This window comes from Rhinichthys klamathensis, unplaced genomic scaffold, assembly GCF_029890125.1.
Source record: "Rhinichthys klamathensis goyatoka isolate OS25496 unplaced genomic scaffold, OSU_Roscu_1.1 h1tg000603l_1, whole genome shotgun sequence".
Lineage (NCBI taxonomy): Eukaryota > Metazoa > Chordata > Actinopteri > Cypriniformes > Leuciscidae > Rhinichthys > Rhinichthys klamathensis.
Window position 1 is genome coordinate 170161 of NW_026607058.1, and position 72089 is coordinate 242249.

The window sequence follows — 72089 nt, forward strand, 5'->3', positions numbered from 1 at the left end:
AAAAAAACAAAATCGGACCGTTATTTGATTTTGGTTTTGTCATTTTTCGTTTTTGGATTTAGAACCAAAAACGGGAGAACGGCTCTTTTTTTACCGTTTCTTTGTTTTTGGTTTGAAACGATAAACGAAAAAAAAGTGGTTTCTCGTTATTTTGTTTTGTGGTTCAAACGAAAAAACAAACTATCAAAACGTACACGGACCTTGGATGAAGGCAACAAATACGTCACGCATGTCGGACCCCACACGTAGCTGCCTGCTCTATTCGCCGGGAAAATAACCCGGAGAAAGTTACCGATATTATAGTAATGTGCAAAGTATGTGAGTGGAAACAATTTTTATTTGCTTTGTTGAAAAGCGTAGCGGTTACATATAAAAAACTGGGTTATCCATCACCACAGATCGTCTGAAAACACGAAATCTCCCCTCGGCCCACCGTCTATTTCTGCTTTTCGTTTCAAATTGGAAAACAAACTATCAAAACGTACATGGACCCAAATAGTAACACATTACACATATTTCTTATTTGGAGTATGTTTATTTATATCTTTTAAATCACCTTGAAACAAAGAAAACACATAGATTATTATAGAGAGGGAAACTAAATCAGCGAGATTCATAGAGAGAGCTGAGGAAAAGCTTTTTAACCCAGACATCATAATCTTTAGGAGTAACTGTCATTTTATATTGAGTGAGTCAGCGAGAAATAAAGATTATGATCAACATAAGTCAATCATGGTTACAAATTTGTTTTAAAAAATCATTACAAAACCTTGAAAAAAATAGCTTATTTCCATAAAACATTTCTTTGGAAAGAAGCATCTGTTTGCCTGGATCTGATGAAAATTATTTTTTGAATGAAATGTGTAACTAATGATAACTATTTTAACATCCACACCAAACGGACGATAAAGTTATGTTTAAGCGCACATTGTGGTTATATGTTGTCTGCCATTTTAAGTGCTTAAGCTTTTTAAAGTCGGATAGATCCTTATTGGCTGTCAATGTTTTTATAGTTCATCATGTGATGCATACAGGTAGTTCTCGGGTATGATGGGGTCTCCGTACATGCAGTCCTCCTCGATGGCGAGGTTGTTCTGGCTCCCAGTGCCGCCCTTGTATGCACTGGTGACAATTCTGAGCCAACCTTTCTCTCCCTAAATGACAAAAGAGTAGGACATTCATTCAACATCTAACTTGTGTGTAGGGATTCACCAGCATAACTTTTAAGGTTTTGCTTACCCATGGCTCTCCCCAAGAATTACGGACGACCCAGTACTCCACTCCAGTCTCATCGACGCCCCAACCAGCAACAGATACGATGTGGTTTATACTGGGATTCTCTACATACTCCGAATACAAGCCACCAGTATACGCATCAAGCTTGTTTGTTGCCATGATCCCACAACTACAAAGGCAAAGTGTCAAAAATATCTTAAAGTTGGTTCAAATATTTAACCTAATCGTACAAATCCAGTCTGTATACCTGATGGGCCCTCCAGAATAGATCTCAGCTTTCATCTGTTCCAGCCCACTGAAGTTGCCTAGTCTCCAACTTTCCAGACAGTGTACTTATTTATATCATTGCACACGCCAAAGGTTGTGCAGGTTCCACACTGATTAAAGGGGGTACAATCTAAAAAAAAGAAAAGACAAAAACAGAAACAGGAACAGAAATGCACATTAAATTATAACTGCAAGCACTGACTGCATATCTAATTAAGCAAGATGCTCAACCAGAACAGTTTTTTACCCTGATCCTTGGCCTGGTAGTTGTTGCAGGTTTCATCAGGAATGCCTTTAGTGTTTGCATATTCCCAAACGCCAGAATGATCTCCACCATGGCAGGAACCCGCATCGCCACAGTCAATCACATTCTGGACAGAGAGATAGGCAGATGGCCATGCCGATTTTCGCTTGATGTTGATACGATCTAAAAAATGTAAAAAAAAAAAAAAAAAAATCAAGTCACATAGGCTGACAAAAACGGCAATTTTAGAATTTTATTTTTCAATAATTCATCAATACATTTTCTCTCACCTGCAAACGCACTAGTACTTCCATGTGCCCAGCATGAGCCGCAGTACTGGGGTATGTGTTGGTTGCGTGTGGTGCTGGCGTAGTTGACGCCGTTTATGTTTCTCCAGTCCCATTCTTTGGGGATGTCTTTTAAATCCATAAATTCATAAGGACGTGGTCCAGTCCTGAAGAATTCAAGAAAAAGTTGTTCAACCATCTACATACATTATATACTCTATCTATACACTGAAAGGACATTCACAGCAAGCAAGGATAATCCAGTAAAAAAAAAAAAAAAAAACTCCTCATTTAACAACCAAATGAGAAATGAACCTTGAGGGGAATGGCATTACATTTATAATTATAAAAGAAACCGGTGTCAAACGGTCATCCCACCATGATGCCATACCTTTTCACCTTTTAATTTCATGTGCCGAATTGCCATGACGTGAGCAGACTGTACACTGGGTGACAACTGAGCCGATAACTTAACAAATATGTCCAAATAATGGTAAAACTGATTCATGCATTTAGCTGGTGTAGAAAGTGCTCCCCTTGGGCACATGGACTCTCCCAGTCACCCCTGTCATTCAGCGAGAAATGGACTGTTCCAAACTTTCCACCGGAGTTCGCGAAGTGAAGGGGAAGAGAGTAGACGGATAATAAAGGGAAATGGAGATCGGCTGAATACTGTATATAGTTTGTAGAGTGAAATAGTGCATTAGCCCAAATCGAAGGAGATTTATCGATTGTGCGTGTGCGTGCATCACACTGTAAGTAATCACATAATTGTTGAACGTTCTCAGCGCATGCTAATCCGCCTGTAGCTGTGTTTACATTTAAGGTTGTTTACTTAATTATATTCTACTGCTGTGACATTACTGCCATTCCATGTATATTGATGTTATACGTATTCTAGTTATATTTATTCCTTATCACCAATGCACGGTTGTATCTCAGGTCGCGCGTATGCGCTCAGTTGTTTACATCTCGGTTCGACCGCACATGTAGCAGTAGCCATGCTCGCATGCACAGCTCATGCACAGCTCGTGCACAGCTCGTGTACAGCGTTAGCGCACACACATCCATTCCCACTTTTTCAAGTAGATCATCATAGAGATTGTATTGTGTTATATTTCACCGCTATTCGTCAGTATTTTACCAAATAAGTTGTTTGTGATTTATATACATTTATATATATTTATATCTTTATTTTGTATTCACAGAACCACACATCTATGCACATTTAATAAACCTACGATTTGGAATATAACCTGAGTGAGACATCATTGTTCTGACCGGACAAACTGCAGCCTTCAGCCAAACCTGAACTAGCAATTAGAGTGAATACTCACAAGATTTTTCATGGTCCTTCGAGCCGGATTGGTGAATTGCTACAGAGATGTCTCAACCCGAGAGAGAAGCGCCTGTCGTGCGTCCACGAAGACAGATCAACCCACCGACTCATTTAGTGGATTATGAGCTTGGTGAGCCATTGCCACATCGACAGCCATTCCCAGACTTCAGCCATAGCAGATTCCAGTCACCAAGTATGGTAGCACAGACCCGATCGTCTTCTCCCGTCAGTCAAGAGTTAGATCAGGATAAGTGGACACTGAGAGATGAATGGCAAAGTGAAAGATCCGATGGGCGAGGAGAAGAGGAAGTAGAGCTTACAGCCATGCTGAAGGTGATGAAACGCGAGAACGCTGACTTGCGGCTACAAACCAGCCAGCTTCCGGAGATTATTTCAGCATTACAGGAGATGCGACAACAGAATGCCATGTTACATCACGAACTTCAAAGTCTTAAGGCAGACAGGGGAGCCCCCTCCAGGCCAGTGACTTTACCAGTGCTATCTCCAGGTCCCTTTCCTCCTGTGGTGAGCCCTGAGACTCCACAACGGTTCCGTCCTACTCCAGCCCCACGGAAAACCCCCCCAACGCCGCCTACGGCCATTAGGGAGCTGTGCCCAGCTACAGTAGATGAGCACCTTGGATTAGCTGAGGATTTCAGAAACATGGACATTTCCTCCTCAATACCTGATAGAGTACCATCACAAGTGCGTTACAGCGACCCACCTCAACCCAGGTACGCTCGTTCCTCCCAACACATTCCAGCTTATCAGTCAGAGTTCAAGACCACAGCATATAACAGTATACCACCTCCGCATCCAGGCCACAGACAAGAGTTTTATCAGCCTTCATCAATGCAGGAGAAAATGTACCGAGGCCCTGCTCCAACCATTCCCTTCCTAACATCCCCTGATTCTAGGGAGTTCTCTCGACTGAGAATAGCATTGGAGAACATTTTGCCTGAGGATGCAACAGAGCGATTCAAATATCAGATCCTCACTGACCATCTTAAGTTGGAGGAAGCCCTACTTGTGGCAGACTCATACAGTAACTCAAACTTTCCTTTCACAAACACCATGAGAGCCCTCAATAAAATGTATGGCCAGCCACATCAGCTAGCCTTACAACGCATTGCAGAACTGATGGATGGACCAAACATTCGAAGTGGAGATGTGAAAACGTTTCGCATGTTCGGACTCCAAGTGCGTTCCCTGGTCAGTATGTTGGAACAGCTGGGTCAGAAAGGCAATGTCGAGTTGGAGTGTGGATCACATGTGTCCAGACTGATGAGCAAACTGCCACATGATCTCAGGTCCAGTTTCAAGAGGTACACTCATCCTCTTCATGTCACTATCCCCACATTATTGGACTTTGCGGACTGGCTTGAGTACGAGTTACAAGTTCAGGATGACCACACTGACTATACCAGTCAGTCTAGAGTTTCGACAGTGCCGAGGAGGGAGGTGAGGAGAGACTCTAGACAGCCCCGCAAACCCACTACCATCCTCCTTGGTACAGAGAAACCAAAGGCCAGCCCAGCATCACCAGTTTATCCACCCAAACCAATTGCTGCTAAGAGAGAGGGGGTGAATGTTTACTGTCCATACTGCGACAACAACAGACATTTCCTGAGCAGCTGTGAGAACTTTAAGTTACTCAACAAAGAGCAGAAGGTGAATTGGATTAAAGGCCAAAATAGATGCTGGCGCTGTGGGCGTGGTCATCATGCTGCCAATTGCACACTGAAAGCCCTCTGTCCATCTTGTAACAGAAAGCACTTGCTGGCCTTACATGATGTAAATGACCAGAGCAGAGCCACAGAAGAATCGGTTCCAGCCAGTGCAGTCTTGTATGTGGATCGTCCAACCTGTGACAATAAAATTCTGCTGAAGGTGGCTAAAGTTCTGCTCCGAAACGGCAACAAATCCATGGAGGCATATGCAATCCTCGATGATGGGTCAGAGCGGACCATCATCCTACATGAAGCTGTGCAGAAGTTGAATCTGAAGGGTCAGCCAGAGGACTTAGTTCTCCGTACAGTCAGGCAAGATACACAGACCCTTCACGGGGCGGCTGTGACCTTTACTGTGTCTTCAGTGGCTAATCCTCGTAAGGCTTTCATGATACGGAGCGCATTCACAGCCAACAGCCTGGGTTTAGCAGAGCACACGCATCCCGTCAAGGTACTCCAGAAGAAGTACAAGCATCTTGCAGGCCTGCCACTACAGCACCTTCACAAAGTGAAACCAGTAGTTCTCATTGGTTCTGACTGCCCTCACCTCATCACACCCATAGAACCAGTCAGACTGGGTCCACCTGGTGGCCCTGCTGCTGTGAGAACACGCCTAGGATGGACACTACAGGGACCAGCACAAGAACTAACCAGCAGACTTTCCCCACAGCAATGTCTTTTCACCAGCTTACGGCCCACTAACGACCTTTATGCGAATGTGGAGAAACTGTGGAAAATGGACATTCTTCCATATCAAAATGAGAAGGTACTGACAAGGTCTAGACAAGACAAAGAGTCCATCCAACTTCTCCAGGACAAAACCGTGAGGGTGGATGTTAACAGAATCCAGCGCTATGCGACCCCTCTTCTACGTGCCAAAGATATGCCATGTCTACATGCACCCAAAGAAGCTGTCCTGCCACAATTAAGGGGAATAGAGAATCGGCTGAACAAGAATCCTGATCAAGCGGCGGCCTACCAAGAGGAGATAGTCAGGTTACAGCAAGCTGGCTACATTACAAAACTCACTCCTGAGCAGGTGGACTGTTCCAAAGAGAGCTGGTACATTCCACATCATTTGGTGGAGCATAATGGAAAGAAAAGGGTTGTCTTCAACTGTTCGTTTGCTTACCAAGGCCACAACCTGAACGAGTACTTGCTCCCTGGTCCACCACTCAGTCCTTCTCTTCTGTCAGTTCTTCTGCGATTCAGAGAACATTCCATCGCCATTAGTAGTGACATTCGTGGGATGTTCCACCAGGTGCGCCTTTTGCCTGAGGACAAACCACTACTGAGATTTATTTGGAGAAATCTTCAGAGAGACAAGGCACCAGACGTGTATGAATGGCAAGTACTTCCATTCGGAACAACGTGCAGTCCTTGCTGCGCAACATACGCGTTACAGAAGCACGTCCTGGATCACAGTGAGTCTGAAGACACACAGTTCTCAGTAGAGAAATCTTTCTATGTTGACAACTGCCTTCAGAGCTTCACCTCAAGTGAGACAGCGAAAGGTCTTGTAGACAGACTCCGCAGTCTCTTATCTTCCGGAGGCTTTGACCTAAGACAGTGGGCGAGCAATGATCCATCGGTCATCAGCCACCTGCCAGTTGAGGCTCGATCTCAAAGCAGCATCCAGTGGCTCAGCGAAGGTCACCAAGATGCACAAGAGTCAACTCTTGGGTTACACTGGCATTGCTCATCAGACACACTCTCCTATAAGCAGCGGCGGACAGACCACCCACTTCCAACTATGCGGAGCATATATCATATCCTCGCTAGCCAGTATGACCCCATAGGCTATATTGTGCCATTCACAACACGGGCCAAGGTGATCGTACAGAATTTATGGGACAAGAAAAGAGAGTGGGACGATCCCCGTCTGCCTGAGAATCTGTTGAACTTGTGGAAAGCATGGGAGAGTGAGCTGGATGGCTTACAGCACGTTGTTTTGCCGAGGGCTTACTGCAGTAAAGAACTGGATCAGCTTACCAGCATGAGGCAGATCCACATTTTCTGTGACGCCTCAGAGCGAGCCTACGGTTCCGTGGCCTACTTACGAACTGAAAACCTGGAAGGTAGAGTGGAAGTAGCCTTTGTAACCAGTAGATCTCGGGTAGCCCCAAAAAAGCAGCAAACCATTCCACGGTTGGAGTTATGTGCAGCACTCACAGGTGCACAACTCGCAAAAGTTCTGAAGACAGAGCTAACTTTGCCCATCCACAGTGTTACTCTGTGGTCTGACTCCACAACTGTCCTTACCTGGCTGCTGTCACACTCATGTCGTTTTAAAGTGTTCGTAGGCACCAGAGTGGCAGAAATCCAAGAACTCACGGAGTCTGATAACTGGAGATACGTGCCATCAAAGGAGAACCCTGCCGATGACATCACAAAGGGAAAACTGCTGTGTGACATAGGCCAGGAAAGCAGATGGAATAAGGGGCCAAAATTCCTCAGACAGACAACTGACCACTGGCCGGAGATGCCACCATTTACGACCATTGATCAGGACAGTGAACTGAGAAAGCCAATCTTCATTGGCCTATCAATCTCGACTCCACCTACTCCCGATCCACAGAAATACCATACACTTCCAGAGTTACTGAAGGCTTACATCCAGCATGCCAACAGGGCGGCCACCGATATCCCAACAGCAGATGACTACAAAGAGGCAGAAATTGCAGTACTCCATCAGAGCCAAACTGACTCATTTCCAGACGAACTGTCCTTCCTCAGAGCAGGTAAATCCTTGCCAAAAAATAGTCGCTTGCTGTGCTTAGCCCCGGAATTTGATGAGGACACCAAACTCATGCGCGTTGGCGGTCGTCTCCGTCAGATCAGCCAGCTAGAGGAAGATACAATACATCCTATTGTCCTCGACTCGTCTCATCCAACTACCAAACTGGTAATCAAGGACTATGATGATCGGCTACATCACCCAGGACCAGATAGGGTGTTTGCTGAACTTCGGAGGAAATACTGGGTGATACGGGGACGGGCTGCAGTCAGAAACCATCAACGACAATGTGCAGAGTGTCAGAGATGGCGGGGTCAACCACATCCACCAAGAATGGCGGACCTCCCACCTGCCAGATTGAGGATCCATCAACCTGTCTTCTATTCAACAGGTGTGGACTGCTTTGGACCTTACACTATAAAGGTGGGACGCAGGAATGAGAAAAGATGGGGAATCATCTTCAAATGCATGACTTCCCGTGCAGTCCACATTGACATACTCACCAGCATTGACACAGATTCCTTCTTGATGGCTTTACGACGATTCATCTCCAGGCGTGGTAAACCATTTGAGCTCCTGTCTGACCAAGGCACCAACTTTAAAGGAGGAGAAAGGGAACTGAAAGAGTCATTCATCGCCCTTCACCCTGAGCTTCAAGCCCAACTCGCCAGCCAACAAATAAGATTCATCTTTAATCCACCCAGTTCACCCCATTTCGGTGGATGTTGGGAGAGAGAAATTCGTTCTTTAAAGGCTGCACTTCACGTCACCATTGGCAGCCAGACAGTCACAGAAGAAGTGCTGAGAACTGTCTTCATAGAAATAGAAGGAATCCTCAACTCCAAACCCATTGGCTACACTTCTTCGGACATCGCGGATCCAGATCCAGTTACTCCAAACATCTTGTTGATGGGGCGGCGAGATGCCTCATTACCGCAAGTGGTATACCAAAACTCTGAACTCCTGAGCCGTAAGAGATGGAGACATAGCCAGCTCTTGGCTGACCACTTTTGGAGGCACTTTATTCAGCACTACCTACCCAACCTCCAAATCAGACAGAAATGGAGGACTGAAGAAGCTGACCTGCAAGTCGGTGACACAGTCATGATCGTGGACCAACAACTGCCCCGCGCTCTTTGGCCCGTAGGGATAATTGTTCAGGTCTTTCCTGGGTTGGACAAGAGAGTCAGATCTGCGGAAATACAGGTTAACGGCAAAACTTACACCCGACCTGTAGCCAAAATTATTTGTCTGCCCTCTCTTCCCGACTAGCTTTAGATTTAATGTAGCAAAGTCACTTAAAGTTGGCAAATTCACACTGTGAATTTGGGGGCGGCTGTAGAAAGTGCTCCCCTTGGGCACATGGACTCTCCCAGTCACCCCTGTCATTCAGCGAGAAATGGACTGTTCCAAACTTTCCACCGGAGTTCGCGAAGTGAAGGGGAAGAGAGTAGACGGATAATAAAGGGAAATGGAGATCGGCTGAATACTGTATATAGTTTGTAGAGTGAAATAGTGCATTAGCCCAAATCGAAGGAGATTTATCGATTGTGCGTGTGCGTGCATCACACTGTAAGTAATCACATAATTGTTGAACGTTCTCAGCGCATGCTAATCCGCCTGTAGCTGTGTTTACATTTAAGGTTGTTTACTTAATTATATTCTACTGCTGTGACATTACTGCCATTCCATGTATATTGATGTTATACGTATTCTAGTTATATTTATTCCTTATCACCAATGCACGGTTGTATCTCAGGTCGCGCGTATGCGCTCAGTTGTTTACATCTCGGTTCGACCGCACATGTAGCAGTAGCCATGCTCGCATGCACAGCTCATGCACAGCTCGTGCACAGCTCGTGTACAGCGTTAGCGCACACACATCCATTCCCACTTTTTCAAGTAGATCATCATAGAGATTGTATTGTGTTATATTTCACCGCTATTCGTCAGTATTTTACCAAATAAGTTGTTTGTGATTTATATACATTTATATATATTTATATCTTTATTTTGTATTCACAGAACCACACATCTATGCACATTTAATAAACCTACGATTTGGAATATAACCTGAGTGAGACATCATTGTTCTGACCGGACAAACTGCAGCCTTCAGCCAAACCTGAACTAGCAATTAGAGTGAATACTCACAAGATTTTTCAGCTGGAAAATGATTAGAAAAATGATGGTCTGTCATACTTCACTCCTTGTAGGTGTCTCCTCGGGTGGGGTTTGAAGCAGGGCTCATTCTCATTAAAATACCGTCCGGCGAAAACACCAGACAGAGTTAACAGATAAAGGAGCAGCCCCAGACAGCATTTACATCTGTGCCAGGTCCGTTTTCGAATCAGTAGATTCGCGCAGCAGTCGCACTCAATATGCAGATCTGCACCAACTCTGCGCCAGACTTGTCTGTAGCTTCGACTGTGACAGTCCGTCCGGCGGGTGCGGCGCCGATCCGGGACAGCTGCGCAGACCATACGCGCCACAACTGAATTGAGTCCGCCCGGCGGGTGTGGACCGGATCCGCGCGAGCTGCGCAGACCAGACGCGCGGGCGCCACTCCGCATAAACCCGCTGACAAGAGTGAAGACTGCAGCCTGCACCGTCTTTGCTAATTGGTAAGTGCATTATACAAGTATAATTTAGTAAGTACATTATAAAAGTAAACTGGTGCTGATTTCATGTTAGTCTGTTACACAATTATATTAAAAATAAAAGTTTAAAAACGAAACACTGACATTCTGACAACCTGACGTGTCAGATAAGCTGGGTAGTATAGCAGGCGGTTAGCTGGTAGTATAGGTTCTTTTAAACATCCACAACTAATGTGAACATAGGCTTTAAAGCTGAATCTGTAATATTTGCTTACTATTCACCAAAATTGCTGAATATCGTCTCTATTGTGTGTTAGCTGCAAAATCGTATAACGTTAGCCATAGCGCTACCCACTAACGTTACCAGCGGCGACCGCTGCTAGCTACTGCAGTCTGCATGCAACAATAACAAATTAATGACTTCCCACGTCCAAATACATTAAACTAGTTCGACGTCAGTACCATATCAATTCTCACTGTATTATACCGGCTGTAGAGTGCGACATATATGATATGTCGATACGTTAGCTATCAAACTACCTGCAAATTACTGTTGCTTACCTCCAGTTCGTGTTACAAAATTTTTCAACATTCAACTTTAGATTTTAATTTTACAGGTTTTCACATTGGAGCTGTGAGTGTAAATGTTCACGTACAAGTAATATTTATTGTACAAGTTCTCAAATTCACATCTACGTGCTCTCGAGTTTTTATATTTTTATTCTCTCTTACCTTAATACTACTCACTCCACACCACTTTAGTCACATTTATTATTATTTATTTGTGCAAGCATTTTACTATAATGTCATGTAATAAAGAATCTTTGAATATTGAATCTAATATTTACTCTTTGTTTCTTTGCTTTGTGTGCTTTTTGTATGTCTTACAGGAGCAGTGAGGAAGAATCGCATGTCTTTAACTTATGAGCAATAAATGAGTTTAAAATAAAAAAGTTTTTTGAAAAGTACAAATTGTCTGGGTGTTTGTGCCTTAATTGTCTGATAGCCTAAATATGAATCACAGACCAGGGCCAGATGAGCCCCAGATGTAAAATATGAGTCACGGATCTGGGCCAGATCTGCACCACATGTCATGGCATTAATAACTGTACTGGGCCAGTGCTGGCCCAGATCTGTCTCTGATCCGTAATTCCAACCTGTTCCGGTATTGGGCCGTTGGAAAGAATGAGCCCGGCCCAGGTCCGTTTAGCGGATCTGCGCCAAATGCTAATGAAGACCTGGCCCAAATCTGGCCCAAATACATTTTGCTGTCTGGGGCGCGCGAGCCATGTTGAATCTCAGGCGTTATGATTATTGATCATCACACATGAATCTGCACTGCGGTTTTTATTATTTTTGTCTGACAGTAGGCGTGGAGGAAGCATCGAAACTAGCTCTCGTATTGGGCATCCCTTAAAGAAAAGTAGTCAAAGCCAAGGTTTATATTTTGTCAGACGCTTCTGAATACCATATTCTCTCTCTCTCTCTCTCTCTCTCTCTCTCTCTCTCTCTCTCTGTGTGTGTGCGCGCATGCGTTGAGTGAGTGAGGTGCGTGGATGGAGAGTGTGTGACGGCGGTGTAAGGTACGAGTGTTTGAAAAACTTTTTCTACCCTTTTCTATCTTTGGTAATTGTTTTTAGTATTTATATTGGGTTTTTAAGGGAATATTGGCGAGGAAGGTGGTTAGTTTGGGTGAGTTTGACTCCCAGTCGGTGTACTGGGAGAATGGCAGCTCCCGGTGCGGAAAGTTTGGAGTTTCTAACGAGGCGTCACGGTGTGAAAATCGATGTTACTGCAAGTATAGAGGAGTGTAGTTTAGCGGTGAGTGCAGTAGTTGGTCATGAGAATGTGTTATCGGCGTCGCGAATGAACAACGCGATTGTTTTGTTTGTTAAGACGATCGAATTAGCGAACTTGTTGGTGGAGAGTGGTGTAGAGATTGGTGGTATTTTTACCTCAGTGCTACCTCTTTCTACGCCCTCTAAGAGAGTAACTTTATCTAACGTGCCACCATTCATCAAGAACGAAGTTCTAGTTGGAATGCTCTCGAGGTATGGGAAACTGGTCTCTCCCATTAAGATGATTTTAATTGGAAGTAAGTCATCGTTGTTGAAACATGTGGTGTCTTTCAGGCGTTATGTTTATATGGTACTGAAAGATAACGTTGAGGAACTTGATCTGACTCTAAATTTCCGACATGAAGAATTTAATTATGTGATATATGCTACAACTAATACAATGAGGTGCTTTGGTTGCGGTGAAAATGGTCACCTTATTCGTGGTTGTCCAAAAAGAGAGGAAAACGTAAATAAAACTGCATCAACTGTTGCTTCAGAAAGTGCAATTGAAGTGCAAGAGGAAATCGCTACAGTTGTTGAGGAGATACCGGGTCCAAGTAGGGCGTCGGTTGCCCAAAAAATGGTAGAGAAGGTTTCTGAGAGTGTGGAAAATTCAGAAATTGTTGAAAAAGTCAGTGTAGCTGCAGCTGGGGAGGAAGAGGTTATACGTTCCCAGAGGATAGAACAAGCAGTTCGTGAGTCAGATGATGGCAGTAACAGTGAAGATGAGGCTATGGTAAATCCAGAAGATGGTGATTCCGTGTTGGGAGATGAAGAATGTTGTTTTAAAATCCCCCAAAAAAGGAAGTTGTTGGATGGCCCTGCTGATAAAAAAGCAAAAAGAATAGATGGCATTCACATGAGCCAGACTGACACTGAGAGCGAAAGTGACATTTCAGAATGTAGTGTCACTGCTAGTCTGCCCCAAAGTGGTTTCTCTAGTCGAACATACACTGTTGTGGATATTAAGTCATTTTTGAAAGTGACGAAAAATGTGAAAAAAGTAAAACTAGAGGAGTATTTTCCTGACATAATACAGTTCATTGAGAAGGTAAAGATTTTTAGAAGTGAAAGTTGTTTCACTAATCAAGAGGTTTACCGTCTTAAGAAAATTATTACGAAATTAAGTAGTCAGTCAGGCGAGCCCAGTGAAAACAGCCAGAATGGGTAAATTTATGCATCTTTTATGGCTTTATTTCTTTTGCTCTCTTTCTTTATCCTTTATGGGGGAAATACATTTTGCTTCCTTGAATGTTAACGGAGCAAGAGATTTTAAGAAGAGAGCTCAAGTTTTTGAATTAATGAAATATAAGAAAATTGATGTGTTGTTTGTAGAGACACATACTGATGTATCAAACGCTGTAGAATGGGTAAAAGAATTTGATGGATTAGTGATTTTAAGCCATCATACCTCTTTGAGTGGTGGAGTTGCAGTGCTATTTTCTAAAGATTTTACTCCATATTCCTATAGTGTGGAGGAAAAAATTAAAGGAAGGTTGCTGAGGATTAAAGCTGTATTTGAAAATAGTTCTTTTGTTTTTGTCTGTGTATACGCTCCAACATTGGCATTGGAAAGAATGGTATTTTTGAACACTCTGGATGATGTTTTAAATGAGTGTAACAATGATGATTTTTTAATGTTAGGAGGGGATTTTAATTGTACTGAAAATGTTATAGATCGAAATCATGTTGAACCACACATGCAATCCAGAAAGAGGCTAATTCAAATGAAAAAGTCTCATAGCATAATTGATATATGGAGGAATTTCCATGGTATACAGAGACAGTATTGGGCTCACGCTCATGATAATCAGTTATCGCTGGCAAGGCTTGATCGATTCTATGGTTTTAAGCATCAATTAAGCATGTTTAGAGAATGTTTAATAATTCCGGTTTGTTTTTCCGATCACAGTTTGATAAAATGTGTTGTAACAAAAAGTTTTGTCAAATCAAAAAGTGCTTATTGGCATTTCAACAATAATTTATTATCTGACACTTTTTTTAGAGAAGTTTTTAAAGAGTTCTGGACAAATGCTAAAGCTATGAAATCGTCCTTCTTAACATTGCAGCAGTGGTGGGATTTTGTAAAAATACAAATCAAACAATTGTGTCAACAATATACTCACAACGCCACAAGAGAAAAATAGCTCAATGAGTATGTTAGAAGAAGAGTTGATGAAGCTACAAGAGCTTGCAGAGTCCACAAAAGATGCCACCTATATAGAGCACATAAAAAAGAAAAAGAATTTGTTATCTGACATCCTAGGTTGTACAACACAAGGTGCTATCACTAGATCCCGCTTTCAAAGTGCAGAATTAATGGATGCTCCTTCAAAATTCTTTTTCAGTCTAGAAAAAAAGAATGGTCAGAAAAAGTTCATTCATGCCTTGCAGTCGGAAGAAGGGATTTTGTTGACAAATCCCTCGGATATTAGGAAGAGAGCTGTACATTTTTATAAAGAGTTGTACAAAAGTGAAATTTCCGAAGAGCAAGATGGTAATTTGAATTTTTTTGAAAATTTACCTCAAATAACTAAAAATGCAAATGAGGAAATTAGTAAAACTTTGAGTTTAGTTGAGCTCGAAAATGCCCTTAAAAAAATGGGAAATGGAAAAGCACCAGGTATTGATGGCATTACAACTGAATTTTATAAATCGTTTTGGGTAGAAATGGGTCCAGAATTAGTAACAGTTTTTAATGAGAGTCTGGCAAATGGACAACTGCCAAGAAGCTGCCGTAGAGCAATTATTACTTTATTGCCTAAAAAAGGCGATTTAAACGACATCAAAAATTGGAGACCAGTAAGTTTATTATGTAACGACTACAAAATATTGTCTAAAGCTTTGGCAATCAGATTGGGGGAAGTCATTGAATCGATTGTTCATCCAGATCAGTCATATTGCGTACCAGGAAGGAGAATCTTTGATAATGTTTCTTTTATCAGAGATATTTTTGACTGTGGAAAGATCTTTGACGTAGATTTTGGTATGATATCAATCGATCAAGAGAAGGCTTTCGACAGAGTCGAGCATATTTATTTATGGAGTGTTTTAAAAGCCTTTGGTTTTAGTTCAGAGTTTATTGAAATGATTAAAATGATGTATTGTGGCGTTGAGAGTATATTAAAGATTAATGGTGACTTATGCTCTCCGTTCAGTGTGTACAGGGGTGTTAGACAAGGCTGTGCGCTGTCAGGTATGTTATACACCTTAGCCATAGAACCCCTGTTAAACAAACTAAGATCTGATGTGTGTGGACTGTGTATGCCAAATTGTACTACTGTTTTTAAGTTATCAGCATACGCTGATGATGTCATTGTCATAATCGGTGAACCCAATGATATCAATGTGATGTTGAAGATTTTAGATGATTTCAAAACTCTTTCTTCAGCAAAGGTTAACTGGAAAAAAAGTGAAGCCATATTGGTTGGAAAATGGCCAAAAGGTGAACCAAGAGTTCCTGATGGACTAAACTGGACAAGAGATGGTTTTAAGTATTTGGGAGTCTTTGTAGGAAATGAAAATGTTGTAAAAAAGAATTTTGAAGGCACTGTTGAAAAGGTCAAAGGGCGACTGGATAAGTGGAGGTTTTTACTCCCTAAAATTTCCTATAAAGGTAGAATTTTGATTATAAACAATCTGGTTGCCTCTGCACTTTTGCACCGCCTAGCCTGTATAGATCCCCCAGTAGATGTACTGATGAAAATCCAGGCAATGTTAATCGATTTCTTCTGGGACAGAATGCACTGGGTATCAAAAAGTGTGTTGTATCAATCAAAAGACGAAGGAGGACTTGGTTTGATACACTTGCAGAGCCGAACGGCTGCATTTCGTCTGCAATACGTACAGAGACTTTTAAAGTGCTCCTCGGAGTCCAGTTGGATGGCGGCTGCCTGTGCGATCCTCCGGAATATCGAAGGGCTAGGATTGGACAAAACTTTATTCTGGTTGGACTCTCAAAGATTGAAACTATCTAATTCTCCAGTTTTTTATCGTAACTTATTAAAAGTCTGGTCTCTGTTTAAGAAAAGCAGGGAAAGCAATGCTGCTTCTCTGTTTTGGTTACTTCGAGAACCATTGGTCGGTGGCTCACGTTTGGACTTATCACGTGAGTTTTCTTTTTCCATACCAGAAAGGACTTTGTGTAACGCCAAGTTGACAGAAATTGATCATCTACATCAAATAGCGGGACCAGCTTTTAGGAATGTGACCGCGATTGCTGAGCATTTAGGACTCAAATCATGCCGTATAGTAGCAAAAGCACTTGAAAAGTGGAGATCGGCCCTTACTGAGGAAGAGACAGAACTGCTGGATCATTACTCACACGGGTTAATAAACCCTGACTGTAAAGACCCTTTTCCCAAGTTGGGTATTTCTCCCATTTTGGGAGAACACAGCAGCATGCTTTTAGATTGTAAAGAAATAATGATTGTGGGTTCAAATGTTGTACTTGGAAAAGAATTGTACAAGGTTTGTGTAAAAGCTTTTAATAAGAAATCTTTAGATAACAAGTGTGATACACCATGGCGAAATATACTTAATCTTGCTGTCGATGAAAAGCCAGAATGGAGAGCCTTGTATAAGTCACCATTGGTCAAAAAAACTGGGGATTTACAGTGGAGAGTGTTACATGGTGCCATTGCAGTAAATGCTTTCGTCTCCTTGATCAATTCTGAAGTGACTGAAGGCTGCCCTTTTTGTTTGGAGAAAGAGACTATTTTTCATGATTTTATGCACTGTGTGAGGTTAAAACCTTTATTTGAGATATTGAGAGAATTTTTTGGTTCTTTTGATGAGGTTTTTTCAATGAAAGTGTTTATTTGTGGATTTAAATATGTGAAGAAATTTCGTCATAGATGTCAATTGTTGAATTTCTTGTTAGGTCAGGCAAAAATGGCGATTTATACCACAAGAAAAGAAAAAATTGAGCAAAATGTTTGCAACAGTTTGGTAGCAATTTTTGTAAAATTAGTCAAATCTAGGATTTTGATTGATTATCATTATTATCGATTAATGCATGATTTTTTATCGTTTGAGGTAAGATGGGCTGCGTCCGAAATCGCGTACTTCCATACTATATAGTATGCGAAAAACAGTACGCAAGCAGAGTAGTATGTCCGAAATCATAGAATTCGAAAAACAGTATGCGAAAAGTACCCGGATGACCTACTACTTCCGGCGAGATTCTGAAGTGCGCATACGATGGACACTTTGCTATCCCATGATGCCACGGGAGAGGAGTTGTCGCCATTATATTTGAAAATGCCGGAAACCGGAGACGCGGGAGTTTTCAAGTGTAAGTACTATATAAAACACTTTTTGTTTATTTGTGGTTAAATTGTGTTTGTTTAACATCATATAAGTAAACGATTGACGTGTTAAACGTTTAAATAATGTAAATCGCGGGTACAATTTTCTGAATTGGCTGTAAAATGACACTTTTTATCATTATCATTATTACCGAACAGAACGAGCTAATCAATGCCTGTCAGCTAACGTTAGCTAAATCACAAAGACGTTCGTTGTTTCGCAGTTTAATGAGATAGTTACACAACTTTTATTTTTTTTATTTTAAAACGATTTTATTTCTCCTTTACCAGTGTTGTTATTATGAAATATGTGTTGGCTACATAGCAAACTACTGTTAACAAGTGTAACTTACCTCAACTTGTCAATGTAACATTAATAGATTGACCATAGTTCATCACATGTTAAATCCTGTGTTGATTTTGCAGGGGCAAAATGGTAGATTAAGAATATGTAGATTCAATGGTAAGTTATTTGTAACTTAGATGTAAACATTTCGACTCAAGCTCTTACTGCATTTCTTTTATGCTTGATTTCTGTGCATTTATTGCAGAGTTTTTATCACAGAGCAGAGCCTAGAGGGCAAAACCTTAAACAAAAATATAAAGTAAGTTATTTTGGTAACACTTTACTTGAAGGGGTGTGCATAAGACTGACATGACACCTTTATAATCATGACATGACACATGTCATTAATATTAAGGTGGTTTTATGCATGTTTATGACAACTGTCACTAAGTGTCATTCGCTCAATTTTGACATTTTTAATGCAAATATGACAGTTTGAGATGTCTTTGTCATGACAACTTGACATAAACCAATAGGCCTACATCATAACCTGTCAGTGTCAAGTTTGTCTCAAAAAATGTCATATTTGCATTAAAAATTTAATAATTGAGCAAATGACACTTAATGAGTTGTCATAAACAAACATGTGTCATGTCATTATTATGAAGGTGTCATGTCAGTCTTATGCACACCCCTTCAAGTAAAGTGTTACCGTTATTTTTTATTCTTTTTATAGTTCACCCCAAAATAAGAATTCTGTCATGGTTGAATCATGCTCATGTTTGGCCCTGTAATGCAATCTTTTAACGAATTATATGTTTTACAAGCAAATTCCAGGTATATCTGAAAAATATATTGTCTGACTATGAATGCCGCACTGTAGAGAAATACCCACACACTTCAGACACCTTTAAAATGTATTTGCTTTATTTTTGTGTATTAACTTTTAAATGGATACAGAATACAAAGCTTAAAACAAAATCACATAACTTAGGCATAAAGTAGTATAATAGAGCTTAAAGCACCACCAAAAGGAAAAGTATTAAAACATTTTTATTATGGTGGTGTCATGAGGAAAGACAATTAACTTTAGCAGCTTCAGTAAGGTAACTTTCACAGGTTTCTAAAAAGATCTAAAGGGACTTTGATAATAGCAATCTCATTTGTAGGGCATCACTTTAAAATGATTCAATATGGTTTTTTTTCAACGCATGTGTACAAGACGAGGCAAGGATACCCACCATCTCCAAGGATGCACTTTCCTGCAGGAGGAAACAGCCGGCCAGTGTACACAGGGCTGTTCTTCAGCACCCTGGCATCGTGCACCGACCCAGGATACCCAACAAAAATGTCGAGGAACTTCCCCTGGTGGTCAGTGATGGCCTGCAGCTGGAAAGAATTAAACAGCTTTCCGGTTGAAGTAGCACTGGACGTCACTTGCTAGTGGTTTGATGCGGATGTGATACACCAGCTACTACACTGAAAGCTGGAGACCCTGCCAGCTGGGTAAAACCTGCTCCCACTGCCTCCAGGTCATCTACGCTGGGGAAAGCGATAACTTGTCTCAAAATGCTGATGACTGCCTTGCTCATTCTGTGCACAATGTCGTGCACAGTAGACTTCGGGATGTCAAAGGCGAGTGGCACGACCCGGTACGATGCTGCATGGGCCAGCCAGTAAAGGAACACCAGCACCTCAACGTCCTTTTCCCACCCATGGTCGCAATCTGGTTTCACTGCAGCAATCAGGGACTGGATGGACTGCCGTGAAAGTCGGAGGCTGCTGTGCCAATTCTTTGGCTGTATTTTGAAGATGGAGCTGACCTACGCCCCGGTCCCGGTCAGCTCCATCTTCAAAATACAGCCAAAGAATTGGCACAGCAGCATTCAGGTGGCAGTAGGTTGTAGGGCTCACAATCTGTAAACATTTATATAGTTTTAATATAAAATACAATTTGAATCAACAAGACACTTGTTTCCTGTGTTGGCTTATTTATAAATATAATATGTATGTATTTATATGTATATGATCCATTTCTTATGCATGATGTATTTGAATATATGTCTGTGTGTATATATATATCATAATATACAAGCTTGATAAAAACTATAATTCTAGAAGAAATTTTAAGATGTCACTTTACATCTGAAGTCAAATGTGTATATATATATATATATATATATAACATTATATATTTGACTTCAGATGTAGTAGTTTAAATGAATTATAATTTTTAACAAGCTTGTATATTTGTGTTCAGTAATTTCACTGTATGGCAATGAAAAGAACCTATTACCATAAAATCTAAGGGTGTATTCACACCAGGAAAGTCCGATAGTTCACTTTCTTTGGTCCGGACCAAATAATTTTTTTTTTTTTTTTTTTTGGTACGGTTCGCTTTCACACTGCTCTTTTTGCAAGTGAACCAAAATTTGTCAACAAAACCACACGTGTGCTAAGGTCGTCCATTCATTGGACAAGGATTCTCAAGTAGGGAAATCAGGAAGTGCAAAAAAGGTTCAGCATGGAGATATTTCGTACTGCAATATTTGTTCTTTTACTAATTTTGTGTTATTCTGTACAAACGTGTAACCCTGTATAATTTTGCTAATGAATTATAAAAAGGAATTAATTAGAGAATTGTTAAAATAATAAACTAATCAGAATTAGTAAAAAAGTGTAAGAAAAATATAAAATCAAAAAGAAATGCATGTCAGTGTGATGATTGACATTTTATTGATTTGTCCAATTACGTGAGGTTTATGTTGAAGTCCCGCCCCACCACGTTAGTGCTGTATGGGCGAATCCATTTTCTTTTCTCTGCGTGACTGTGAGACGAGCAGCAGCATAACTTTGTGTACAAGTTAAAATCGTCAGAGAGGACTGAATAGGAGACATTTATATGATCTAATTTCTTTGGATTTGGTGAGTACACATTTTGAAATGTGTAAACTTTCATAAATGTGATTAATTGTGTATTGATGTGTTAAATTGAGAGAGAGAGTGAAAACGTATTTTTTTCGTCAGTATGAAATGCTGATAAGATCTGATGTTTAACGAGCAAAAAGTGATGTAATGTTTAAAATATGTGTATATGAGTTTGTGATGTTCATGTTCGTTATTGAACGAGTGATTTTATGATGTTTAAGTTGCATAATGTTATCTAAGCTGTCGAATTTCGATGGACATGTAGCTGTTATATGCTGAACAGGATAACGAGTGTTACTATTTAATCTAATTTACTGCTGTTAAACTAAAAGCTGTGAATTTAATGTGCTGTGAACTAATTGCTGCCTGTTGCACATGCAGGTCAGGTTTTTTGTGCTACGCTGGAACTGCGTTCTTTTCAGCATTACGACCTAAGATGGCGAGCCTTCCCAGCGAGATGAACGTTAATGCTTGATGCGAGATTTGAGTTAATCCAACACCCGTGGAATTGGGTAGGAATGTTCTGATTGCCTGCTAGTTTTTCCTAAACGGGACTGAGTTTTATTTTTGAAAGACTGCTCAGAGTATTTTGTTTCTCTGTGCAAAAAGATCTTCTCTGGAACTGTTGAATCACTTTTCCGCGATTCTAACGAACTGTGGATTTTCTGAACTGAGTCTTTTGAATCAGATCTTTTGAATCGGATCTTTTGAATCGGATCCTCTAACGAATTTGAAGTGAACTTTTCCAACTCAACCTTTTGAACTGAACAGTTCAAATGAGTCTTTTGAACTGACCTATGTGAATTGTTTTCTTCTGAACTGTTGTTTTTGCATTTTGTACATTTTATTTTATGTTTGAACTTGATTTAGTGAACTGTCAAACTTTTCAATTGTGAACATTTATCAATGTTTATGGGGTTCTATTTTATATTGAAAGTGTAGTATTCTAGGAATCTTTATAGCCTAGAGGGTGAACCCAAACTGATTGAACAAACAAAAGAGTCAAGTGAAATTGTTCACTTATTGTGAATTGAAGTGAATCACTATAACTGTGGTTTTACATTGAACAAAAAGAACTGACAATTTGTTTTGTTTTGTTTTTCTTTCTTTTGAATATCAACAATTACTCCAGTCATTCATTTAAATATAAAGATTTACTTTATTATTTAACCAGTTTTGTCTTTATTACACCTCCATAGTCGAACCTACTGGCCTATGGTTGAAACTAGTAACAAGTGCAATATTATTTGACACGTGTGCTACATAAAAAGTGGCGAGCCAGCCAGGAGGTGTAATTAATAGCTTTATTTATACTTTACATCCAAAAAGAAAAATCGACAAAAGAGACATTCAAATCAGTTTATTAGTGTGGCAAGTAAATTGACTTTGAAAACATGGAAATAGTACAGAAGGAAAGTGTCAAAATTTTAAATGCTCTTCTAGTTAGTGGGACAATTAACACTCTTGAGGATGAAGAGGTCCTTGATCTTCTAAAACGTCATGGTACCATCGCAAGAGTCCTTCCCATTAACGATCCTGAGTCCAAGTATCATGACCACACCATTGTAGAGTACAACTTTGGATCAGCTATTGAATCAATAAGTCACTTGCTACCTCTTAACTACACAGATAAAGACGACCCAAGCTTAACTTACCAGATAAGAGCCCTGAGCAGTGTCTACTCTTGTGAGGAGAGTTTTGGTGCCACAACCTCTTACTTATCCACCCTGAAAACCATTGCTAAGCAAAGTGGAAAATCCTTCAATGCTTTGCTACGAGAGGAACTCTCGCAGATCTCAAGCTCCTTAATTCCAGATGAGGTGGATGCAGATGAGCCTGCGCTTGATGAGCTCAATTCCATTAAAGAGCAGAATGCATCCAAGAGGAATGTCCAGAGTCCTTGTTCCATTCACAATGAGCCAACTTTTGATCAAGATGACTTACCAAGGTCTGAAAAACAGCTGTCAGGCACCATGAGTCACGTTCAGCTCAATCCTGCCGAGGTGCAGAAAGTTATTGTGGAGCATATAGTAAAGAGTGAAGTCGCTGCAGCAATTCCATCCACTGCTGTAGTTAGGCTCCGTCCTTTTTCAGGGAGAATTCCCCAGCCCAATCATGAATCTGATTACGACACTTGGCGTTGTAATGTTGAATTACTCTTTGATGACCCTTCTGTGTCTGACTTACAAAGGGTAAGGAGAATTATGGAGAGTCTCTTACCTCCTGCCACTGATATTGTCAAGTCTTTAGGGCCCCGTGTTTCTCCCAGAGCTTACCTTAATGTGCTTGATGCAGCTTATGGTGCGATCGATGATGGTGATGAGTTGTTCTCAAAATTCATGAACACATTTCAGAATGATGGAGAGAAAGCATCTAGCTATCTCCAAAGGCTTCAAGTTGCTTTGAGCAAGGCAGTCAGAGGAGGTGGGATTAAATCGTCTGAGGCCAACCATCATCTCCTACGGCAGTTTTGCAGAGGCTGCTGGGATGACATCCTTATTTCTGAGCTTCGTCTCGAAACTCGTAGAGATGACCCTATCGATTTCCAAGACTTACTGCGTTCCCTTAGAACCAGAGAAGACAAGAGTGCACAGAAATGGTTGCGCATGAGAACCCACATCAGTGCTTCTAAGCAGAAACCGCAGCCATCCCCTAGATCTGCTCATGCTTATAGCCAAGATGCTGCCATTTCAAACAAACTTCCTCATGAGTCAAAGTTGTTGTCTGAGACCGCTGAATTGAAGAAGCAAATTGCTGAGCTAAAGGAGCAGTTAACTTCACTGACCCTCCCGAAGTCCAGAAAGACTGTCAAACCCAAGCATAAGACTTCACCCTCTCCTAGCACTCCTGAGTTTATTGCTAAACAACCGTCTAAGTCAACCGGTGGTCCTGTCACGAAATCCAGACCACGCCCTGGTTACTGTTTCAGATGTGGTGAAGATGGCCACATCTCTGTTACCTGCGAAAATTCTCCGAACCCCAGGCTAGTTGAAAAGAAAAGGAACGAACTGCGGTTGAAGCAACAAGAGTGGGATCAAGAGAACAGTCACGTTGGTGCAGCTTCTTTAAACGCCTAACAGTTCCAGTTGCGGGACAAACTGGAGCTAGTGAACTTAAAAGTTGTCCCCCCAGAATAAATTCAGGCCCACACCACAAATTTCGTATTCAGCGTCTGGTCGGATCCAAGTGTACAGCGCAAGTGAAAATCTCAGGAACTGAATGTCATTGCTTACTTGACACAGGGTCGCAGGTGACCACAGTTCCTTGGTCCGTTTACCAAGCTTGCTTGATTAATCATCCCATCAAGCCCCTGAATCTTCTGCTTGAGGTCAGTGGAGCAAATGGTCAGCCAGTTCCATACAAAGGATATGTCGAAATTCCAATAACTTTTCCAGAGGACATGGTCGGATCTGAGGTTGAAATTTCCACACTGGCACTAGTCGTTCCTGACTTCAAACCAGAAAAACAATCTCAAGTCTTAATCGGGATGAATACGCTTGATTCTTTGTATGCTGAATGTTCTAACTTGAATATCCTTGAACACCATTCTCCACGATACGGGTACAGTGCTGTGCTCAAAACTCTGCAATTACGGCATAAACAGAATGCCAATGGATGCCTTGGATTGGTGAGACTACAAAGCAAGGAGCCCGTAGTGATTCCGGCACAGCAGACCGTTGCTCTCTGTGGAAAAACAAATGTGAATTGCTTATCCACTAAAGAATGTGTTCTTCTGGAGCCCCCATCAAACTCCTTCCTCCCTGGAGGTATTCTTTTTTCAAGAGGTGTAGTTCAAGCGCCACCATTCCCCACGCAAAAGTTGACTGTCCAGCTACGGAATGAGTCGCATCGGGATGTAGTACTGCAGCCAAATGCTGTGGTTGCTGAAGTGCATGCCATCGAGAGTATCATCCCTCAAGAACGCAAGGTGGGATCTGTACCTGCTGGTCAAAGCTGTTCCGAAGCAGGGATTACCTTTGACTTTGGGGACTCACCGTTGCCCAAAGAGTGGAAGGATAGAATCAGTAAGAAGCTCAGTGATATGTCTGATGTCTTTGCGCAACATGACCTTGATTTTGGTCGAACATCCAAGGTCAAGCATCACATCAAGCTGTTTGACGAAACCCCTTGTAAGCAAAGGGCACGCCCTATCCACCCTCATGACCTGGCTGCTGTCAGACGGCATTTGCAAGAGTTAAAAGAGTCAGGAGTGATCCGGGAATCTGAGTCTCCGTTTGCGTCCCCAATCGTAGTCGTACGAAAGAAGAATGGCGACGTGAGACTATGTGTGGACTACAGGAAGCTAAATTCACAAACTGTGAAAGATTCCTATGCTTTGCCTAACCTCGAAGAGTCTTTCTCTGCCTTAACGGGTTCTCGATGGTTCTCAGTTCTGGACTTGAAGTCTGGTTATTACCAGATAGAAATGGAGGAGTCTGACAAATACAAAACCGCTTTCTCTTGTCCCTTAGGATTTTGGGAATTTAATCGGATGCCTCAAGGAATTACCAATGCACCAAGTACCTTCCAACGCTTGATGGAAAGGTGCATGGAGGATCTACATCTCACCGAGGTCTTGGTGTTCCTTGATGATTTAATAGTGTTTTCCCAGACCCCTGAGGAACATGAAGAACGGCTTCTAAAAGTACTGCGAAGACTAGGAGAGTATGGGTTGAAATTATCCCCAGAAAAATGCAAATTCTTCCAGACTTCAGTCCGGTACCTAGGCCATATCATATCGGAGACAGGAGTCTCGACGGATCCTGAAAAGATCAGTGCTCTTAAGACCTGGCCAAAACCAAAGAACTTAAAAGAGCTAAGATCATTCTTGGGATTTTCGGGATACTATCGACGGTTCATCCGCGATTATTCCAAGATAGTGAAACCCCTAAATGAATTAACTGCTGGTTATGCCCCACTGAATCGTAAGACCATGAACAGTGAGCTGAAAGGAAGCTATTTTAACCCAAAAGAGTCATTTGGGAGCCGATGGACAACGGCTTGTGATGAAGCATTCAACACCATTATCTCCAAACTTACCAGTGCTCCTGTGCTTGGTTTTGCAGACCCGACCTTACCTTACATCCTCCACACAGATGCAAGCACCATAGGTCTTGGCGCCGCATTATATCAGGAGCAAAATGGAGAAAAAAAAGCCATAGCTTTCGCCAGTAGAGGTCTTTCTAGAAGTGAGTCTCGATACCCCGCCCATAAGTTGGAGTTTCTTGCTTTGAAGTGGGCAGTGACCGAGAAATTCTCTGACTACTTGTATGGCAATCACTTCTCTGTCATAACCGACAGTAATCCTCTTACTTACATCCTAACCTCCGCGAAGCTTGATGCCATAAGTTATCGTTGGCTATCAGCATTAGCCACATTCTCTTTCGATCTGACCTATAGAGCAGGAAAGCAAAACCAAGATGCTGATGGATTATCAAGACGTCCCCATGGTGAGCTGATCAATGACATGGTATCACAAAAGGAACTGGAACGGATACAGCAATTCGCCGACAAGCATCTGGGTGGAGATAAATGTGTTGTCATGGACTGTGCTGTTGTACAAGCTGTGTGGGACAAGCATCTGGTTCAGCAAGGATGTGGAACTTCTGTTGCTCTAGTGGAGTCCTTGGCAATGGAACAGGAGGTTATTCCTAATTGTTTTGCTCAAGACCTGACTGAAGATGAGTCTGCAGTCCCCTGTTTAACTGGTATAGACCTGCAACGTGAACAAAGGGAAGATGTTGTCTTGAACCAAGTCATTAGCCACTTAGAAGAAGGCCAGATGCCATGCCGGACGGTGAGGTATGAATGTCCAGACTTTTCCTTGTTGTTGAGGGAGTGGAACCGCTTGGAATTGAGGGATGGAGTTCTGTACAGACGACGACAGTTGGACGATCAAACAACTTACCAGTTGGTGTTACCTGTTAAGTTCCGTGCAATGGTGCTGGAGAGCCTGCACGATCAGATGGGCCACATGGGAGTAGATCGCACTCTCGACCTTGTCCGTTCTCGCTTTTATTGGCCAAAGATGAGTGCTGATGTTGAGAGGAAGGTTAAGACCTGCGAACGGTGCGTGAAGCGGAAAGCTTTGCCAGAGAAATCTGCCCCCTTGGTCAACATCCAGGTTACACGGGCCCTTGAGTTGCTCTGTATAGACTTTCTTTCCATTGAGCCAGACCGAAGTAATGTCCAGAATGTACTTGTCATGACGGATCATTACACCAAGTATGCAGTTGCCATACCCACCAACAACCAGAAAGCCAGGACTGTGGCTAAGTGCCTCTGGGATGGATTCATTGTCCACTACGGTTTCCCGGAGAGGATACTAAGCGATCAAGGAGCCGACTTTGAATCTAAACTTATCAAAGAGCTTTGCGAGATGGCAAAAATTCACAAAGTACGGACAACTCCCTATCATCCTCGCGGTAATCCCGTCGAGCGCTTTAATAGGACGCTTCTAAACATGTTGGGTACCTTGAAGGAACAGGATAAGTCGCATTGGCATGACTTTGTGAAACCGTTAGTGCATGCCTACAATTGCACGAAAAATGAGACAACGGGATTCACGCCCTATGAGCTCATGTTTGGGAGGCGACCCAGACTACCGGTGGATTTAGCCTTTGGGCTGCCCGTGGAAAAACCTGTCCATGAGTCACATTCCAAATATGTCCAAAGTCTCAAAGCCCGACTTGAAGAGAGTTACCGAATTGCCACTCAAAACGCTTCAAAGTCTGCAATGAGGAATAAAAACAGATTCGACAAACGAGTGAAAGAGTCAACTCTTGAAGTGGGAGATAAAGTTCTAGTGAGGAACGTCCGAATCAGGGGAAAACATAAACTCGCAGACAAGTGGGAGTCTACTATCCATATAGTAGTGGAACGAGTAGGAGACCTGCCAGTTTATAAAGTTCGTCCACAAGATAAGGATGTTCCTCTACGAGTGTTGCACAGGGATCTACTATTACCTTGTGGTTTCCTTACTTCTTCTGAGGAGAGTGTTTCTGAGGAGAGTGTTCCTGATCAAGTAAACATCTCCAAGCCTAAGACACGAAGCCAAAGACAGAGAGAACTGTTAAATGAGGAACAATCGGATTCAGAGGATGAAATTTGCATATTCAGTAGAATTCCTACTGGAAAAACAAAGATTACCTATGCATATGACACCACAAAGTCAAAAGTGGCTGATGGAAAAGAAAAAGACTTGCCTCTGAGATCTGACTTACCTCAGGAACCAGATTTACCTCATGAAACAGAATTACCCCAGCCTGTGAACAGTCCAGCTTACATTCTTCCATTGGATGAGAGTTTAGGAGAGGTGACAGAAATGTATGAACCTACAGATCCTGAAGTACCAGAAACTGTACCAACAGGAAATGGAATTGAAGGAGGATACTTACCATCATCCGATCCAGCTGGTGATGAGGAGGAAAAAGATATGTCCCCGGATGCTCATGATCTGGAAGAAGAAACAGAACAAGTTAATGCATATGCAAGATCAAGTGCAGATCAAAACCTAAGAAGATCAAACAGGGTCCCAAAACCTCCAAAGAAATTCCATTACCCACAGTTGGGTAATCCCCTTACCTCAGTAGTCCAAAACTTGTTCCAGTCATTGAGTGAGGCAGTCGTTAATTCAATGAATCTTGCTGATTTACCTAAAACTGACTTAGTGCTGCCTAAAAGTTACTGAAGGGTCAAGTAAAGGACAAAACGCAAAGAGACTTGCTTACCTTTAAGAGGGGAGAATGTAACCCTGTATAATTTTGCTAATGAATTATAAAAAGGAATTAATTAGAGAATTGTTAAAATAATAAACTAATCAGAATTAGTAAAAAAGTGTAAGAAAAATATAAAATCAAAAAGAAATGCATGTCAGTGTGATGATTGACATTTTATTGATTTGTCCAATTACGTGAGGTTTATGTTGAAGTCCCGCCCCACCACGTTAGTGCTGTATGGGCGAATCCATTTTCTTTTCTCTGCGTGACTGTGAGACGAGCAGCAGCATAACTTTGTGTACAAGTTAAAATCGTCAGAGAGGACTGAATAGGAGACATTTATATGATCTAATTTCTTTGGATTTGGTGAGTACACATTTTGAAATGTGTAAACTTTCATAAATGTGATTAATTGTGTATTGATGTGTTAAATTGAGAGAGAGAGTGAAAACGTATTTTTTTCGTCAGTATGAAATGCTGATAAGATCTGATGTTTAACGAGCAAAAAGTGATGTAATGTTTAAAATATGTGTATATGAGTTTGTGATGTTCATGTTCGTTATTGAACGAGTGATTTTATGATGTTTAAGTTGCATAATGTTATCTAAGCTGTCGAATTTCGATGGACATGTAGCTGTTATATGCTGAACAGGATAACGAGTGTTACTATTTAATCTAATTTACTGCTGTTAAACTAAAAGCTGTGAATTTAATGTGCTGTGAACTAATTGCTGCCTGTTGCACATGCAGGTCAGGTTTTTTGTGCTACGCTGGAACTGAATTCTTTTCAGCATTACGACCTAAGATGGCGAGCCTTCCCAGCGAGATGAACGTTAATGCTTGATGCGAGATTTGAGTTAATCCAACACCCGTGGAATTGGGTAGGAATGTTCTGATTGCCTGCTAGTTTTTCCTAAACGGGACTGAGTTTTATTTTTGAAAGACTGCTCAGAGTATTTTGTTTCTCTGTGCAAAAAGATCTTCTCTGGAACTGTTGAATCACTTTTCCGCGATTCTAACGAACTGTGGATTTTCTGAACTGAGTCTTTTGAATCAGATCTTTTGAATCGGATCTTTTGAATCGGATCCTCTAACGAATTTGAAGTGAACTTTTCCAACTCAACCTTTTGAACTGAACAGTTCAAATGAGTCTTTTGAACTGACCTATGTGAATTGTTTTCTTCTGAACTGTTGTTTTTGCATTTTGTACATTTTATTTTATGTTTGAACTTGATTTAGTGAACTGTCAAACTTTTCAATTGTGAACATTTATCAATGTTTATGGGGTTCTATTTTATATTGAAAGTGTAGTATTCTAGGAATCTTTATAGCCTAGAGGGTGAACCCAAACTGATTGAACAAACAAAAGAGTCAAGTGAAATTGTTCACTTATTGTGAATTGAAGTGAATCACTATAACTGTGGTTTTACATTGAACAAAAAGAACTGACAATTTGTTTTGTTTTGTTTTTCTTTCTTTTGAATATCAACAATTACTCCAGTCATTCATTTAAATATAAAGATTTACTTTATTATTTAACCAGTTTTGTCTTTATTACACCTCCATAGTCGAACCTACTGGCCTATGGTTGAAACTAGTAACAAGTGCAATATTATTTGACACGTGTGCTACAAACGCAATATGAAGAAACTGCGCAGAAGACGGATAAGGTATAAAGTTTTGATTCATAGAGAGGGGCTATGTTCACACATTCAAATAATGAGATTCTTATTGTATATAGGCTACTGCTAACAAGTGCTGTCAATGTTAACGCTTGCGATTTAAGTTTGTCCAGTTTAATGCAGCGTCATCCTTAACTATCGTTACATTATATGAACTGCAAAAGCTTTTTTTGCATCTATGCGCGATTAGACTAAAGAGAACGCGCTGTATGTGAATGTCCTGATGCACACACTCATTCACTCCATTCCAATGACGCACACACGACACGCAGAAAGACGCGCAACAGTATCGTGTGGCCAGACAGCGCGCCGGAATGGAATTCTCTTTCGCACTTGAACAACAATAACACAAACCATTATGCCAAAATCTCCGACTACGGAAGCCTTTTAACTCAAAGGCGCAGTGCTTTCTTGCAATTGGGTCGGTTCATGTTCACACCGTAAACGAACCGTACCAGAGTTCGTTTGGAACCGTACCGAAATCACCTCTTCAGCTGGGTCTCGGTTCGGTTGTTTGGTCCGCACCCGAGTTCGATTGCTGTATTCACACCTGCCCAAAAGGTCCGCACCAAGGGGGGAAACGAACTAGAGTTCGATTCAATCGAACCAAACAAGGCAGGTGTGAATACACCCTAACATACATGTATATGTATATATATATATATATATATATATATATATATATATATATATATATATATATATATACACACACACATACATACACAAGCAAACAGGCACACCGCTTGTGCTATTAGCCTACCATCAATGAATGAATCAATAGAGGTAACAGGTACACACAGACACACATGCATGTATCTATTGATTCATTCATGTTTATTCATCGATGGTAATATCACAAGCAAATAAATTGTTTTTTTCCTTGCCAAAAATCAACATCTGTCATTGTTCATAGGTTTGTGTGTGTGTTTTCTGAAGTAAAATTTATTAGGTAAATAAATGTTACTTACGTTATTTGAGAAACTCCGCAAAAGCTCTCGATGAAGGCGTGATCTGTGAGCAGCTGACCGACGCCGATGAAAACAGAAAGCAGAACTAAAAACAGCGCGAAGTTGGTGCAGTCAGTGGAATGGGCTCTTTAAATTTCCGCGCTGTTATGACAGCGTATGTCACGTGACAATTCCAACATGGCGCATGTAGTACGTCCGGACTCCATTCATACTACCCGTATTCATACTATATAGAACGTACTTTTTTAACGGTCGCGAAGTACGTTCTTATTTAAATGTAGTACCTACTCACATAGTACGCGATTTCGGACGCAGCCATGGTGTTTAAATAAGGTCCTTTGTGAAATTGTTGAAGAAGAGTTGCTGTTTTCTATCTTTTAAGATTTTCTATTGGTCTTAAATTAATGATGTTGTTTGGCAGATTGTAATAATAGTTGTTGTGTAAATTGTAATAAAAGGGTTTTGAAAATCAAAAATCTCTCTCTCTCTCTCTCTCTCTCTCTCTCTCTCTCTCTCTCTCTCTCTCTCTCTCTCTCTCTCTCTCTCTCTCTCTCTCTCTCTCTCTCTCTCTCTCTCTCTCTCTCTCTCTCTCTCTCTTCAAATAGCTTTATTGGCATGGTGAAAAATCTTTACATTGCCAAAGCATTCAATTCACAATACAAACAAATAAATAAATAATTATAAAAATTACATTTTACAATGTAATTTTTTTATACATGAAAATAAACATAGCAATACAAATGTTTAATAATATTTATATCAGTCTCTCTCTCTCTCTCTCTCTCTCTCTCTCTCTCTCTCTCTCTCTCTCTCTCTCTGCTGGGAGTGTTGGGGTGCGTGTTAAGGTGATCACGAGGAGAGGACGATTGTTTTGGGTGTATTCTGCCTATACTTTTTTATTTTTCCTTTACTTTTCGTTTTCTAATTTTATGAATGATTATTTCTTCCTTTAAAAAATAACATTTTATTTTTTTATTTGGGAATTTTTGAGGCGGCATTCATTCGGCGCGATAAGACTGAGTTATTTTATTCACAACTTATTGTGCATACTTGATAAACTCTTTTTGAAGATCCTCGTTAAATGTACACACACACACACGCTTCTGACTCGATCTGCATCTGCTCTGCGCTCTCTAATATCCCGCCGCCACTAGGATATATATCTGCAACTGCAATTTAATCATATTTGTTTTCCTCCAAAATACAATAGGACGAGATTGGCTATTGATTTGAGACTATTAGCCTATACTCTCTTTTACAGTCACCTGCAAAGACTATAGGAAAAAGGAAAACGGGACAAAACATGATTTTTTTTCTCAACGCGCAAGCTGAGATAATATTAGTGCAAGCTCCTCAAAATAGCAACTTGTTTAAGCAATTATTTAAATGCAATATCTAATATGTAATTATTCAGTTTTGTAATATGGTAAATCATTAGATTATGGCATAACCTATAGGCTACTTAATTTTAAGTCAAGTCAAGTCAAGTAGCCTATATTTGTATAGCGCTTTTCACAGTACAGATTGTATCAAAGCAGCTTCACACAGTATTAAATATAATAAAACGTCCACGCCGTTAAGAAAAATAAGTTTATTCAAGTGTACCATTATTATACTTCTTTTCAACTAAAAAATAAGAAATCATACTTTCAGTCTACATTTGATATACTTCTCAAAAATATACTTTATGTAGTTCTCATAAATATACTTAAAATTACACTTAAGTGTACTTTATACTGAGAGAAAAGTCCAAATATATTTGGCCTGTACTTGTACTCAATCTTTTGATCGAGATATACTTAAAAGTATAGCTAATTAAGTATTCAAAGTATACTTGGCTTGTAGTGGGTTAACTCTTTTGATCGAGTAGCCTATTAAATATACTTTTTTAACATAGTTTTTCATTATGGAACTTATAATGTTTGAAAATATTGATTAAAATATTGATATAAAACAGATATGTTTCTAATTCTGCGTATCTGAATTGTTGTGTAGGCTAGCCCACTGGTAGTGTCCATTGGAGTTTACAGAATCTCCGGATCAAAACACTAGAGAAGAAGAAGCTGAAAGATAGAAGATTGCTTACTCAAATGTAAAATAATGTGATCATCAAACATTAAACAGCGTGTAAATAAAAAGTGCTTAATGTTTCCAAATAGTGATCTTAAAGAGCGCAATGGATTATGGGCGATTGAAGATCCAATAAATAGACAGGAGCTAAGTCGTTTAGGGCTTCATAAGTCAGTAGCAATACCTTATAATTAATACGGAACTTTATAGGTAACCAATGAGTGATGATAAAATCGGTGTTATATGATCATATTTTCTTGATCTAGTAAGAACTCTAGCGGCTGCATTTTGGACTAACTGTAGCTTGTTTATTGAGGATGCAGGATAACCAGCTAATAAAGCATTACAGTAATCTAGTCTCGAGGTCATGAATGCATGAACTAACTTTTCTGCATCAGAGACTGATAGCATATTACATAGCTTAGCAATGTTTCTAAGGTGGAAAAAGGCTGTTTTTGTAACATGAAATATGATTTTCAAAAGACAGGTTGCAGTCTAGTATGACACCCAGGTATTTTACTGTAGGCCTAGAGGATAAAGTAACAGGACATCCTATATGTTAAAGCTGCCGTCGGCAAGTCTGGCAGATTGAGTGGACTAGGCAACAATTTGAATGTTTACAACTCTCATGCCCCTCCCCCACAATCAACGAATACCCTCCCACCGAGTTCATGCTCGTCAGTGCGCGTGCACCAGATTTTCTGTGAACGCGCCCGTCTCATCAGCATCCATCAATTTTTTTTTAATAAACCATTAAATGGCACTTTCTGAAGAGTTTTGTGCAAAGGAATATAGAAAAAAAGTAGGTCTAGTAAGTCTTATATTTCTGTAATTCACACAGATCAAACACAAATATGCTGACTGAATAGATTGCTAGTTGAGAAACACTGCTTTAATTAATGTTTTTATGATGACTTTGTGAAAGGTTAACTATAACAGCATGAGCCGTCTTCCTGCTGGCCAGTAAGTTATTTGGCAAATTTCATTCATACAGATCTGTATTATGCTATGGTTTTTGATAGTGTTATATATTTCTTACAGATAATCAAGATGCATTAAAGCCTTGTCACTTTCGCACGCAGAAAGTGAGATAATGGAATAGTCCAATGTAGTGAGGTGGGGGGGCCCCTCCTGTCTGCGACACTAATGATTTGATGCCTTTTTTCGCAAATGTTTTTTAGAAATATATAATTTGCGAAAACTTAATAAAAAAAACTAAAAAAAAACGTAAGCATCATTTAATGGGGCATTTTTTAAACTTTAAAACGTTCCAAAACACGGAAGTAGCGTAATGCCTTGCCGCGCCCACTTCAGCCCTCAGACTGTCGGGCTGGCGCTGTCGTCCTCAGACTGTTATGACGTAATGGTTCTGCGGTTCTGCAGTCAGACCTATCTCGTATACAATGACGGAAAAATATGAAATTTGTTTTGAGATTAAAAATGTACTTCTCTCTGAGAACTATATGTTTTGACCAATGTGTTTTCTTTTTGTTGGTGTCTTGTTTACTGACTGCTTGATAGTGTATATAATTTTGATCACTTTGTTTATGATTTGAGAGCAGTGTTTGATTTTGAACACAGGTCATAATGTTTTGAGGCGAAAGTTTCATTTTACGAGAGGAGTCAGAGGTTTTGTAAATAGTGCTTGAAAATGTTTTCAGAAAATGGAGCAAGGTTTCAGAAATTGTGTTTTAGCAATTGAGAAAAACTGTAATAGAATCTTAATAGAATAGTATCTTCTATAGAGCAAGAAAAGGAAAACATAAATAAATGCTTTTGTCACAGGTCGGGAGGGTCGACTGGGTCTACTCCTTGAGTCCTTGAACTTTTCGCTCATTGCCCACTTCATGGCCAGCAACTCAAGTTTGAAGGAGCTATAGTTAGCATCGTTCCTCTCTGTCGGATGTAAGCTTCGGCTGGCGTATGCAATCACCCTCTCCTTCCCCTGCTGTTTCTGGGCTAGTACGGCACCAAGGCCGAGATGGCTGGCGTCAGTGTACAAGATGAAAGGCTGGGAGAAGTCTGCATAGGCCAGAATCGGGGCCTGCAGTAGTTCCTGTTTGAGCCTCCGGAATGCAGCCTCACATGCCTGGTCCCACTGAACCGCGGGAGATCCCCGGCCCCTCGAACGTCCCGTGCCCCCAAGCAGCTGGTTAATGGGCTTGGCGATTTTAGAGAAGTCCTGAATGAACCGCCGGTAATATCCGACAAAGCCCAGGAAAGATCTGACCTGTCGCACAGTCTTCGGCGCCTCCCACCCTTGTACAGCCGACACCTTCTCCGGGTCCACAGCGATCCCAGCTGCACTCACCACATGGCCCAGAAACTTCACCTCTTTCCGGAAAAGCTGACACTTGTCAGGTTGCAGTTTTAGCCCGTATTTGTCCAGGGCGCGGAAAGCTTGCTCCAGGTGTTGGAGGTGAGACTCAAAGTCCGGCGAATAGACGATGACATCATCGAGGTAGACCAGTGTGGTTTCCGTCAACTGCCCTCCCAGGCACCGCTGCATAAGCCGCTGGAACGTGGCTGGGGCGTTGCAAAGGCCAAACGGCATCCGTTCCCACTCATATAGTCCGAAAGGGGTCGTGAAGGCTGTCTTCTCCCTGTCCCGCTCGTCCACCTGCACCTGCCAGTACCCACTGGCCAAGTCGAGAGTAGAATACCATGCAGACTGTGTAAGACTGGTGAGTGAGTCCTCTACTCGGGGCAAGGGGAAAGCATCCCGCTTAGTCACCTGGTTCAGCTTACGGTAATCCACACAGAATCTCCAGGAACCATTCTTCTTGCGCACCAGCACGATAGGGGCTGCCCAAGGGCTACTACTTTCCCGGATAATTCCCTTGTCCAGCATCCCTCGCAGGAGGGTGCGGACCTCAGAATACAGGGTCGGTGGCACTGGTCGATAACGTTCTCTACTCGGGGCGGCGTCCCCGGTCGGAATCTGATGTTTTACAATGTCCGTCCGGCCATAGTCCTCGTCATGAGTCGAGAACAAGTGCTGCCATTTGAGCAGGAAATCCTGAAGCTGCCCAGTCTGTTCCTCTCCCAGTCCTTCACCGCGTAGTGATCCTCCCTGGAGGTGGTTTGGCAATTCCTCCCCCCTTACTACCCACCGGCGGTCCAGTTCGGGTCAGGGCGACTTCCACTACGGAGGGGCTTACCCGGCTAAACTGCACTTCACCCGGCTCTCTCACTTGTTGCGGGCACACCGCTGTCACTCGGGCCAGACACTGATGACGATGCAACAGGACGGGGAATGCATTCACGTTCCGTACCTTCACAGAAATCCTCCCCCGCCGTGCTGTGGCTAGCCCCCGAGCTACCTCTAGTTTTGGACCGTCCAGATGGGGTTCCACCAATACCCACTCTCCCGGGCCATAGAGTTGAGAGGGGAGCCTGGCCCAAACCACAGCCTCACTCTGAGCGGGAATGGACAACGCGTATCGGCAAGCCGTCCTCCCAGTGCCCTCTCGATCTCCTCGCGTCTCGGCAAGGCGAACCCGCCGACAATCGGCCTTAATCCGGTCCCACTCTTGGCTTTCCGAGGTCGAGGCCGTCTGCTTTAGTCCACTTCGGAACAGTTCCTCCCAACATTCTGCTATAACGTTCATGCCCAACAATGCGCGATGGGTGCCTAGGCAGGCGTCACGAACGATCACCACCCCCTTCTGGGGGACAACAACTCCATGGATCTTCAAGTCAGTCACCAGGTATCCCACGTATGGGATGTCCAGACCGTTGGCTCCCCGTAGCGTCAACCAGGGGGCTTCCGAGGTGGGACAGTCCTGGCCCTTAAATAGCTCTCGTGACAGGCTCTCAGAGAACAGCGTAACTTGTGACCCAGTGTCTAACAGGCACTGTACTTCCAAGCCGTTGACCTGGGCCACTACAATGGGGCAATGCCCAACCAAACATGCTCTGGACTTCGTAACCAATAGGGGGTCTACCATGGGAGTCCCGGCCACTTGACCCACAGTGGCCGGCAGCTCTAAAAATCCTCCTGTGATCCCCGGCGGGAGCGGCACTGGCGGAGGTAGTGACCCGGCTCTCCACAACCATGACAGATGGGGCGTCCCTGTTCGTCCCACTTGAACCGTGGCCCCATTGGCATAGCTGGGCGACGTTCTGGAAATCGGCTCCCAGCTGAATAGGTCCGCTCCCGGAGCAATGGACTGGAACGTTCACGCCGGAGCTCTTCTCTAAAGGAATTGGATAGCTCGGTCAGCTGTTCCCGGACGTCCTTTTTCAACTCCTCTCGCAACGCACGTCTCCATTCAGCTTCAACCGGGCGTGGGAGGTCGACGGGTGCACTCGCAGCCATGCACGTTGAGGGCTCTACCGTGTGGTCCCGTTCCAAGGCCAAAGCCTCTTGCCTCAGTTCGTCAAAAGACGAGTCCGGGTTCCGGCGGACTTGTATTCGCAGGCTTTGGCGTACGGGGCCTTCCCGCAGCCCCAGGAGGAATTGGTCTCGCAGCAGACTCTCATCACCCCCTAGACCATGGTCTTGCCTTCCTCTTAGCCTAGCGAACTGCTCTCTTAGCTGTAGCGTGAATACCCGGATAGTCTGTCGCGGCCCTTGTTTGCAGTTGAAGAACTGTGTTCGCAGAACGGCTACGGGAGTGGTATCGCCGTATTGCCCCGAAAGGAAGTCAAAGATAGCTTGAGCCGTGGTACGGTTCGCTTCTGGCGCTGCTCGCACTTCCCTCAGTGCTTCTCCTTCCAAGGAATTTAAGATGAACTGCACTCCCTGAGGGGCGTCCAAACCTTGGAGCCCGACTAGATATTCGACCTGGGCCCTCCACGTCGACAGACTCATCTCCGATCCCGGACCTTGGTACTTCTGGGCCCACGGGGCTCCCATGAATATGGGCATGGCTTGTCTTCGTGCTCCCGGTGCCTCTTCATCTGCCATAACGGCTTCTGGTGGCTCAACTCAGTGGTACCCTGCCGACTACGCCAATAATCTGTCACAGGTCGGGAGGGTCGACTGTGTCTACTCCCTCCCTTTAGAATGTACCACTGAGGAGCAAACCAGAAACCAGGCGGACAAGGAAGTAAAAATGTAACAGACTTTATTGATTAAAAGAATTTGTAGATCCTAATTAAAACTCCTCCTTCCTCCTCAGCATCCAGTGGCCGCCGGGACGTCGGCCGGACAACAGGCGAGGACTGGGTCCACTCAACCCCTCAGACTTTTCGGATGCCAAGGCTCTCGGCTATGGAGGGGACGTGGATTGGACAGCAGGTAAGTACTCTAAGCACGGCTTATCCTTCTCGGGCTCTAAGCAGAATGTAATCTTCTCGATCTCTCAAGTGCAGGAAGTTTACAGCGGTGAAGAGGGGCGTCGACTGGACAGCAAGTAGGTACTCCAGGTACGGTTGGTTCTTCCCTAGACGGTGGGTGCAGAGAGCTTACAGCTGTGGAAAGGCGTCGACTAGACAGCAGGTGGGTACTTTGAGTACGGTTGGTTCTTCCCAGTATAGCAGGTGCAGCAACTTACGGCTGTAGAACGGCGTCCACCAGCCAGCAGGTGAGTATTTCGAGTATGGTTGGTTCTTCCCTATACAGGGGATGCAGGGAGCTTACAGCTGTAGAAAGGCGTCGACTAGACAGCAGGTGAGTGTTTCGAGTACGGTTGGCTCTTCCCTGTACAGTAGGTGCAGAAAGCTTACGGCTGTGAAAGGGGCGTCGACTGGACAGCCAGTAGGTACTCCGAGTACAATTGGTTCCTCCCAGTAAAGCGGATACAGAAGCTCACGACGGTGAAAGACGTCGACCGGACAGCAAGTGGGCACTCCAAGTACAGTAGGTTCTTCCCCATACAACGGGTAACGGAAAGTTTCGGAGGGCTGGCGAGAAGGTTGACTGGGTGGTCAGATCAGCAAGTCCGGACAATCGACCAGCTCCTGGAGTCAGCAGGCCTTAGGGGTAACACCCCGAACAGCAAACACTGGATTTCCTTCGCTCTCCACGGCAGTGTTGATAACACAGAATGCAAGCGGCTTTAGGTGGGGGACACTCAGAACAGCAGATAACTGGATTTCCTCCGTTCTCCAGGACAGCATCAATGATGAATCAGAACACAGCAGGCTTGGAATGTACAACACTCAGAACAACAGATAACTGGATTTCCTCCGTTCTCCAGGACAGCATCAATGATGAATCAGCACACAGCAGGCTTAGAATGTACGACACTCAGAACAACAGATACCTGGGTTTCCTCCGCTCTCCACAACAGTGATGATGGAACAGAATGCAAGCGGCTTTAGATGGGGGACACCCAGAACAGCAGATAACTGGATTTCCTCCGTTCTCCAGAACAGCATCAATGATGAATCAGAACACAGCAGGCTTGGAATGTACAACACTCAGAACAACAGATACCTGGGTTTCCTCCACTCTCCACAACAGTGATGATGGAACAGAATGCAAGTGGCTTTAGATGGGGGGACACTCAGAACAGCAGATAACTGGATTTCCTCCGTTCTCCAGGACAGCATCAAAGATGAATCAGCACACAGCAGGCTTAGAATGTACAGCACTCAGAACAACAGATACCTGGGTTTCCTCCGCTCTCCACAACAGCGATGATGGAACAGAATGCAAGTGGCTTTAGATGGGGGACACTCAGAACAGCAGATAACTGGATTTCCTCCGTTCTCCAGAACAGCATCAATGATGAATCAGAACACAGCAAGCTTTAAATTCCACCGTCACTTAATCTCTTCCTCAGCAACTCCAAACTGCAACACAGGGCAAGGCCGATGGGCACGTGACAGAATTCGGTATAGTAAGCATGCAGTAACTTCACTTCAAACACACATGGTGGGGCACAGCATCAACACACGTCACTCTCAACCACTCTGTGAAATATAAGGCCACAGCCCACCTCCTTGTTCTGAACAGCGGGGACAGTAAGACGGAAGAATATATAGCGACCTCAATCATGCATCACAACAGCTGTCTTCTCATTACGGTGTCTAGACTCCTTTTCCTAGATCGCTTCTCTTCATATACAGTGTCTTTGTGCATAAATCACATACCGTACGGCCAGTAAAAGGTTTGCACTTATCTCTACCCAAGAAGGGGACTTGATATTTCCAAGGCGACTTCTCCTCTGCTTCTCTGTTCCACACCACCCAATCCTTCGTAGCGGATTCCTTTCCGCGAGTCGATCTCACCAGCCGATTTGTCCCACAGAAACTCTCAGCCCACCTCGACGGAACAAAGTCAGGACACAGCACCCGAACCCCGAACACAGAACACTGCACTGAACTGAACTGAACAGAACTCGACTCCTTGGTCTCCCAAAGCTTGGTTTTTATCTGTTTCAAAGCGCTGTGTGTCCCAATCATCAAACAGCCCTTGATGCGCCGCACCTGCTGTCACTCTGTCATTAGCGGCTGCTGTTGCCATGGTAGCGATGCATACCAGGCTGGCTGGGTGTTCCGTTGAAAGCGCCCCGGGTGGAGACATTCCTCCGTGGAATATATAGTTCCGCTGCTGGTTCGTCACCTTGTGACACTTTTTTATGTCCAGATTCAGTATGTCTGCTGATCATTTGATCATGTCTTGTCTCATAATGTAATTATCAAATACAAATCTGGTTCATGATCTCTCTCCCACTAAACATCAGACGTCTATTGGACAGGCAGATCATGTCTATATTGCGTCAGTCGGTCCAAGACCAATTTTTGACCTTTATGCAACGTGCAATCTAGGTCCGCTATTTGGACATCTAACTATGACCCCACCTGGACGTCAATATAATGTTCAATATTTGAACGCCGGAATAGGTAATTTTCTGGATGTTATGTGGACGTCTAAGACAGGTGCAGGAAATCGACATGATCTAGGTTTGCAAAGTTACCTCCAAATGTGGTATTTTCTACGTCATGTTTGGAAGTCAGATTTTGGTTCCCTGAAGGTGCAGACTGTGACGCCATGTGGACGTCTAAGACAGGTGCAGGAAATTGACATGAACAATGAATGTAGGGAAATGTTTGATTGACTGAGGCATTAATCATTGACATGCTTAGCTTCGTGAATGCATTTTTTTAATGTTAAATAATAACATTGTTTTTCAACGTGATTAATTAGTAGCCTAGGTCTAAAGCAAAAGTAGTTTGCACGTCGTGATGACTTCCGGAATTGGTCCGCATATGTATACATGAAACAGGAAGTCCCGGCTGCAGTATGGTAGTTCCACAGGAAACACCACAGGAAAAGTGAACGACAGCAACTTTAAGCAAGAGATAGGCCTAAATCTGAAAAATCCTTGTTTTCAAGGTAGGTTCGGTCAACTTAGTGAAGTTTATGTTAAATTATGCTTTACTAATTTGAGCTGTTTTAGCGTTATTGTCTTAAACTAGCCTACTTAAACCTGTTGTGGGGGAGGGAGTGAATCTCCACTAGCTAGTGTTAGATAAACATTGGCCATAGTTAGCCTACTTTTGAAAACAACTTTCGCACGGCACCCAAAATTAACAAGTAGCAACTAACATCATTCCGCTACATGTTTTGTACATTTGGTGGGGTTTTATTTTGGCCGTCGTTGGTTGCCCAATGATCTGGCCGTGATTGCACTTTAAAAATCCCACATTCCAAGGCCACTATGGGCTAGGTTCTCTGTATGGCAATACTTTAAACTGACTAATGCCGTGTTTTTTGTGGTCTGCCACTGCCTTTGCCATAAAGAAAACTAAAATATGATAACATAACAATAACAGAACAGAATGTTTGCAAACCCTTGCTTGCAACTGTTTTATGCCAGTGACCCACTAACATCACAAAACATAATGTTGGTCATAAAAATGCAAACTGTATAGGTAAAACTCAAGGCTAAAATAAACACTAGTCATGCAGCACTATTTAATGTTCTAACAATCAACCTAAAAGTAAACATGTGGGCAACTAGAACCACCAGTCACATGTTCCCATACAAGGGGTGATATAAGTTGTTTAACAGATCAAGGTGTACTGTAAATACCAGGAATTGAAAGCTGGCATTCTGATCTTTAGTCTCACATTCGTATTTTTATCTTAAACCCAAATGTCTTCAATGTACAACAAAATGAAAGAAATTTGCCTTGCTGTTCCCATAACTTTGGAGATGACTGATTGTGATCTTCATTTGTTTTTATTGATTTCAGTGTACCAGAAAAAAGTCCTAGACATACTCGCTGACATAAGAACTTGCTTAAAGCAAGGAGGGGTAGGAGCTTCTCACTGTCTCCAGTTATATTAATACCTCCATGGCGTAAACCCCCCTGACTGACATGACTGTGTGTATACAGAATATTATTTGTGTATGTGTTTGTGGCCACAGAACATACTTTCTCCTATTGATTTCTAAATGTAAATTATTTTCCTTTAGACTCTTCTCTAATGCCGTAATGGCATCTTTTAATATGAAGGGGAGGGGGCAAAACGTCTCTGGTTACTTACGTAACCTATGTTCTCTGAATAGGGAACGAGACGCTGCGGAAAGCGCAGTGGGATATCCTCTGGATGTGCCGATTGCCTGAAGCCCTATAGAATCACGCCAATTCATTGGCTGATGGCAAAGCTGGCTCCGCCCCGACGCTCTTACGTCGTAGCATGATGAACGCGCGCGCCATCCTCTCCTCAGATTTCTCTGCCGAAAAGAAAAACTGTCGGCAGCGCGAGGAGCTTGGCAGCGAACGCAGCGTCTCGTTCCCTATTCAGAGAACATAGGTTACGTAAGTAACCAGAGACGTTCTCTTTCATAGGTTCACTCAACGCTGCGGAAAGCGCAGTGGGAACGAAATACCAAACTCGCCAAGCTAAGCGCTGCCATAACTGGTACCAGACCAAATAATATTAATAACCATGATCGGTTCAAGCAGACAGAACCTGGGAACCTGGAGTCATGTCAAGATCTTAATTATAGAACCTCACAAAGGTGTGCGGAGAGGACCAACCTGCCGCCACACAAATGTCCTCCAAGAGGGCCCCTCTAAAGAGAGCTTGAGAGGAAGCCACACTTCTGGTGGAATGCGCTCTGATGCTAAGAGGTGAAGGCAAACCACGCACCTTGTAAGCCAGCGAAATAGCGTCCGTTACCCAGTGGGAAATCCTCTGCTTTGATGCTGCAAGCCCACGGCGGCCAGCACCAAAACATACAAAGAGCAAAGTTTGATTTCCTCCAACCGCCTGAGCGGTCTACATACAACTTCAAAGAACGGACCGGGCAGAGCAAGTTAAGTTTCCTTTCTTCCTCAGAGGCAAAAGGAGGAGGGTGGAAAGCGTTAAGGTTAACAACCTGAGAGCAGAACGCCGTGGAAAGAACCTTGGGTACATACCCCGACCTCGGCCTCAAGGTAACTCTAACCAGGCCAGGAGCGAAGTCCAAGCATGACTCACTAATAGAGAGAGCCTGCAAATCCCCCATCCGCTTTAGTGAAGATAAAGCTAACAAAAGAGCAACCTTAAGAGTCAGAATCCGCTCAGGGGCTGACTCCAAGGGCTCGAAGGGAGCCTCTGTCAAACCCTCCAGGACGACTGACAGGTCCCACTAGGGGGGCGAGCCGGTTTCAGGCGCCTAACCCCACGCATGAAGGCCGAAACTAACCTCAGTTTCCCCAAGGGAATCTCATCTGATTCTCTATGAGCGGCTATAGCTGCGACATATACTCTGAGAGTGGTAGCAGCCGCTCCGGTAGCAAACTTTTCCTGCAGGAATTCCAGCACTGAGCCTACTGGGCAGCTAACTGGGTTCCTATCATGTGCTAAGCACCATGCCTCGAACACCCTCCACTTGGAGGAATATAGCCTCCTCGTCAAAGGGGCTCTAGCACTCGCAATGGTCTCCTGAACGTCGGTTGGGAGATCAAAGCTTAAAGCTAACGGCCTCTGATAGGCCAAACGTACAGCTTCCAAATGTCGGGGCGAGGATGCCATATCCTGCCCTGAAGCTGGGAAAGCAGGTCCTCCCTGACCGGGATCTCCCAGGGGGAGGATTCCAACAGAGGGATCAGCTCCGAAAACCATGGCTGGGACGGCCAGAATGGGGCTACCAGAAGGAGGCGGACTCCGCTCTCCCTCACTCTGGACAGAACCGCCTGGATCAGCTTGATGGGCGGGAAGGCATAGAGTTTCTGCCTCGGCCAAGGGTGGGCGAACGCATCTATCCCCAACGGAGCTGGAGGGCTCAGAGAGAACCAAAGCGGGCATTGGGACGACTCCTGAGATGCAAAGAGGTCCACTTCCGCTTTCCCGAACACCTCCCAGATCAGGGCCACCGTCTGGCGGTTCAACATCCATTCCCCAGACCTGAGCTTCTGCCTCGACAGGAAATCTGCTGCGAGGTTCAGAATCCCTGGGACATGAACTGCTCTCAGAGAGAGGAACTTGTCCTGGGACCACAGGAGAAGGTGACGCGCATGCCTGTCTAGGGTGCGCGATCGTGAACCCCCCTGTCTGTTTACATGGGACACTACTGCCATATTGTCCGTTCTGACAATGACATGGTGTCCTTCGAGGAAAGGGAGAAAGTGGCAAAGAGCCAGGAAGACAGCCCTCAGCTCCAAGCTGTTTATGTGCCACGAGAGGGTCTCGCCAGTCCAAACCCCACACGCTGGCCTGCCCTCGAAAACCGCTCCCCAGCCGGTCAGAGAGGCATCCGTCGTAACCATCTGGCGACGGAATACCGCACCCATACCAACTCCTTTCTGAAGGAAGAGGGGGTCCCGCCAGATTGACAGGGCGCGAAAGCAACTGCGCGGCACCTTCAATAGGCGAAGGGCTGGCCCCGTGGGCCGAGCCCCTGAGAGCTTCATCCACCACAGAAAAGGTCTCATGTGGAGTAGCCCTAGAGGTAGAACAGGGGAGGCCGCGGCCATAAGGCCCAGAAGTCTGCGGCAGGTGCTCACGGAAACATGCTAGCCTAGCGCAAAGCGGGACAGACATGTCACCAGACTGGAAATCCGTGCAGGAGCCAAACGAGTCCATGCGTACCCCCAAGAAAACCGTGCTCTGAGCTGGAGTAAGAACGCTCTTCTCCGTATTCAACCTCAAACCGAGAGACTGAATATGACGGAGGACAATGTCCCTGTGTTGAGTCACCAACTCTCTGGAGTGGGCTAAAAGGAGCCAATCGTCCAGGTAGTTGAGTATATGGATGCCCTGGAGCCGCAGCGGGGCCAGAGCAGCATCCATACACTTTGTGAACGTCCTTGGCGCTAGAGCGAGGCCAAAGGGGAGGACCCTGTACTGGTACGCTTTTTCTCCAAAGGCGAACCTGAGAAACTTCCTGTGTCGCCGTACGACCTGGATGTGAAAATAAGCATCCTTGAGGTCTACTGTCACAAACCAGTCCCCCAGCTGGATATGAGATATGATGGCCTTCAGCGTCAACATTTTGAATTTCCCTTTGTAAAGAGAGAAATTCAACCGGCGAAGATCTAGTATCGGCCGCAGGCCGCCTCCCTTCTTCGGGACCAGGAAGTAACGGCTGTAGAAGCCCTGTTCGACTTCCCCCGAAGGAATCTCTTCTATCGCCCCCTTCAGCAGAAGGGATGAAATCTCCTGTTGTAGTACAGAAGCCTGAGCGGCGCTGTCGACTACAGTAGGAAAGACCCCGTTGAAGCAGGGGGGGTTGCGACAAAACTGAAGCGTGTAGCCGAGCCGAACTGTGCGAAGGATCCAAGGCGATACCCCTGGTAAACGCTCCCATTCTTGAACGAAATGTGATAGAGGGGGAGGAGTGTTGCAGTGCAAGGGACATACCTGAGGTAGAGTGTCGCGCTGGTTCCCATGGGGAGGCGTGTTTGACCGTGGAGGAGAGCGCTTGGCGTCCTGACACGTACTGGTGGGTACCACCACCTGGATAGAAGTAACTGGGTCCGCCTGCTCCAGAGGAAAACGAACTGTGCCTCCGAGGAAGCGATTGGCGGGTGTAACGTGCACCGGGAGCGAGGGGAGAAAGCAAGACGCGTCTCCTTCCTCCTGCGCCGGACTGGGTGAAGAGTGTGAAACAGGACCTGCACTTCGAAACACGCTGGGTGGCGAAGGTGACAGGGTTAGATGAGGAGAGCCGGTTGGAGGAGGGCAGAAACGCTTGCACGGTCTGTCCCAACCTCGTAGATCTGGTGAGGCTCTCCTCCTTCTGACCTGCGGGTCAGGAATGGCTCGAGGAGGCTGGTGCGGCCGATTTGTTGGACAGCTTCAGCTGAAGGCGCTTGTGAGGGCGCTGGCGGGGAAACGGACGACCTCGGGCTCCCCAGACCGTAGTTGGTGGGTGGTGAGCCGGGTCACTCCTGCTAGTAGGGAATTCAGCCCTATGAGCAGAGCGTTCTCGGGTTTGAGAAGGGGGAGGGTTGGAGTCTCTGAAGGAAGAGGGGGCTCTAACCCTCCTGGGCATAAACTGCCTGAACGCGGCCGACTGGGACTTAGCGGCACGGAACTTCTCAACCACCGCGTTGACCGCCTCCCCGAAAAGACCTGAGTGGGAGATAGGGGCATCCAGGAGGAAACTCTTATCCTTGTCTCGGATCTCCATGAGATTCAACCAGAGGTGGCGCTCTGCAGCAACAGAGCCCGCCATAGAGCGACCTACAGCCCGAGCAGTGTGTTTGGTGGCTCTTAGGGCCAGATCTGTGGCTTTGCGAAGCTCTTTGACAGCTTCGGGCGTCAGTCCCTCTCCTTCATCCATGTCCTTCAAGACGTCCGCTTGGTAGGCTTGAAGGATGGCCATGGTATGCAGGGCCATGCCTGCTTGACCAGCCGCCATGTAAGACTTCCCAATAAGGGAGGAAGTAGTCCTACAAGCCTTGGAAGGAAGAAGGGGACGTGACTTCCAGGACGGTGCAGACGACGGGGCGAGGTGGTTAGCCAACGTGTCCTCGACCGCTGGAATAGCGGAATAACCCTGCTCCACAAAACCCACAAGGTTGGTGAAGTCAGCGGCTGCCGCATTAGTTAGGCGTGCGGAGAAAGGCTGCTTCCAGGATCTGGAGATCTCGTGATGCAGATCGCTGAAAAAGGGCAGCTTTCTTCGCTCTGGCCTAGAATTAGGGCCACGTAGGAACCTCTCGTCGAGTTTGGACGATTGAGACTCGCGGGGCTCATCAGGCCAGTCAATAGGGAGCTTCTCTGTAGCGCGCGACAGCACGTCAATAAGCTCAGTGTAGGCCGGAGTAGGCCGCGCGTCCTGGCCGCTAGGCGGGATAACGTCATCAGTCAAAGTAGGCCCGAAATCCTCGGAGTCGGAAGCTGCAGTGTAAATTACGTCATCCAGACCGAAAGAAACCGATTCGCGGGCTCCCGGGCTGGGGCATAAATAATCATGCGCGAATTCAACCGCGCCACGTGCGTGCTCGGGAGAGGGAGGGAGAGAAAGGGCGAGGCCCGTCTGCTCGTACTCAATATCCTCGAGCTCAACATCCGAGCCCCAGGCCGCGGATCCACGAGAGGCCTCAGCAGTCTCGGGAGCGCGACGGGGGGGAACGAATGACTCCTTCTCAAAACCGCGAGTCTAGAGCGGAGGGTTTTGAGAAGGAGATTGTCACAAAATTTACATTTTGACAATCCTAATACAGCCTCACGCGCATGCGAAAAACCCATACATTTAACACACTTACTGTGAGGGTCGTCGTTCGAGATAAAACGAATGCATGGCGGAGAGCAGCGTCGATAATCCATGACACTTCACTGTAAGGAGAACAGAGTTCCACTTATACCAGTCGCTGAAGTGTCGAGACGAAAGCTGTGGTTGAATTAGAAGAATTCGGGCTCAGAAAAACCGAACGAAGGGCAAGATGTGACCGCTTCGTGAAGGCAGAGAAATCTGAGAGGATGGCGCGCGCATCATTACGTCATCATGCTACGACGTAAGAGCGTCGGGGCGGAGCCAGCTTTGCGCGAGCGCCATCAGCCAATGAATTGGCGTGATTCTATAGGGCTTCAGGCAATCGGCACATCCAGAGGATATCCCACTGCGCTTTCCGCAGCGTTGAGTGAACCTATGAAAGAGAACGGCAAGAGGCCTTTCGGAAACACAAAAAATATACAGAGCACTACAATGTAAGGCCAGATAAAAAAAGAATGAGGGACTTGATGTATGACTGCAGAGTGCCTTTGAATGATAGTAATTATGTGTGTTTTTGTACTTGTGCAGATGGAGTTATGAAGTTCGACCAAACTGCTACGGAGGACTCCATTAGAACTTTCACCTCAGAACACCTTAAACACGCACCACAAAGAAGTGGAGGGTTCACTACTCCACATAGTCACTGATCATGTACACACGCATATATATATATATATATATATGAAGACAAGAGTTCAGATGCAAAAGCCTCTAAGTGCCATTTGAAATTTTCTTGTAGAATGATAATTTTTATCAAGCTTGTATATTTAAGTTCAGTAATTTCACTTAAATGGCAATGAAGATTACCTTGTCATTTAAGTGAAATTACTGAACTTAAATATACATGTGTCACACAGGTCGAGGGGAGGAATGCTCGGATGACCAACCACCCCCCCCTCTCTTACTGAGCCACCACCGTGAGGAGCCGACACCACAGGCACACAACAGAGGACTACGGAGACACAGGTAAGTTTCAAAGGAGGAACAATCTTTATTGAACAATAAAACAAGGGGCATCAATTGGATAGCCTTCACTGTCCTCTAGATATCCTTCTGCCACGGGCGGGCGTGTCGCAACTGTCACTGTGTCCCCTGGGCGGCAGTTTAGGGACTCCGTTCACCAGCGGTGCTGCAGACTTCCAGACTCAGATAGTGAGAATAACAGGTAAGGGTTATTCACAGTACACAGCTCTCCCTTCGGTTCACAGGGGGGCGAGCCAGTGGATCACTAGACGGCTTCACCAGCGATGCTGCATGCTTCTGGACTCAAACAGTAAGTAGAACAGGTAAGGATATTCACAGTACCGAGAACTCTCATCGGCGCACCGTAATGGAACAATGGTTTGAAAGCTTACTTTTTCCCAGCAGTGCTGCAGACTTCCGAACTCGGGCAATAAGTATAGCAGGTAAGGATTCTTCACAGTGCACGGTACTCTTCGGTCCACAGGAGGAAGACAGTGAGTTAAAGGTTTACTTCGCCCATGATGCTGCGTCCTTCTGGACTCAAACGGTAAGTAGAACAGGTGAGGATCTTCACAGTACAAAATACTCTCTTCAATGTACAGCAGGAAGACGATGGATTAAACAGGGTACTTTACCAGTGATGCTGCATGCCTCTGAACTCAACAGTAAGTGGAACAGGTGAGGATCTGCACAGTACTCTCTTCAATTCACAGTAAGGAGACAGTGGGTTAAAAGATCGTTTCTCCAGTGATGCGGTAGGCTTCTGGGCTCAAACAGTAAATAACAATTAAGGACCTTCACAGTACAGAGTACCCTCTTCAGTGCAGCTGTATCACACTGGACTTCCAATGGGGAGCAGATATAGTAACTTTCCACAAACGTGTAAATGGGGCTAGGGCCACTTCTCAGCAAAGGCACAGCACACTTGTGTTCACTTCAATTCCACAGCCACAAATCAATGTGTATCAATAAGGCAAAAGCACTGCAATTCACTCACACGTTAAGGCTGGTCAGAGGCCCCACTCCGTTTGTTGTGCTCGCTCCACGAGGGATTTCTCTTTCAATTCCTCCTCAACACACTCTGAAACACATAGCTCTTCCAACAATCAGATCCACATTTACTGCATCCTCTTCCAGCAATTTAAATACTCATAAGATGAAATCAGTTCACTTATCTCTTCTCTCTCCTTCCACAGCACCAATCCAGACGATAGCTCAGTCCAGCAGACTTCCCACAAACGATCACTCTGATCCAGCAAACTCGAATGGGCGACCTCCACACCCCAACGGTTTTCCTGAGGAAGCTTGTATCCAACACTGCTCCAAGTCAACCCTTTAGGCTCTTCAAACACTTCCAACTCACTGAGCACTTCAAACCCACTGAACACCGCTCAACACTCTCTGAATGGTCCCTTTTTATCCTGGCTTGCGTAACAGGAAGCCTGTGTGAGCGCCGCTTCTCTCTCTCTCGCACCTGCAATGCATTAGCGCTAATCAGTGCGGGCATGTTTACATCACCGGAGTGGGGCGTGTTACACACAATACCTTCCCCTGGGAAACCTAGGACTCTCAAGGGGGTTCCGCTTGCCGAGCGATTTTGTCACCCGTGACACAAGCTTGATAAAAATTATCATTCTACAAGAAAATTTAAAATGGCACTTAGAGGCTTTTGCATCTGAACTCTTGTCTTCATATATATATATATATATATATATATATATATATATATAATGACACACACACACACACAGCAGTCAGTTACTCAGTCACTCAACATTTGCGTCTTGTTTAGCACTTGTGTGATAGTTGTGTTTAACTGAAATTGTACAGATCATACAGTGATTTACAAAAAATAAAAATGAGTGGGGATTGAATTGATTTCTTAAACCTCTGTGCACAACTGTATGCCTATCCCTTTCCAGAGGGTGGAGGGCCTGTTTTCTGTACCAGTTAATTTCCCTGTAGCATTTGGCTCATAGGCAGGTTTGAACTGGAAATGGATGGATTAGGCTACATTGGAATGTGTTTCCAGTTATGTGGTGGAAAAGAAAGCAATCAAATGAAGCTACAGAAAAATGAACTGGAACAGTTAAAATGAGACAAAGGTTATGAACAGTACAGTATAAAAGCACTGTCTGCACAGGTCCTCTGGACGTTAATACAGGACGTTTGTTGGACGACTAAATAATCTGCACAGTCTGCACCTTTAAGGTATCAAAATGTGACGTCCACAATGACCACATTTGGAGTATAATTAGCCCTTATACAGAAATTATATGGACGTTAATACAGGACGTTTGTTGGACGACTAAATAAGACGTTGTTTGGCGTCACAGTCTGCACCTTTAAGGTATCAAAATGGGACGTCCACAATGACCACATTTGGAGTACAATTAGCCCTTACACAGAGGTCCTCTGGTCGTTAGTACAGGACGATCATTAGACGACAAAAAAAGACGTCGTCTGGCTTTACAGTCTGCACCCATAGGGAACCAAAATGAGACGTCCATAACGACCATATCTGGACTACATTTAGCCCTTAAACAGAAGTCCTGTGGAAGTCCATACAGGAAGTTCGGTAGACGTCGGAAAAATACGTTGATTGGCGTCACAGTCTGCACCCTCCTGATACCGACATAGGACGGACAAGCACACCGTTGAAACTACAACCCGAATTCCGGAAAAGTTGGGACGTTTTTTAAATTTGAATAAAATGAAAACTATAAGACTTTCAAATCACATGAGCCAATATTTTATTCACAATAGAACATAGATTCAGGTGGGAGAACATCTATCAACTAATTAAGTTCATTTATATCAGGTCTGTAACATGATTAGCTATAAAAGGGATGTCTTAGAGAGGTAGAGTCTCTCAGAAGTAAAGATGGGCAGAGGCTCTCCAATCTGTGAAAGAGTGCGTAAAAAGATTGTGGAACACTTTAAAAACAATGTTCCTCAACGTCAAATTGCAAAGGCTTTGCAAATCTCATCATCTACAGTGCACAACATCATCAAAAGATTCGGAGAAACTGGAGAAATCTCTGTGCGTAAGGGACAAGGCCGAAGACCTTTATTGGATGCCCGTGGTCTTCGGGCCCTCAGACGACACTGCATCACTCATCGGCATGATTGTGTGAATGACATTACTAAATGGGCCCAGGAATACTTCCAGAAACCACTGTTGGTAAACACAATCCGCCGTGCCATCTCCAGATGCCAACTAAAGCTCTATCATGCAAAAAGGAAGCCATATGTGAACATGGTCCAGAAGCGCCGTCGTGTCCTGTGGGCCAAGGCTCATTTAAAATGGACTATTTCAAAGTGGAAAAGTATTCTATGGTCCGACGAGTCCAAATTTGACATTCTTGTTGGAAATCACGGACGCCGTGTCCTCCGGGCAAAAGAAGAGGGAGACCTTCCATCGTGTTATCAGCGTTCAGTTCAAAAGCCAGCATCTCTGATGGTATGGGGGTGTATAAGTGCAGGTATGGTATGGGGGTGTATAAGGGCAGGTATGGGCAGCTTGCATGTTTTGGAAGGCACTATGAATGCTGAAAGCTATATAAAGGTTTTAGAGCAACATATGCTCCCCTCCAGACGACGTCTATTTCAGGGAAGGCCTTGTGTATTTCAGCAGGACAATGCAAAACCACATACTGCAGCTATTACAGCTGCATGGCTACATCGTAGAAGAGTCCGGGTGTTGAATTGGCCTGCCTGCAGTCCAGATCTTTCACCTATAGAGAACATTTGGCGCATCATTAAACGAAAAATGCGTCAAAGACGACCACGAACACTTCAGCAGCTGGAAACCTATATAAGGCTAGAATGGGACCAAATTCCAACACCAAAACTCCAGACACTCATAAACTCGATGCCCAGACGTCTTCAAACTGTTTTGAAAAGAAGAGGAGATGTTACACCATGGTAAACGTGCCCCCGTCCCAACTATTTTGAGACCTGTAGCAGGCATCAAATTTGAAATGGGCTCATTTATTGAAAAAAGTGTAAATTTTCTCAGTTTAAACATTTGTTATGTTATCTATGTTCTATTGTGAATAAAATATTGGCTCATGTGATTTGAAAGTCGTATAGTTTATATTTTATTCAAATTTAAAAAACGTCCCAACTTTTCCGGAATTCGGGTTGTACGTCATCTGGAGGAAACTTTGCGCAGTGGGCTGTCAGTAGCGCCAGTGGCGCAAAAAGTGGGTATGCGCTATATGCGGCGCATAGGGGCACAGCACCATGAGGGGCGCCAAAGCGATGGTAAAATTGTTTTAATTTAAATTTAATTAACAAAAAAAAAAATATATATATATTGTACTTTCTATATGTAGCTGCTGTTGTGCGTTTCTAAATCATTTCTGCATTTATTCTATGTTATATAAAATTTTAGAGGACTAACAGGCTAGACTAGAGTAGGCGCCCTCATGGAGAAGGGGGGCGGGGTAATAATATCGCGAGCGGGTGGGGGCGCCGTGAGCGCTGAGCGAGTAGGTACGAGTAGCCTAGTGACTTGTCGTCGAAAAAGATGGATAAAACAAAATGCTGGGGGGCTAAAAATAGAAAAAGAAGGAGGGAAAATGAGATGGCATGTCAATTGATGTGACAGCAGCTAAATAAGTGCATGCTGAAAGCCAACAGGTAGGATTTAAAGTGTGACATCCAGGCATGTAGGCTATCTATATCTCTTTGGCCATCGGGACGTACCGGGAGATTCCCGGTGGGCCGACGTGCTTTTTCGTACTCTCAAACTTTTTTTTTTTTTTTTTTGTCTTAACGGCCCATAAAACTCGAACATCGGCGGCCCATTCGTTTTTTTGTGCTTAATTGGCGGCGCTGGGTTAGAGCCGGTGTAATGCATTGGGCAAAAAAAGTCAGCGTTAGTTTTTTTCTGACACACCGGCCCATGAAACATGTCATCATGTGCTTATATCTTTCAAGTATAGAAATTAGTACAAAACTAAATATGAAAGTTTTCTTTATTTTTCAGTGCATTTGTTTTACAATATATGGCTATTACTATCATGGGATTAATATTATAACTATTATTATGTAGTAGTGTAATGTAGACAGACACTAACTAAAAGAGGTTTGAATTTTTCTTTGTTTAATTTGCACCCTGAATATGGGTTGGAGCTTTTAATTTTGAACTCTCAAAGTGCACCAGACTGCTGAATTTAACATTAAAGAACAGAAAATTTTCTTACGGGGGGCATGCCCCCGAACCCCCCTAGAGAAACAGAGGTCCACCTACCACAGTTTTACCTAAAATCCTGTGAGAAACACTGGTATTGCTGTTCCAATGGAGCTTATGTTTTTTTTTAGGGGGGTTCATCACGGTGGAGTAGCTATAGTTTAATTGTATTAATAAATGACAATTTTGCACTTATTTTATCTGTTAGCTCTCACTCATTCCTACTCACGTATTACATGGCACACTTATTTATTTATTTGTTTATTTATTTGGGGGGGGGGGGGTGGGGGAGGGGGCGCAAAAATTGTTGCTGCATACCCCTCTGACACAAGGTAGTTGCGCCCCTGAGTAGCGCTACACTCTTAAAAAATAAAAGTTATTCGTTGGAATCGATGGTTTATGAAGAAACTTTAACATCCATGGAACCTTTCTATTAAAAAAAAGGGTAGTGGAAAAAAATATATATATATATTTTTAATGTTAATATAAGAAAAAAAGGTTGGAACTGGTAAGGTAAGAACTGTTGACTGAACAAAAATACTTCTTCTATCTGGCATTAGGCCTACTGAACGAAGCTTTATTTTTAAGTGAAAAATAAATTTATTTTACAGAAAAAAGCTTTATTTTTAAGAGTAGGCTAGCCTATAGGCCTACAAGATGTTATAATTTTAGAAATGTTTCAGATGCTTCAGAAATCATTCTAATATGCTGATTTGCTGATCAATAAACAATTATTATCAATGTGGAAAACAGTTTTGTAACGCCCATTTCACACATAGGCTACTCCATTTCACACATAGGCATACTCCATGCGGTGCGTATACGGTACAGGAGCAGCACGCGCTATAGTGCTTTCACATATGCTGCGTTTGTAGTCCGCAACTGATCCGCGGCTGTACCACAACATTTATTCACATTTTTTTATTTTAAATCACTATTTCTATTATCAGCATCTTTTATAAAATAATATTAAATTTTTTTCAGCATTTCGATTCTATTTGTACACAGTATAGGTCACTCTTTCACAGACATATTCAAGTTTAAACCCAATAGATTTAAAACACGTAGGCCTATTAATTCAATGCATTAATTTTAGTCTGTATAGGCTAGATATATTAAGTTGCTCGAGCAAGTAACAAAACATTTAAACATGTACTTATGTTAACATCGCAAACATTTTAAATTAAAACTTAAAATTGACAAAAACAAAAAACATACCTTTTCTTTTGCATAATTTAAATCTTTATACAATAAATCTTGCATGTCACAAAGAACTTGATTTTCCATCTCCACGAATGAGACGAGTGTCGTTCATTATGTCCTTGTTGAAGTAAATTATAGTTTTCCTTACTTTACCCCGGTAAAAAAAATGACTGATCTAATTAAATTATTTAATTAAATGCATTTATGATGAAATTACTACAATTTCGATCGCCCTCGTCGAATGGGTCTTGATGTTAAGGGCGCATTCAGGCAATCATAAGCCAAAACAATAGTGTCCACAATCCAGTGAGCAAGCTTCTGCTTAGAGACCCGCCGTCCCCTGTTGCATCCATCAAAGCACACAAACACCTGGTCCGTTTGTCAAAAAGCGGCCAAGCGAAAAATATATTCCCGGAGCGCTCTGACTGGGCAAACGGCACTCTGAGCATCCGTAACCTGAGAGGTTGATGGCTCGACGGACAGGGCAGGCAATCTGCGCTTTAAAAGGGGTATTGAGCAACTTAGGGATATAACCCAGCCTTGGCCTGAGAGTCACATTACAGTTTCCCGGTCCAAAGCGAATACAATCTTCACTTACAGAGAAAGCCTGTAAATCCCCAACCTGCTTCGCCGATGTAAGCGCGAGAAGCAGAGCCGTTTTTACAGAAAACTCCTTAATGGCGATCGAAGCCAGGGGCTCGAAAGGCGGTCGTGACAAAGCCTCCAAAACCAAATCCCACGGCGGCACCGAAGGCGGCCGTGCGGGGCATAACCTCCTGGCTCCCTTGAGGAACCCGATCACCGACGCATGTTTGCCGATAGACTGCCCGTCAACAGGGGGATTAAACGCGGCGATAGCGGCCACATACACCTTCAGAGTGGATGGAAAGCTCCCCTCGTCCATCCTGTACTGAAGGAAGAGCAGAATATCCGACACAGAACAACTCCCTGGGTCGATGCCGACGTCCTGACATATTTTTGAAAAAAACTCCCCACTTCAGGGCATACAGACGCCTGGTGAACGGGGCTCGCGCTTCCGCGATGGTGCTCAAGGCTCGCGAGTGCAGCACGTCCAGCCCGCTCAGCGACCCTGCATCGGCCACACATGGAGGCTCCACAGCCCGGGGCTGGGATGCCAGATTGATCCGCTCGCCTGAGATAGCAGGTCCTTCCTCAGTGGAATCTCCCATGGCCGCCCTGCCAGTAACTCCACCAAGTCCGCAAACCATGGTTGGTTCGGCCAGTATGGGGCTACCAGATTCACCGCCGCCCTCTCCTCCCTGATTTTGCACAACACCATGGGCAGAATTTCCACCGGAGGAAAAGCATAGAGGCAAACATTCGGGTTAGGGTTAGCCCTAACCGAAGCGGGCTTGCCCAAGCAGACCGCTCCCCATCCGGTGGTCGATGCGTCCGTCAGGACCTCCACACGCCGTGTCACGATGCCCAGAGGGACACCCGATCTGAAAAGCTCCGGGTTCTTCCACGGAGCCAGAGCGCATACGCAGCCACAAGTGACCATACTGCGCTTGTGGCCGGAATACCATGCACTCGAAGGGACGCACGCTTTCAGACAGTGTTGAAGCCGTCTCATATGCAGCAGCCCTAGGTGACACACCGACGAAGCCGCTGCCATCCGTCCCAATAGCCTCTGAAATTCCTTCAGTGGGACGAGCTTGCCAGGTCTGAAGAGACCGAGAGAAGAGCTCAGAGCCGCTCGGGCGAGAGGCGCACTCCCATTCTCACCGAATCCAAGTGCACTCCCAAGAATGTGGTGGTCTGGCTCGGTGAGAGCACACTTTTCTGAACGTTCACCCTCAAACCGAGCGTCTCCAAGTGTCGAAGGAGAGGTTCCACATGGCCGATCAGCGTCTCTTTCGATTGGGCGAGAACCAGCCAGTCGTCCAGATAGTTCAAGACGCGCATCCCGCTCGACCTGAGGGGTGAAACCGCCGCGTCCACACATTTCAAAAAAGTTTGGGGCACGAGGGCTAGTCCGAACTGAAGCACTGTGTATTGGTACACCGAATTCTCAAACGCGAATCTCAGGAATCGCCTGTGACACTTTACTATCTGGATATGAAAGTACGCGTCCTTTAAATCCAATGAAGCAAACCAATCCCCGGGGCGAATTTGCGCCAGGATTTGCTTTAGAGTAGTCATCCTGAAGGCACGCTTGTGGAGCGCTCTGTTGATGGGTCTCAGATCCAGTATGGGGCGGAGACATCCTCCTTTCTTCGGCACTACAAAGAAGCGGCTGTAAAACCCGCTCTCCCGCTTGCTCGGGGGAACTGATTCTATCGCTTTCTTCTCAAGCAAGTTGCACACTTCCTGCCTCAGTACATGAGCGCTTTGGGGCAAAGTTAATGACTGGATTACGCCGCGGAAGCGGGGTGGTCTGCGTTTGAACTGAAGTGTGTACCCGTGAATTAAATTTAACACCCACCGCGAAATGCCCGGAATAGCTTCCCACGCTGCCTGAAAGTGACTCAGTGTGGGCTGATCTAAACCTGCGGTCATCGCCGCTGTTTGTGGGCTGGGAATGAACACCTCGCAACCGTGACTCTGCGCTGCTCGCGGGCAGGGCGGGTAACACAGTGTGTGGTGCAAGAGGGGAAAAAAGCTCTGTTTGTGAAATGGTAGTTTGCTTTATTGAACATAATGCACATGAAACAACATTCACAACACAATTGCACATGTCGCTCGTGGAATGCCGAGGGACTAAGTGCTGTAGAGCGCGGCGCTTGGAGGGAGGGGCCAGCCTGGCGCTCTCTTCCCCTCTTGCCCGGGCGGTCAGGACGACTTTTTCGGCCTCGCTGGAGACGCGGCGACTTTCCTGCTCCTCTAAGCCGTCCTCTTCTTACCCGCACCCTGCCACTGGCCGCTCCGTCCTCTGCGAGCATCCGGCTCCGGGCGAGGTGCTGACTGCTGTCTGACAGCAGCTTGAGGTTGGCGGCCCGAGGCGGAAGACGAGCGAGAGCGAGGCTGCGGTGGAGGCGGCGGCGCCCTGTGAGGAATGACGTGGCTCATCGCCTTAGCCTTCTTTTGGGTCTCAGAGTAGCGCTCGGTGACCTTCTCGACGGCAACTCCGAACAGGTCTGCTGGGGAGATCGGTGCGTTCAGCAGTCCTGCAGTCCTGTCCAGCGTTCCTGTCAGCCTCCTGCACGTCCGATAGGGTGAGCCACAGGTGTCTGTGGAGGACCACCATGAATCCCATCGAACGGCCTATCGCCTGGGCCGAGCGCTTCGTGGCTAAGAGCGCGAAGTCCGTGGCCGAACGAAGATCCCGGATGGCGTCAGCGTCGACAGAGGCGGCGCCATCCAGAGACTTCAGCAGCTTCGCCTGCATAACCTTAAGAACGGCCATGGCGTGCAACGCAGATTGCCTTCGGCTCGATTGCAGGAACCACATGTCGAGTTTGCTCTTGGACGGTTCATCCGGGGCCTTCCAAGATAGATCCAGTTCCTCGACGGCCTTAGAGAGGATTCGAAAGAGTTCGTCCTGCAGGTCCGCCGGGGTTTCTTGCTCCGAAGCCGCCAGCTCCGGGGCGGCCTGCTCTGCACCCCATTCGTTCTCGGAGGCAGACAGAGACATGGAGTCCTCTTCCTCACTCGCCCCGAAAGACACGAAGTCCGCGACCCTCGCGAGGGGGGGTGAAAAGTGGCGTCGGGGAAACTCACCGGGGGTCGCACCTCGACTCCGCGGTTGGGGGGGGGGGCCCACCAGCGGCTCGATCCCCGCTGCTGCACAAGCTTCATCCCGCCTGGCCTTGAGAGCTCGTAGGGACATGTCCGCACAGTGCTCGGAAGACCCGACATCCTTGAGGGCCGACTCGGCATGGGCCAGCCCCATGCACGCGATGCAGAACAGGTGCGTGTCCGGGGGCACGATGGGGCCCGAGCAAGTTGCAAATAGTCGCCATCGGATGCAGAAGACAGTAGCGAATCTTCGGCGCACCTTCGACGATGGCGAAAATCCTTGTAAGTAGTAGTTTGGAGTATCAGCTTTCTAGCACACGATTTGAGCGTGAAGAGAGAGATTCTGAGGAAATTGGCGCTGCATCTGCATTATTACTGCAACAGTGTTTCAGTATTTGCATATTTTACGTCAATTGGCCAGCCCAGCTGGCGTTAGCCTATAAGATTTCAGCAGAAGTGAAGAAGGGGAGGAGTTCCCATATACGACATCCGTAATGTCGAAGTTCCGTAGCCTTGATAGGGAACTACAATTTACCTCAACAAGGCGACATAATGAACGACACTCGTCTCATTCGTGGAGGTGAAAAAACAAGTTCTTAGTGACATGTCAAGTCAAGCCAAGTATATTTGTATTGTAAAGAAACCAAAAGCAGGTCCCAGGCACTCAGTCAAGTTATAAATGAGGAGAAGGATAAAGTTAAAAAGGCTTTATTAAATATGGCTTAAATCATTAAAAGTACACAAGCCAACATGTTTCGACCAACAAGTGGTCTTCTTCAGGGCAAAGTAACACAAAATATGAGAATGACACCAGATTATAAATGAAGTCCCACATATAATCAGAAGGAATTCAATTAACCTAATAAGGCCTAATACAATCAATTAACCCAATAAGGCAATCAGGTCTAACAAGATAAGGGAAACCAACATAATGAGTACTAAAGCAGGTGAAACTAACAAATAAACAATGAAGAAAAATATCTCCAAAGAAATCTCCCTCAACGTAGGTTATCTGGAGAGAAAAATAAGAGTAAGAAAAATAAGACAAATATCATTTATTGAACAAAAAAAAATATATATAAAATAAAGTATAAGACAAAAACCATATCATAAAAAACATTTAAACTCTATGTCCTCGTTCAGACCTGGATAACGGAGCGCATCCAGCTGATGAATCCAAAATGACTCGCGCTGGTTGAGTTTGCGGATCCTTTCACCACCTCTATCCAAAGGTTTGACATGCTCCAAGACCTCTATTTTTAGTAGAGAATCATTCTTATTGTGCATATGTAGGAAGTGTTGGGCCATCTGATAGTCGGGGCTACTGATACGAATAGCATAGTTATGCTCCGCCAAATGATCACGTAGACGTCTTTTAGTGCGACCTACATAAAACACATTCTTACATGGGCAAGATAAACGATAAATAATAAATGTAGTGTTACAGTTTATAAAGTCTTTTATCTTGAATGTTCTATTAGATTTAAAATCCACAAAAGTTTTCGAGGGAATGATATTACTACAATGGGGACAATTCTTACAACAGTATAACCCAATTGGTCTCTTAAGCCAACTTTTCTTCTTCTCAGGGGGAAGATAACTATGTACCAACTTATCACGAAGAGTCTGGGACCTTCTGTAAGAAAACAAAGGCGGTTGAGGAAAGACCTGTTGGAGGGTAGGATCAGAATTGATAATGGCCCAGTTATCCTGAATTATCCTTTTTATCTGTCTAGCAACCCTACTATATTGTGTAACAAAGAAGGGGCGGGATTGAGTATCTGTTTTACATCCCTTCTTAATCAAGGTATCAGAACGATACAGGGATTGAGCTCTGGAACGTGCATGAGCGATGATTTCTGGTTTGTAGGCTCTTTTAATAAAACGTTCCGACATAATATCTGCCTGTTTTTCAAAATCAACATTATCGTCACATATACGGCGTAACCGCTGGAATTGGCCGAAAGTTACATTATCAATGAGATATGGAGGATGGAAGGAGTCAGCCCTAAGGATGGTGTTTCTGGAGGTCTTTTTCCTGAAAATCGTGGTATGTAACTTCCCTTCTGGATCAATAGAGATGGTTAGGTCTAAAAAATCACCTGAGTGTCAGTACCTTTAAAAATAAATAGTAAATCATCAATGTAGCGACCATACCATGTTATACAATGATAAAAAGGATTAGCCGAGTTGAGGACATACAACTTCTCCCATAACCCCAAATACAGACAAGCATAATTGGGTGAGAAACAACAACCCATTGGAACACCAATCTAATGTTTGTACAGCTTGTCAATAAACACAAAGACATTATTGTGAATAATAAACTCAGTGAGTTGTACAATAAAATGAGAAGGAGGTCTGGTGTCATTTCTATCAGAAATAAAGTGTTTCAAGGCGTGTAGACCCTCCTCGTGGTAAATGTTGGTATATACATCAACATCCATGCTAATTAAATATTGGGATTCAACATTACCTAAATAGGATAAACTGTTTAGAACATCCACAGTATCTTCAATGAAAGAAGGAAGAGTCCTAACAAAAGGCTTGATAAAAAAAATCAACAAACTTGGACGCTGGTTCAGTAAGTGTACCATTACACGAGATAATGGGTCACCCAGGGGGGTTATCAAAAGGGGGTTTATGTACTTTCGGAAGTAAATAAAATGTAGCCAAGGACGGGTGTTCAACTGTCATATATTTCATTTCACTCGCAGTAATCCTTTCTGAATTTTTGGCATGAGTTAAAATATTATGAAAAGTAACGGTCAGTTCAGACAAAGGATTACTAACAATTCTTTCATAGTGCTTGGTTTCTAATTGTCTTGTCGCCTCAAGGATATACATGACTTTAGGCAGGACCACTACAGCCCCACCCTTATCAGCAGGGTGGATAATTATGTCATCAATCACAGAGAGCTCCTTCAGAGCCTTGCGTTCACTTATCGTCAAATTCTATTTTTGTGTGGGTCTGGACCGAGTATCAAAAAATGTTTGCACATCAAAATCCACTTTCTTACAGAAGGCGACAAGTGATGGATTCGATATCATAGGAGTAAATAGGGATTTAGGTCTAAACAGAGGATACGAGTCAATGCTGGGAGTACTTTCAGAAACAGCTAAATTGTCAGGTGTGCTGTCAGGAGTAATGTTACGAAGAATTAACAGCCATCGTGGATCAACCGTAATTGTATCCAGACTTATAAAACGTTTTTAAATGTAAATTCTGGTAAAATCGGAATAAATCCACTCTAATACTGAGTCTAATACTGAGTTCATTATATTTGTATTGTGCTTTTCACAACCACAGATTGTTTCAAAGCAGCTTCACAGAATTAAATTAAAATAATAATAAAACGTCCACGTGTGGTAATGCTTATCAATAGTATTATTGATTGATTAAATTAAAATGAATATTCCCAACTGAGCAAGCCAAAGGCAACAGTGGCAAGGAACCGAAAAACTCCATCAGGTGACCTAATGGTGACCTAAAACTCCATCAGGTGACCTAATGGAGAAAAAAAAAAACTTGGGAGAACCCAGGCTCAGTCGGGGGCCAGTTCTCCTCTGGCGGTTATGAATTAGAGGCCGGATTTAACTGTAAGATTAGAAATACATGCAAGATATATTGTATTAACATTTAAATGCATAGGAAACGAATACGAATACGAAACGTACGGCAACTCATAAAATATGTATGAATTCGAGTGAGATCCCCTTCAGTCGAGTCCGAAGTGTGTGTGTGTGTGTGTGTGTGTGTGTGTGTATGAGTCATTCTAGAATTGGGGGTACATTTTGAGTCTCCCAGATAAACCTTCTTTTATTTAAAAAAAAACAAAAAAACTTTTTTGAATCAGTTTTGAATAATAACACAAATTATATTAAACTATCTCTAAAATTAATGCTTTATTTAGGAAAAAAATTTATATTTAATATTAACTAATAAATAAATCCTATAGACCAATTTCGAGCCGACGTCAATATCAATGTACACTGTACATTGATATTCAGTATATTTTAAATCTTACAAGTTTAAGATCAGCAAATATTGAAAATGTTGAATGTGAAGTGCATTTTATGAAAATAAAAAAGTTTAACAGAAGAAAAAATCCTATTTTTTGTTTTCTTTCTCTACTTGAAATGCACCCGCAATTCTGGAATGAGTCACATGCTTACATACTGGATGTTTACATGAATATACTCGACTTGGCATTTTTATATTTTTTTGTGTATATAGCCGTTTAGGCACGCAACCGTGCTTGTCAACGGCTTATCATGTTCCACTCAGATCGCATGCACAGATAGAATCCTGTCAGTAGTGAAATGTTTCTAAATAGTTGGCTAACGATAGGCCTACTTCTCGGAAACACACCAGATGTACAGAGGTGTTTCCTTGCTGTCAAGTCAAGTCAAGTCACCTTTATTTATATAGCGCTTTTTACAATACAGATTGTATCAAAGCAGCTTCACAGTGATAACATGAAAATAATACAACAAAGTTTGTTTCTAAAAGAAAATTGTGTCAATGTCCACCTTAAGTAAGCTAGATCAATAATATTATTAAATATTAAATGTCAAATGTCCCCAACTAAGCAAGCCAAAAGCCAAGGCAACAGTGGCAAGGAACCGAAACTCCATCAGGTGACAGAATGGAGAAAAAAACCTTGGGAGAAACCAGACTCAGTCAGGGGGCCAGTTCTCCTCTGGCCAACGAAGGAACAGTATATGATTCGGGCAGCATTACAAGTCAGATTGGATCGGAACATTTCAAGTATTTATCCATTTCATCTCGTTGGGATGGGTACAGGCGCAGGTCCACCATGCTGTCTGGGTACCCGCACTTTCAGGGCTGGCATAGAATCTCCAGAAAAAATACGGGGCTTTTTTCCTGTGTTTTTCCACATTTCTGTTAACTAACTGAAATACAAAAACAACCTTATTAAATGTTAGCCCTATGACATTTTATTGAACTTTTTGTTAAAGCATGTCTCGTACTTGTTTTGCAACATTATGCTTGCTCATGTCTTAAAGAGATAGGTCACCCTAAAATGAAAAATCTATCAATCTATAAATCTATCAATCATTTAATCAGCCTCATGTACTTCAAATGACCTTCTTCTGCCGAACTGAACACGAGAAGATTGTAATCTTTGAGCATTGTCCTTCTCAGTCAGTTTACAGTCAATGACAATTGTCAATCTAAAACAGAATTATTTCAAGCTTTATAAATAGAGAATGAACAATCCTGAAATTGCATCTATCTCTGTGACAGCCCTATACTGTAATGAAAGTGTCTGTGGACCACAGTCTAATTATTTTTTTAGCCAAACAGAAGACTTTAAGGCACTTTTTTTTTATCACTTTATATATTAACAGGACAGCTAGGAAACTAAGATTATTGTTCACTAACCATTATCCACTTTTCAAGTTTGCTGGTATCAAATTGAATTTAAATTTTACTGTCTTACTGTTACAAACTTAGTGTATTTAAGAAGCTTTAGAATAATAAATGTGTAATGACTACTACTTTCAACTAACCCTGTGGTCCTTTTTCATGCTATATGGAGTTCAAAAGCTAACATACGGTACTTATAATCGTCACTGTATGATAATGACTAATCCCAGGTAACCATTTCAAAGTCCTCCTTTGTGTTCTATAGAAGAAAGTCATGCATGTTTAAAACAAATTGAGGATGAGTAAAATTTTTAATTTTGTGTTGTATTTACATAAAAATATGGGCCAATATACAACAGAACCAACCTTCGAATGTTTTGGAACACATCCATGCTGTCACTCACTTGCTCAGACTGGGAGTCTAGCATTAAAATGCAAGGCCTAAAGTACATGTCATGAACTGCACGTGGAAACAGACAGTGGTGATCCAAACGCAGGCTTTATTCAGAGGAAGATCCACAGACAGGTACAGGGAAACAGGCAGGAGTCAAAACCAGGTAAGCAGTCCAGATCAGCAAACATGCAAGGGTCAGGCAAACGGGTAAACTAGGAACGAGCAGGCAGTCAGGAAACCAGGAAACAAGGAGACTAGGAATACTAGGAAACTAGGAACTAGCAAAACGCTCAGGATGCAGTGTGACACGTACAATACTCAGCAAAGAACAAAGGGAAAACTCAGGCTTAAGACAGGTGCGCTAAACAAGATAATCAAACACAGGTGCATAAAATCAACCATAATAAGTCCAGGGTGAAACATAAAGGAAACCATAAACTAGGAAGGAGTGCCCCCCAGAGGCTCAAGCGGGCACTCCAGCCGCAGATCGTCACATAGCCCCCCCTCTAAGGAGCGGCTTCCAGACGCTCCTAAGAGCTCCGGAGGGAGGTCGACGGGGGATGGGATGGAGGGCCAGGCCCGTGCAGGGGAACGGGACCAGGACACAGGCAAGGCGGGCCTGGGCCGTGGAGCGTGGGCGACCAGGGCGGAGCAGGGCGTGCCGACGACCAGGGCGGAGCACACTCGGAAGGGAGCCAGGGCGGAGCACACTCGGAAGGGAGCCAGGGCGGAGCACACTCGGAAGGGAGCCAGGGCGGAGCACACTCGGAAGGGAGCCAGGGCGGAGCACACTCGGAAGGGAGCCAGGGCGGAGCACACTCGGAAGGGAGCCAGGGCGGAGCACACTCGGAAGGGAGCCAGGGCGGAGCACACTCGGAAGGGAGCCAGGGCGGGGCACACCCGGAAGGGAGCCAGGGCGGAGGAGACTCGGACGAGGGTGAGGTCCATGTCGACGTCGTCTCCATGGCCCTCACAGGGTACCTCCTGCCCCCCCCCAAAAAATACTTGGGGAAATCCACAGGAGGAAGGTGCTTGCAGGGCGCAGGCAAGGCGAGGCGCAGAGATGGGGCCGGCAGGGCGAGGCGCAGAGGCGGGGCCGGCAGGGCGAGGCGCAGAGGCGGGGCCGGCAGGGCGAGGCGCAGAGGCGGGGCCGGCAGGGCGAGGCGCAGAGGCGGGGCCGGCAGGGCGAGGCGCAGAGGCGGGGCCGGCAGGGCGAGGCGCAGAGGCGGGGCCGGCAGGGCGAGGCGCAGAGGCGGGGCCGGCAGGGCGAGGAGACTGGGAACGCTTACCGGAGCCTGGCGAACCGAACGAATCCTCCTTCTCCTCCTGCGGCGTCTCACTTGACTTGATTCACTGACTTGACTGGATTCACTCACTTGGCTAGACTCATTTGATTCACTTGACTCGGCACTTGACTCGGGACTTGATTCGGCACTTGACTCACTTGACTCGGGACTTGACTCAGCACATGACTCACTTGATTCACTCGGCTTGGGACTTGATTCGGCTCTTGACTCGGCACTGGACTCACTTGACTCGGCACTTGATTCAGCACATGACTCACTTGATTCACTCGGCTCGGCACTTGACTCGGGACTTGATTCGGGGCTTGATTCACTTGACTTGGAACTTGGCTCAGGGCTAGATTCACTTGACTTGGAAGACTCACTTGACTCAGTAGACTCGGCGCTTGACTCACTTGACTCGGCGCAGCACGTGTGATGCGCTGGTTCACCGGGAGACAATTGATGCGTGGATTCAGTGGGTACCTTGTAAAGTGGCGAATCGTCGGGTCCTTTGTGAAGCAAAAGTTTCAAAAAATCCACAGTAAAAGCCGAACCGCTCATGGAAAGGGCCAGGTCAATATATTGGTTTAGAGTCCAGCTTGAACACGGAAATGGTATAGCAGAGCCGAGCGGTTCCGACAGTCCTCCCCGAAAGAACATCATCAAGCAGAAATCATTCAAGCGGGACAGACGAGCGAGCTTCAAAAAATCTGTCACAAAATCCTTGAGAGGACGTTCTCCTTGACGGAGACTTACGATCTGCGCTGTGGGATCCATGACGAGGTCCGTGTTCCTCTCAGCCGCTGGATCAGTGGTGGCTGAGTATTCTGTCATGAACTGCACGTGGAAACAGACAGTGGTGATCCAAACGCAGGCTTTATTCAGAGGAAGATCCACAGACAGGTACAGGGAAACAGGCAGGAGTCAAAACCAGGTAAGCAGTCCAGATCAGCAAACATGCAAGGGTCAGGCAAACGGGTAAACTAGGAACGAGCAGGCAGTCAGGAAACCAGGAAACAAGGAGACTAGGAATACTAGGAAACTAGGAACTAGCAAAACGCTCAGGATGCAGTGTGACACGTACAATACTCAGCAAAGAACAAAGGGAAAACTCAGGCTTAAGACAGGTGCGCTAAACAAGATAATCAAACACAGGTGCATAAAATCAACCATAATAAGTCCAGGGTGAAACATAAAGGAAACCATAAACTAGGAAGGAGTGCCCCCCAGAGGCTCAAGCGGGCACTCCAGCCGCAGATCGTCACAGTACAACACAACTGATTTAACACAGAGAAATCTAATAATATAAATGTTTGTTAATGGACTAAAAGTAGCAGCATTATTTCATTGTAGGGGCAACAGCGCCAAATATAATTACCCAAATGCTAAATACATATTTATCTCCTTTTTTGCACCAATTTTCGTCCCCTTTTGATGTGTTCCACTTCTTCATTCCCAGGGAAGCACACAATCATGAGTCTCCAGTGATTTCTGATTATAAGTAAAATAAGTTTTGATAATTGCATATGTGCCATTCACAGTGCTACTATTTTAAGGGGCACAATCACTTCCTTTATTATAAATGTTTAAATGGACATCTAATATGTAACATAAAAAGTTCATTAGACTGGTTATTGCATAATAAACCCCAATATGCGTTGTTACTGAGAATCAACAGACTGTTAGAAGGTGCGACTGGCCAGTCATATTTGAGCTTTACACAGAGCTGTGTAATAAGTCATAACAACCAGTAAATAAATAAAGTTCTCACCTAAGAACATTCTCGACTATCAAAAGATAGTCCTTTCGAAAAAATGTCCTCATGTTTTGTCCAGTTGATGACACCAGAAAATCCACTAAAATTGCATAGATGACATGATAAATCATGTGGTTACAATAATTCTTCAATAATAGGATTTAACATGTAACTATGACACTACATTGCTTCTTCAAAGGCCATGCAAGGCTAGACACTGTAGCATGAACATCTAAAAATATATAAAGAGAAACTGGCTGTGAAATTCAAATTCATTTAATGATCCCTTTATCTTTCTTAAAATATCAGTAACTCCTACCTGGTTTTTAATTTAGTGTAAAAATGCACTGGGTAGATCAAAGATTTCCGCCTTATATGACGTCCTAATTCTTCATGAACAGACCTAGAAAGATTTTGTTGAAAATTAGTGCTAATAATATTATGATTTGCAATTTTATGAAGCTGCAAAATAATTACCTCAGTGCAATGTCCATGACAATGTCATTCAGCCACATTCCATCATCTAGTGTTGCAAGTGACTCTTTCGTCAATAAGGGTACACGGAAGGACCTCAAAGGAAAAAATTAAAAAACAATTTTTTGTACAAATGTTACATTAAGTAAAATTTCTGGTTTATATACAGACAGACAATATTTTAATGAATATTTACCCTTTATCTTTCTCCATAGATGATCTGTACAAAGAAGAAATTTAATGTTAACATTAAGAAATTTAAATTGGTTTCATCCTGTGATCATCTTCAAATGAGAGAAAACTTATTGAATGAGCTAAGAGGAATGATGCCCCTGGGTCAACAAAATATATTGTATTTTTATGATTATTTAAATACAGTGATTGATTATTGTTTGTCTTATTTTAGATGAGTAATAAGGAATGATGTCCCTGGGTCAACACAAGATATTGATTCTGTCTTATTAGATCAGTTATAAAGAATGATGTCCCTGAGTCAACATAAAAATATTATGTTCCTGGGTCAACAAAAGATATTTAATTATTATTATTAATATAATAGTGAAATATTACAGTTTGTCTTATACTAGATATTATATTATTATTTAAATACAGTGATTGATTATTGTTTGTCTTATATTAGATGAGTAATAAGGAATGATGTCCCTGGGTCAACATAAAAATACGATGTTCCTGGGTCAACACAAGGTATTTAATTATTATTATTACATAGATTACAGTTTGTCTTTGTCATAATTCAAGTCTGTGTTCCCCTGTCTCGTCACATGTTTTTAGTTCCCCCATTAGTTTGATTAGTCTCCTCCAGGTGTTTCTCGTTAACCACGCCCCCTTGTTATCTTGTCTAGCTTGTTTTCCCCTGTATTTATACCCCTGTAGTTTAGTTGTTCATTGTCAGTCGTTGATGTTACTGTCTCGCTGTTCCGTGTTCCTGCCCTGAGTTTCAGTTTATGTTAAACGTTTTTGTTTCATTAAATAAGACCTGCACATGGATTCTCTCTCCACTTCATTCCTTGCCCCAGCGTGACAGTCTTATACTAGATATTATATCATTATTATTATTATCATTTAAATACAGTGATTGATTATTGTTTGTCTTATTTGAGATGAGTAATAAGGAATGATGTCCCTGGGTCAACACAAGATATTTAATTATTATTATTACATATATTACAGTTTGTCTTATACTAGATATTATATTATTATTATTATTTAAATACAGTGATTGATTACTGTCTGTCTTATTAGATCAGTTATAAAGAATGATGTCCCTGAGTCAACATAAAAATATTATGTTCCTGGGTCAACAAAAGATATTTAATTATTATTATTAATATAATATAGTGAAATATTACAGTTTGTCTTCTACTAGATATTATATTATTATTATTATTATTTCAATACAGTGATTGATTATTGTTTGTCTTATATTAGATGAGTAATAAGGAATGATGTCCCTGGGTCAACATATTTAATTATTATTATTACATAGATTACAGTTTGTCTTATACTAGATATTATATTATTATTATTATACAGTGATTGATTACTGTCTGTCTTATTAGATCAGTTATAAAGAATGATGTCCCTGAGTCAACATAAAAATATGATGTTCCTGGGTCAACAAAAGATATTTAATTATTATTATTACATAGATTACAGTTTGTCTTCTACTAGATATTATATTATTATTATTATTTAAATACAGTGATTGATTATTGTTTGTCTTATATTAGATCAGTTATAAAGAATGATGTCCCTGGGTCAACATAAAAATATCATGTTCCTGGGTCAACAAAAGATATTTAATTATTATTATTAATATAATATAGTGAAATATTACAGTTTGTCTTCTACTAGATATTATATTATTATTATTATTTAAATACAGTGATTGATTATTGTTTGTCTTATATTAGATCAGTTATAAAGAATGATGTCCCTGGGTCAACATAAAAATATGATGTCCCTGGGTCAACAAAATATATTTCATTATTATTACATAGATAAGGCTACAGTTTGTCTTATAGGCCTACTCGATAATGTATTAGCCTATTATTATGATTATTTAAATACAGTGATAGATTACAGTTTGTCTTATATTAGATAGGCTCCCAGATAGCATGTATAATCGGCCCGAGCTCGGCTGCCCCGCGGCGCCTGCGGCTCAGACTCGGCATCGGCGTGTGTTAACCGGGCCGAGTGTGGCCCGCAGCTCGCTCTGGCACATGCATTTTTGTTACGGCTGTAAAGCACTGGGCCGATTCATGTTCACCATAACTGGTAACCCGGCTCTGCCTGCATGATCTGGACCACTTCTGGAAATGACTCAGATTAAATCAATGATGGTTTTAATGAAGCAATAATTAACATAAAAATTATTTTAAAATTGACGTAAATTCCTGACCGTATCTGATGCTTGTCCAAAACAAAATATTAATATTTTTTGCAGTAATAATAATAATAAGTGTCGTTTTACACAGAACATTCTTTAATATTTATAACCATAGCAAAAATATTTAGTTGTCATGAAGATCATTCTTTACTTTATGTATTTTAAACATGCATGCGCGCTAGGTGACATCACTCGCACAGCAGTAGGGATGGGCGATACCACACTTTTAGGATTCGATACGATACCGATACTTTTTCTTGCATTTTCATCGATATCGATACCGATACCGATACCATTAATTTCTTATTGGCAATTTTTGTCAGTAAAAACAATTCACAAGACAAATACAGACCATTTAAACAAAATGTATTATGGTCAATACATAATAAAATAAAAATGTAAATAACATACACTATACCGTTCAAAAGTTTGGGTCAGTGAGAATTTTATTTTTATTTTTTGGAGGAAAGAAATCAATACTTTTATTTATCAAGGAATAATTAATTTGATCGAAAGTGACAGTAAAGACATTTATAATGTTACAAAAGATTCAAACCCTAACCCTATTCATCAAAGAATCAAAAAAAAAAAAAAACTGTACAACTGACAGACCAACAACTGTTTCAACATTGATAATAATAATAAATGTTTCTTGAGCATCAAATCCTCATATTATACTGATTTGTGAAGGATCATTTGACACTGAAGACACTGACACTGGTGATGCTGAAAATTCAGCTTTGATCACAGGAATAAATTACACTTTACTATATTCACACAGAAAACATCTGATTTACACTGGAATAATATTTAATACTATAACTGATTTTTGTTGTATTTTTAATCAAATAAGCGCAGCCATGGTTAGCAGAAGAGTTTTAAAAGTATTTAAAATCGTACCGACCCCAAACTTTTGAACGGTAGTGTAAATATGAAAGAAAGAAATTAAATTAAATATGAATAAGACACATTTCCACTTTTCTTATTTCTCAAAAAGAGAAAAGACCAATCTTGGTAGAAAAAGCTAAAAAAAAACAAAAAAAAAACTAATACATCATAACAATTTTATGTTTCGAGCCTCTTTTGTAGAAGTAAACATGTAACACTTCACTGAAGCAAAAACAAGACTCATAAAGATCATAATAAACTAGGATTTATTATCCTATAAACCAGCATAACAACGACAGTTGTTCCCTGAGAAAATGAACTTGGAAAATTACTTGTGTTGCTGCTGTGGGAAACTTTTTTATAAAAAAAAAATAACACCACGCTTCGTTTTTTGTCTGCCATATCATACTCTTCTTTCCCTCCGCCTCCGGCTTTCGTGCTGGACTGTGTGTGTGTGTATCGTCGGCTGTGTCGCTCATTCGCTTGTCTCCTGTCACGTGACATGGGCCAGCTCAATACGCCGCCAGGTACAGCCAGGGGTACGTGTGCCGGCACATAGTAATTCAA

General features: G+C 43.4%; 1 protein-coding gene and 1 long non-coding RNA gene across 2 annotated transcripts; both read right to left on the minus strand.

Moving 5' to 3' along the window:
* Positions 1–943: 943 nt before the first annotated feature.
* Positions 944–19590, minus strand: LOC130075795 (cathepsin Z-like). Its single transcript, XM_056240560.1, is given in 10 exon segments — positions 944–1154; positions 1240–1405; positions 1484–1544; positions 1547–1633; positions 1751–1930; positions 2038–2201; positions 10043–10457; positions 19115–19262; positions 19352–19466; positions 19568–19590. Coding segments are annotated over 10 exon segments (1506 nt in total). The 3' UTR covers positions 944–1007.
* A 29231-nt stretch (positions 19591–48821) lies between these two features.
* Positions 48822–50329, minus strand: LOC130075755 (uncharacterized). The gene is made up of 2 exons (XR_008805572.1): positions 49210–50329; positions 48822–49114 (listed from the first exon to the last, which is right to left on the minus strand). It is a non-coding gene; the product is annotated as an uncharacterized LOC130075755 (long non-coding RNA).
* Between the last annotated feature and the right edge of the window lie 21760 nt (positions 50330–72089).